The 72,089-nt window shown below is 45.6% G+C and overlaps 1 protein-coding gene across 9 annotated transcripts; it reads left to right on the top strand.

Annotated features, from left to right (window-relative positions):
- Positions 1-19,881: 19,881 nt before the first annotated feature.
- LOC118380080 (inositol polyphosphate 5-phosphatase OCRL-like) lies at positions 19,882-52,533 on the top strand. Of its 9 annotated transcripts, XM_052511905.1 has the most exons (24): positions 19,891-20,117; positions 26,859-27,053; positions 28,270-28,361; positions 28,864-28,902; positions 29,537-29,650; positions 31,907-32,095; positions 32,415-32,682; positions 33,637-33,792; positions 34,319-34,420; positions 34,797-34,911; positions 35,085-35,201; positions 35,552-35,733; positions 36,070-36,181; positions 36,464-36,573; positions 37,429-37,564; positions 37,812-37,922; positions 38,325-38,490; positions 38,916-39,151; positions 40,316-40,339; positions 46,422-46,541; positions 46,899-47,025; positions 48,449-48,576; positions 48,808-48,919; positions 49,336-52,533. In XM_052511905.1, the coding sequence occupies exons 6-24, from the start codon at positions 31,936-31,938 to the stop codon at positions 49,458-49,460; spliced, it is 2,607 nt and encodes an 868-aa protein (XP_052367865.1). In that variant the 5' UTR covers positions 19,891-20,117; positions 26,859-27,053; positions 28,270-28,361; positions 28,864-28,902; positions 29,537-29,650; positions 31,907-31,935; the 3' UTR covers positions 49,461-52,533. The 9 variants fall into 9 exon arrangements, 7 of the variants coding, with proteins under 7 accessions (XP_052367852.1, XP_052367865.1, XP_052367848.1 ...); XM_052511892.1 differs by lacking the exon at positions 26,859-27,053 and having other exon boundaries at positions 19,882-20,031; XM_052511888.1 differs by lacking the exon at positions 26,859-27,053.
- The last annotated feature ends 19,556 nt before the right edge of the window (positions 52,534-72,089 follow it).

Below are 72,089 nucleotides of genomic sequence, written 5' to 3'. Positions count from 1 at the left end.
TTGGAGTCGGATATCACGGCCCTCATCTCTTACACACGCTCTTCTCACCCCTCCCAGTACTCCCATTAAGTATTGATGTCCGGTATTCTCCAGTCCACCCAGCTCCACAATACAATCAAAGATAAAAGGGTTTCCGAAGAACCCTTTTAGGTTCTAGATAGCACCTTGTTTCTAAGTGTGTAGTAGACATAGTGGGAGTTCCCTAGAGGACTTAATCATCGTAGTGACACTCCTTGGGAGGTGTTCTGGATTTCAGTGGTATGTATGCAGGATCACTTGTCATGTTAAAGGAACTGAATCATAAAGTGGTGAGGGAAAGGGTGGAAATGTGGGATGAATAGGGTTTCTCAATAGGATCAGCAGTGATGTGTATCTACCCGAGCCCTTATGAATTCCATTAGAATTACTGGATCAGTCCATTACAGTAGGAATGTCCAAGAGGGTGACTCCTCTTGGTCTTGTTTGACCTCTAGAGACAAGGAGGGAGTTTGTGTTTGGGAGGGTTCATAATAAAACACTTGAGTGCCATTCCTAAATGTGATGACCTACACCATAAACAACTTGCTATCTGCTCTTATCCAAGACAGTCAACTCTCACTGATAACACTGTGCCATTCCTCACTCCACTTGGTGCAATGGTGAACCTACATACTGAGTTTCCTAGTTATATTTATCAATGTTTGGTTGCTATGACAACTGCGCTGAGTGGTGCTGATAGCTCAGTTGAAACATGGTAGGTTTGGTTACCACGCTGGTCACATCTATTGAACATACAGGTGTGCATTTAAGTTGCTTTGAATAGTCCTGTCTATTAAAAGACAATATTTATGAATGAGTTTTGCAGGAACACTACTGTTATTCAAAATATTACTTATTATTTACTTTCATCCCCTTTTACTTTTAGACAGCTGACATGCAACTTTTCTTCGGGTAATGTACTTTTCCTAGTTCATCTTTTTATTTCACCAGCAAAAGAAAAGGGGAAACAGCAGGTAAGTCACAAACATATGGAGCAATGAAATCAGTATTAACAAAAACATTGTGAGAATGACCTGTGAGATCTGAAGTGTTACTGAAAAATGCAGAGCTGTCTGGAAATGTGTTACTTGCCATTGACCTCTCTCTTCCCTTTCCTCAGAGCAAAGGAAAAGGAAAGGCCTATCTCAGGAAGATAGATCAGCCATATCTCTATAACAGTTTTCCTCAAATGTTTACACACTAGAACTGGCCCATGAGACACACTGACACAGACCTGCAACTTTTAGCAGAACCAGACACCAAATCTGGAGTACTACTGGCACATGTTTTGCCTTACCCTCAGATTGCAATTCTACAACAAACATTTGGCAAAACACAACACACAAACTCAAATTTCATGTGTGCAAATGAAAAGCAATACTGTTCAACAAGCTAAGCTCAATGACCAATTGATCACTTTCACTCTTCACATGTGCAAACACTAATTGCTTAAATGTTCACTTACAATCAGACCTTTGTTTTGGATAAAAAGGACCCCGGTGAATACTCCGGTGTTTGGAGAACAAAGCACAGTAAAGAATGTAGATTCCAATACGTACTGGAAGGGGAATTAAAGTCAATGTTTCATGTATGAAATTGGGATCTATACTATTTTGTAACATGTTTATCTTGTGTACTGTATGCTATTTTGTTTTTGTAGAACTGAAAGACGACCATCACGTGGTGGTAGAACACGTCTATTTACAGACGAACAGGAGGCTGCCATTGTGAAATCCAACAACAGATGATTGAAAACCCTGCGATCTTCCATTACATCAGAGTGATCTTATCAACCATAGTCCGATTCCTTAAGGAACCCCATTCCGTAAAATTGATCTAACATAAAGTACAGTACTACAAATACAGTAGCATATGCGAAATATATTTACAGTATGTTTGCATTTTTACTGTATGTGTGCATACAGTATGCTGTTTGACATGTATTGATAAATGTGGACACCCCCCCTCAACAATAACCTACCTTACCTGCTGCTCCCCCCACCCCAAAACATGAATCACTGTTGTAGTTGTTAATATGTATAAGTTTTTAAAATAAAAATGTGTCTTGTTTTTATTTTACTTGGTCCCCCCACCCCTCAATGGTCATGCTGCTCCCCCAATGGTCACCCCCCCCTTCACTCCCCCAATGGTCATGCTGCTCCCCCTATGGTCGCCCCCCTTCACTCCCCAAATGGTCATGCTGCTCCCCTTATGGTCACCCCCCCCCTCACTCCCCCAATGGTCACTTAGTCCTGCACGTTGGAACTAGGAGCCTAAGATTTTCATTGTATCCTGCAATCACACCTGCAATCCTGTACTTGTGACTATTAAACAGTCTGAATCAACCCTGTACATGTGACTATTAAACAGTCTGAATCAACCCTGTACATGTGACTATTAAACAGTCTGAATCAACCCTGTACATGTGACCATTAAACAGTCTGAATCAACCCTGTACATGTGACTATTAAACAGTCTGAATCAACCCTGTACATGTGACTATTAAACAGTCTGAATCAACCCTGTACATGTGACTATTAAACAGTCTGAATCAACCCTGTACATGTGACTATTAAACAGTCTGAATCAACCCTGTACATGTGACCATTAAACAGTCTGAATCAATCATGTACATGTGACAATTAAACAGTCTGAATCAACCCTGTACATGTGACTATTAAATAGTCTGAATCAATCATGTACATGTGACAATTAAACAGTCTGAATCAACCCTGTACATGTGACTATTAAACAGTCTGAATCAACCCTGTACATGTGACTATTAAACAGTCTGAATCAACCCTGTACATGTGACAATTAAACAGTCTGAATCAACCCTGTACATGTGACTATTAAACACGCTGAATCTGAACATACACAGAAGCTGTCAGATGTTATTTTTGACTGTGAACAGGGTTAAGACAACAGGTATCATCACCACAACATCCTAACCATTTGCTCATGGTCAGTAACAGCCAAGCAGCATCTCGTAGTGGTTAACCCCCCTGGTGGTCTGTAATGTAGGATGGGCACCATGACCAGCCCATGGAGCTTCTGGAGGTCCTGCTGGTCTCTGTCCCTCTTCATTATCCCGGCTCTGAACACACACAGATCATGGTCCGCTCCACATTGCTCCGGTGAGTGCAGTGTTTTTGACCTTCGTTGTTGCTGTAGAGAAAGAGTGTGGGGGTGGGGAGGGGGGGTAGATGCTGGTACGGCTCCCTCAGCACTACATGCTCTGTAGAGAGGAAGCATCCACAAGACACTGGCCGCATCCCAAATGGCACCCTGTTCGCAATGGAATGCTTTACCTTTGACGAGGGCCAATAGGGCTTCAGCCGAGGTGATGCACTTTATAGGGAATTTAGGCCAGGACACTCTTGAAAAAGAGATTTCAAATCTCAATGAGCCTGGTTAAATAAAGGTTAAATAAAAACAACATAAATAAATTACAATAGTCTTTTTAATTCTGAAAATATTACAATTCTTGTTAAATTCTCCACATATCACTGAGAATGGCCATCACGATGATCTGTTTCAGCACACATATCACTGAGAATGGCCATCACGACGATCTGTTTCAACACACATATCACTGAGAATGGCCATCACGACGATCTGTTTCAGCACACATATCACTGAGAATGGTCATCACGACGATCTGTTTCAACACACATATCACTGAGAATGGTCATCACGACGATCTGTTTTAGCACACATATCATTGAGTGTGGTCATCAAGACGATCTGTTTCAACACACATATCATTGAGTGTGGTCATCACAACGATCTGTTTCAACACACATATCACTGAGAATGGTCATCAAGACGATCTGTTTCAACACACATATCACTGAGAATGGTCATCACGACGATCTGTTTCAACACACATATCACTGAGAATGGCCATCACGACGATCTGTTTCAACACACATATCACTGAGAATGGCCATCACGACGATCTGTTTCAGTACACATATCACTGAGAATGGCCATCACGACGATCTGTTTCAACACACATATCACTGAGAATGGCCATCACGATGATCTGTTTCATCACACATATCACTGAGAATGGCCTTCACAACGATCTGTTTCAACACACATATCACTGAGAATGGCCATCACGATGATCTGTTTCAACACACATATCACTGAGAATGGCCATCACGATGATCTGTTTCATCACACATATCACTGAGAATGGCCTTCACAACGATCTGTTTCAACACACATATCACTGAGAATGGCCATCACGATGATCTGTTTCAACACACATATCACTGAGAATGGCCATCACGACGATCTGTTTCAATACACATATCACTGAGAATGGCCATCACGATGATCTGTTTCAACACACATATCACTGAGAATGGTCATCACGACGATCTGTTTTAACACACATATCACTGAGAATGGCCATCACGACGATCTGTTTTAGCACACATATCATTGAGTGTGGTCATCAAGACGATCTGTTTCAACACACATATCACTGAGAATGGCCAACACGATGATCTGTTTCAACACACATATCACTGAGAATGGCCATCACGACGATCTGTTTCAGTACACATATCACTGAGAATGGCCATCACGATGATCTGTTTCAACACACATATCACTGAGAATGGCCTTCACAACGATCTGTTTCAACACACATATCACTGAGAATGGCCATCACGATGATCTGTTTCAACACACATATCACTGAGAATGGCCATCACGACGATCTGTTTCAATACACATATCACTGAGAATGGCCATCACGATGATCTGTTTCAACACACATATCACTGAGAATGGTCATCACGATGATCTGTTTCAACACACATATCACTGAGAATGGCCATCACGACGATCTGTTTCAACACACATATCACTGAGAATGGTCATCACGATGATCTGTTTCAATACACATATCACTGAGAATGGCCATCACGACGATCTGTTTCAACACACATATCACTGAGAATGGCCATCACGATGATCTGTTTCAACACACATATCACTGAGAATGGCCATCACGACGATCTGTTTCAATACACATATCACTGAGAATGGCCATCACGATGATCTGTTTCAACACACATATCACTGAGAATGGCCTTCACGACGATCTGTTTCAACACACATATCACTGAGAATGGCCATCACGATGATCTGTTTCAACACACATATCACTGAGAATGGCCATCACGATGATCTGTTTCAACACACATATCACTGAAAATGGCCATCACGATGATCTGTTTCAACACACATATCACTGAAAATGGCCATCACGATGATCTGTTTCAACACACATATCACTGAAAATGGCCATCACGATGATCTGTTTCAACACACATATCACTGAAAATGGCCATCACGACGATCTGTTTCAACACACATATCAAAGGGAATCTAGAATGATAGTAATAGTCATTTTTTGTTGTTAAATAAGAATGACATTGACATCCATTTGAGATAATAGCAGTGATTTATTTGTGTTGTCCTGGTTGCATCTTTATCGACGAATGAAAGACTCATCATCATGACAACAAACAGATGTTACATGATGATTTGTTTGGACAAGATAGACAGCCAGTCCACACGAGGGGTGACCGCCACTGACCAGTGTTGCCTCTGTCTGGGGGCTTGCCGTTGTCACTCTACTGCTACATTATATTTGATTCTTACAGGGATCAACATCTGTGTACGGGTGTGAGCTATGAGCTGCCCTAAGAATAGCTTATTGTGAGGGAGAGCTTGGTACTGCCCTACTGGGGCTCTGTGGAGCTGCCTGTCACTGGGGAACACAAAACAGACCCAGCCAGGAAGAGTCATAGAGGGGTCAGGAAGAAGAAATGACTAGAATGACTAGAAATTATATTCCGTCTAGTCATTCTATTTCTATGGCCCAGGATATTGTGACAATGGGATGAGGGCAGACCGAACCATAGAATAAGAATGACTAGAATGAATAATACCCATTTAAGTCAACGTTTTGTCCTTTCTATGGGATTCTATTTCTATGGATCCAACTCTATTATGAACTCTGTTCTCCTATGTGTTTTTCTAGGTCTATGTATCATACTACAACACTGCTCAGGAGATACTCCCAGTGTTTGGGACACAACCCTCTTGTAACCATGGCTGGGTGACCATGAGGACAATGACACAGGACACACATTGTGTAATGTGTCAAACTGTTTGTTTGCTCTTGCAGATTAAGATATGGTTAAGAAGCATGTTCAATTAAAGGAGATTCTCAATATAAAGTGCTTTTTAGTCCAGGATAGGCTTAATCTGTTTCTGGGAAACCAGCCAAGAGGGTTTAGGAGAGGTCATGTAATTTCGTTGTTAAAAGATGATGACTTAGGAACAGAAAACGAATTCTGTGTTCGGTCGGTTCTTCGATTTGTATGGCAAATGATTTACTTCTATCTCTATTTAGTCTTGGTTCAAGTGTATCAAGCCCTATACAGCTTCTTGGATGTGACGTCATCCTTTATGTCTGACATATGTTTCATAAACTCTGAACAGCTTGTCAAGTAATAAAAAGATGATTAAAACCACTCCTGGGAGATTACATTTGACATGGTGTTTGACCAGCGTCATATTGTACTGTTGGCATTTGGCTGAGATTGCCTGCCTGTTAAATGTAGAATAAATAACAGTGCAGTATTTCTGCATAATAATCCCCATACACTCTGTTTAGGGCCTATTTGTTAGAACAATTTCTATGTGAAATTGATGCTACATTTCTTTAGAGGTGGTGATAGGACATTTTGATCAACAGCAGGACACCAGGTTGATGCGTGAGGTTTAAGTCTCTTCTCTGTGCAAACCATCTGTTCCTTTTCAGTCCTGAGAAACCACACTGCTCATGCCTGTGATGGGGACACCCTGTCTATCAAGTGTCCCTCCAGGGCCTCTGTATCCATCCTGTCAGCGTTCTACAGACGCCTTGTCCCAAGCAAGAACTTGTGTTTCCCACGCAAACAGAAACATAACCAAGGACAACACTGAATGCACTTCCTCTTTTGCTATTCAGGTCGGGTACAGTACTGTACTACTCAGAGTACAGAGTACGAACTACAAAAATCTCCCTCACTAGCTTTAAGCACCAGCTGTCAGAGCAGCTCACAGATCACTGCACCTGTACATAGCCCATCTATAAATAGCCCAAACAACTACCTCTTCCCCTACTGTATTTCTTTCTTTATTTATTTTGCTCCTTTGCACCCCAGTATTTCTACTTTGCACGCTCATCTACTGTCAAATCTACCATTCCAGTGTTTTAATTGCTATATTGTATTAACTTCACAACCATGGCCTATTTATTGCCTTTACCTCCCTTATCTCACCTCATTTGCTCACATTGTATATAGACTCATTTTTCTACTGTATTATTGACTGTATGTTTGTTTTACTCCATGTGTAACTCTGTGTTGTTATATGTGTTAAACTGCTTTGCTTTATCTTGGCCAGGTCGCAGTTGTAAATGAGAACTTGTTCTCAACTTGCCTACCTGGTTAAATAAAGGTGAAATAAAATGTAAATAAATAAATAAAATAAAGAGTTGTCCTCTATCCAGGTAAAGTACAGTACTGTACCACTCAGAGTTGTCCTCTATCCAGGTAGAGTTCAGTACTATACCACTCAGAGTTGTCCTTTATCCAGGTAAAGTTCAGTACTGTACCATCAGAGTTGTCCTCTATCCAGGTAGAGTTCAGTACTGTCCCACTCAGAGTTGTCCTCTATCCAGGTAGAGTTCAGTACTGTACCACTCAGAGTTGTCCTCTATCCAGGTAGAGTTCAGTACTGTACCACTCAGAGTTGTCCTCTATCCAGGTAGAGTTCAGTACTGTACCACTCAGAGTTGTCCTCTATCCAGGTAGAGTTCAGTACTGTACCACTCAGAGTTGTCCTCTATCCAGGTAGAGTTCAGTACTGTACCACTCAGAGTTGTCCTCTATCCAGGTAGAGTTCAGTACTGTACCACTCAGAGTTGTCCTCTATCCAGGTAGAGTTCAGTACTGTACTACTCAGAGTTGTCCTCTATCCAGGTAGAGTTCAGTACTGTACCACTCAGAGTTGTCCTCTATCCAGGTAGAGTACAGTACTGTACCACTCAGAGTTGTCCTCTATCCAGGTAGAGTACAGTACTGTACCACTCAGAGTTGTCCTCTATCCAGGTAGAGTTCAGTACTGTACCACTCAGAGTTGTCCTCTATCCAGGTAGAGTACAGTACTGTACCACTCAGAGTTGTCCTCTATCCAGGTAGAGTACAGTAATGTACCACTCAGAGTTGTCCTCTATCCAGGTAGAGTACAGTACTGTACCACTCAGAGTTGTCCTCTATCCAGGTAGAGTTCAGTACTGTACCACTCAGAGTTGTCCTCTATCCAGGTAGAGTTCAGTACTGTACCACTCAGAGTTGTCCTCTATCCGGGTAGAGTTCAGTACTGTACCACTCAGAGTTGTCCTCTATTAATGAAAGCAAAACAGAAGCAGTTATCAGCAGTTGGCCCCAAAAGTTGACAAGTCTATGAAAATGTTGCTCTTCACCAAAATAATATGAATCACATACTGTCAAGAATAACTCCAACAGTGATTTAATAAGTTGTGGGTTCGAACTTGGGTCTCTGATATGCCTCAAGACTGTGTTAGTCTGCTCTGGGAGCTAATGAAAGTCCTTAGGTCTCAGGCAAGGTTACTCCTGAGACGTAATGACTTGAAAGTTATGTTATCTTGTCCCTGCCGAAAGTGGTGTCAGAATGTCAGGACCAGCGTTCCTGTCATATACCTGTCATCAGTCCAGTGTTTGGTCGGGAACCTCACCAGCAAGTACCTCATTGTGTCCTACAAGCCTTGGTGAGACGAGTCCACAGGGTAATATAAACGGTCATAAACTGTGGTTGTGAATTTAGGAGACAAAATATCTAAGAAAGTATTCCTGGACACATCAGCTATATCAGGAAATGTATCATCGGACTTAGAATGACATTTGTCTGTTTCTATTTAACTGAATAAAATACAATATTATTATCGAATTCTATTGAAATATATTATACAGTCACTTTGTCAGTGATGATACTGCTGTTTTAATCTTTCATAGCACCACCGTACTAAGTTTGTTGTGTGAAAGCAAGACACTGAAGCTGGTGTGTAAGAATGACACTGTCCTGGCTATCAATTCGGCTTCGTTTGGCCACCTGCTGCACGGGAGTCCCAACTGTCCTCCGGAATCTGCACCACAGCCTGACATGGGTCTGAAACCAGACAGTCATTGGTCTGATAAAGGGAACTAAAGTGTCATCTAGTGGTCAAATACTAGGATGACAATAATGTGCATATCAATAGTGTGTTCGTGTGTTACTAATATGTCACTTACTACATACACATGGCTAACACACAAGTAGGCATGAGGTATATGGATATACCCTCAACCTATGCATGTTTTCAACCTTTATAGCCTACTGTATGTCAGAGTCAAACCAGGGTCAAATACCTATCTCAAATATTTTTGCTTGATTAAGCTTGGAGTTTGTCCTTTTGGTCAGTGGTGGAAAGAGTCCCCAATTGTCATACTTGAGTAAAAGTAAAGATACCCTGATAGAAAATGAGCCAAGTAAAAGTGAAAGTCACTCAGTAAAATACTACTTGAGTAAAAGTCTAAAAGTATTTACTGAAGTAAATATACTGAAGTATCAAAAGTAAATGCAATTTTAAAAATATACTATAGTATCAAAAGTAAAAGTATAAATCCTTTAAAATTGCTTATATTAAGCAAACCAGAAGGCACAATTGTCTTTTTTATTTTTTAATATTTTTTTACAGATAACCAGGGTCACACTCCAACGCTTAGAAATAACTTACAAACGACGCATTTGTGTTTCATGAGTCTGCCAGATCAGAGGCAGAGGATGACCAGGGATGTTCTCTTGATAATAAGTTTGTGAATTTGACAATTTTCCTGAAAAATGTAACGAGTACTTTTGGATGTCCATTATTTTCTTCAGGAATCTAGTGAGGTAAAAGTACAGATACCCCCAAAAACTATTCAAGTAGTACTTTAAAGTATTTTTACTTCAGTACTTTACATCACTGCTTGTGGGACTACACCATTGGCTCTTTGTATCTGACTAAATCAAGCACAGCTCAAGCATTTGAACGTATTTGACATTTGACCCACGTCTGATCAGAGTATATATCTACCCTTCAGAGTGTCTGTCACTATCTGCCCTGAAGATGGTGTCATGCAGGTGTCATGGCCGAGCCAACTGCTCAGTTCAGGGGGACACTCAGAGCTTTGGGGACCCATGTTTCCCTGGCACCAGGTCACATGTAGTGAGTGACCGGAGGTCTTTTGGGGTGCTGCTATAGGCAACCAAGTGCTAACAGTCAGTATTTGGATGATATGTGTGCAATGCTTACTAGTGTGTGTGATGTTACCAGAGATGTATATTTTCCTGCTGACCTCAACATTTACTGGTTAGCAACTAGATGCCCTCTCAAGAGGAAGCGTCTAAATGTGTCTAATGCCTATTATATGACCCAGGTTATCACTCAACCAACTAGAGTGTATACCAATAATGTTGGATCTGGGACATCCACTTGTATTGATCATATCTTCACTAATGCTGCAGAGTTTTGCCCCAAAACAATAATAACAAGGAAAGCCAAAATGCCAAAGGTTGGGGCTAAAGTAATTCATAAGAGATCATGCAAAATGTTTTCTTAGGATATGTCGCGACTTCTGCCAAAGTCGATGCCTCTCCTTGTTTGGGCGGTGCTCGGCGGTCGACGTCACCGGTCTTCTAGCCATCATTGATCCATGTTTCATTTTCCATTGATTTTGTCTTCCTACACACCTGGTTCCAATCCCATTCATTACCTGTTGTGTATTTAACCCTCTGTTTCCCCTCATGTCCTTGTCAGAGATTGTTTATTGTTATGCTCGTGATTTATGGACTGGTGTGTGATGCGTTCTTGTGACCACATGTATTTTATTATGGACTTTGGTTTTGGAATTTGTTTTACGTTATTAAACTACTCCATTATACCAAGTTTGATTCTCCTGAGCCTGACTTCCCTGTCACCTATACACACGTCTTGACAGGACTCTAAGGTGACGATGTAAAACATTTATGCTGTTCTGATGTGTATGAGGAAGTAAATCTAGATGCATCCCTGGAAGTATTTGTAAAATTATTCATGCAAATTGTTGACAAGCATGCACCTGTTAAGAAATTAACTGTGAGAACTCTTAGTGTCCTCTGGGTTGATGATTAAATATTTTTATGGTTCAATGAAATGATGCAAAGGAGGTGGCAAACAAGTCAGGCTACTCAGCTGATTGGTTGACATACTGTAAATTGAGAAATTTTGTGACTAAACTTAACAAAGAAGAAACTATATTACCAAGGCAAATTACATTACATAAAGCAGAATGGAAAAATAAGTTGGAATAACCTAAATGATATCATAGGCAGAAAACCCAATCCCTCTCCATCGTTCATTGAAGTTGATGGGTCCTTTATAACAAAACCTTTAGATATTGGCAGTCATTTCAATGACTACATTGAATAGTGAACCATATTTTTGTATAAAATATCTAATAATTAAGGAGTAGGATTGCTGTTTTGAATTTGGTCAAGTTCGTGTGGTAGAGGTGGAAAAACTATTGTTATGAACTTTCTCAACCTTCAGTCTCTTGGTTGTCGATCAACTTTTTTACATAATGAACAGCACTATATAAGTTGAATAAATTAGTATTATTATTACAGTTTTCCCCAAATGTTTACACACTAAAACTGGCCCATGAGGCACAATGACCCTCACCTGTAACTCATTTAGTAGAACCAGACACCAGATCTGCAGTACTACTGGCACATGTTTAGCTTTACACTCAGATAGCAATTCTATAATAAACATTTGACAAAACACAACACGCAATTCGCAACCTTTGACACAACCTTCACAACTAAAATATATTGTGTGTAAATGAAAAGCAACACTGTTCAACAAGCTGAGCTCAATGACCAATTGATCTCTTTCACTCTTCACATGTGCAAACACTAATTGCTTAAATGTTCACTTTGCAATCAGACCTTTGTTATGGATAAAAAAGGCCCCCGGTGAGTACTCCGGTGTTTGGAGAAGAGTGGAAGTGTCACACAGCTAGTGGTGTGGGGGCTGTGCTTTGGCAAAGTGGGTGGGGTTATATCCTTCCTGTTTGGCCCTGTCCGGGGGTGTCCTCGGATGGGGCCACAGTGTCTCCTGACCCCTCCTGTCTCAGCCTCCAGTATTTATGCTGCAGTAGTTCATGTGTCGGGGGGCTAGGGTTAGTTTGTTATATCTGGAGTACTTCTCCTGTCCTATTCGGTGTCCTGTGTGAATCTAAGTGTGCGTTCTCTAATTCTCTCCTTTCTTTCTCTCTCTCAGAGGACCTGAGCCCTAGGACCATGCCCCAGGACTACCTGACATGATGACTCCTTGCTGTCATCAGTCCACCTGACCGTGCTGCTGCTCCAGTTTCAACTGTTCTGCCTTATTATTATTATTCGACCATGCTGGTAATTTATGAAAATTTGAACATCTTGGCCATGTTCTGTTATAATCTCCACCCGGCACAGCCAGAAGAGGACTGGCCACCCCACATAGCCTGGTTCCTCTCTAGGTTTCTTCCTAGGTTTTGGCCTTTCTATGGAGTTTTTCCTAGCCACCGTGCTTCTACACCTGCATTGCTTGCTGTTTGGTGTTTTAGGCTGGGTTTCTGTACAGCACTTTGAGATATCAGCTGATGTACGAAGGGCTATATAAATACATTTGATTTGAGTGGTGGGTGCAGAGTCAGGCGCAGAGAGCAGAGGATTCATAGAAAACTGACTTCATTTCGGTCAATGTGTAAGTGGTCAACGCCAACACAACAGGCGAACAAAATATGACCGACCCAAAACGGGACACCAAAAAGGTCCGAGAACATACCACACGCAACCATCCACAGACAAACAAAAAACAAGCCCGCACTAAAGCAGGTGGGCCTAACCGGCTTCAATAGCCCTAAAACAAATCTCTAACAAGGATCAGGTGAAATCAGTACAGACATAACAAACAGAAAAGGAAAAAAGGGATCGGCGGCAGCTAGTAGACCGGTGACGACGACCACGAGTGCCGCCCGAACGTGACAGGAAGCAAATTTGGCAGAGAGAGGTAGAGTTGGTCAAAGGTGGAGGTGGACAGAGTAATCCCTGATGAAATTTGGGCGACTATGGTGGACCATGTTGTCAACCATGGTTTGACCATGCAAGAGGCTGGGCAGAGAGTGCTGGCCAATCTGAGCTGCTTCACTGTAGCATCCATCATTCGGACGTTCCAAAATGAGAATTGGTATGTACTGTAGACATTGGACCTCTTTACTACTTTTACTACCTGACAGTAGTACAACATCAAGCTGAGTAAAGACTGTAGATTCCAATACACACTGTAAGGGGAAACAAAGTCAATGTATCATGTATTACTTTATGTATGAAATTGGGAGATATACTACTTTGCAAAATGTTTATTTTGTATACTGTATTACTGTAGTATTTACTGTATTTTATGCTATTTTGTTTTTGTAGAACTGAAAGACGACCACCACGTACGTGGAGGCTGCCATTGTGCAAATGGTAGTTGAAAATAATGCCATAACACTGCGGAAATCCAACAACAGATTTTTGAAAACACTGAAAACATCAGTGAGCTTATCAACAATAGCTCACATCCTTAAGAAACACCATCTCCGGATGAAGCAAATCTACAGAGTCCCATTTGAAAGGAATTCCCAAAGAGTGAAGGATAAACTGTACGAATATGTGCAAGTAAGCAATGTAGTGGTATTACACTCCTGAAACATTAGACTCATTGATGTTGCCAGTGAACTTTACCATACAGCAATTACAATATTTACTCTTATTTCAGAGAATCATGGAGTTGGATGCAAGTCCTGTCCCCCAGGAACTCATATTCATAAGTGAGGCTGGATTCAATTTAGCATCATTGGTCAACGCGCCATCATTGAGGTATCTGACCAGCGCGAGGGAAATGTCACCATATGCGCAGCTATGAGCCACAATAGGGTCCTCCATTGCCATGCCACCCTTGGAACATACACACTGCCCATCTCCTTAATTTCCTGAACACTTTACATGACAATCTTTTTCAGACAGAGCAGAGAGGGCCAGGCGATCCTGAGCAGCAAATGTATGTTCTAATTTGGGACAATGCGAGTTTTGCTACTGCTTCCATGACCATCCCAGGTTTACAATTCTCTATCTCACACCATATTCACCATTTCTCAATCCCATTGATTTGTTTTCCGCATGGGGGTGGAAGGTGTATGATCGCACACCCCATGAACGAATGGCTGTTCTCCAGGCAATGGGGAGGCCTGTGGTGACATTCCGGTCCTTTCAGGGGTGGATGAGTCATGCCAGAAGGTATTTCCCCCACTGTCTGGCCAATGAGAATTTCGCCTGTGATGTTGATGAAAATCTGTTGCTGGGCCAAAACAACAGATATGACTGATTTTGTTTTTGCAATGGAGTATTTGTTTCCTGACTTATGATTTTACTGTATTTTGAAAGTTTCTTTATCTGTTCTGCACAATTGATCTAACATACAGTACAGTAGTACACATAGGCCTATTTTTATTCCTTTGAATATGCAAAATATATTTGCTGTATGTTTGCTTTTTTACTGTATGTGTGCATACAGTAAGCTGTTTGACATGTATTGATACATGTTGAAATATAAAACTTACATTTTTGCAATTGTGTTACTTTCTAGTTTGAGTACACATAAACAACATACAGTACAACAAAATCATAGTCTTTACACTGAAATAGGTTCTGATAGTAGTGTTTTGAATGTCCCATTAGTGTGATCTTCGTTATCACAAAGTTAGATTCATTTGATGTATGTTTTTATTTTGAGCAGGGAGTAGATTATTTTGATTGCTGTGTTTCATTTTGTAAGATGTCTGTGGGGTTTGGAGAAATTGGCTAACTGTTTTGAGTACCTGAGATATAGTTTCAGCAAACGTGTGTTAATTGTGAAACTGTAAAGCACCCTTTGCTGGCTCTAACAGCCGCCCAATCAGTTTGCTGCATGCTCTTAGTAAACTGATGCTGGGAATTGTGTTTGACCAAATACAATGCTATTTTTCAGAGAACAAGTTAACTACTGACTTTCAGCATGCATATAGAGAAAGTCCTCAACTTGTACTGCACTGACTCAGATGACTGATGATTGGTTAAAAGATATGGATTAAAAGAGGATAGTTGGAGCTGTATTGTTATATTTCAGTGCAGCCTTTGATGTTATTGATAATGTTGCATATAAAGGGTGTGACCGTTGAGCAAGCTGAGGAAGCTAAATTCCTAGGTGCAACACTGGATGGTCAATTATCATGGTCAAGTCATATTGACCAAGTTGTGAAGATGGGGAGGGGTATGGCTGTTACAAAAAGATGATCTGTGTAACACAAAGATCTAGATGTTCAGTCTCTGGTATCATTCCATCTTGATTACTGTCTGGTAATATGCCTGCAAAGCTGCAGTTGGCTCAAAACGGAGCAGCACGCCTTTCCCTTAATTGCACATACAGAACTAACATCAACAGCATGCATGCCAGTCTTTCTGGGTTGAGGGTTGACCAGAGATGAATAGCATCTCCTAGTTTTTATGAGAAGTATTACTGTAATGAAAATTCCAGATTGTCTGCATAATCAAATACACCTGGCTATCAGCGGAGCCTTGTCTGGCAGCGAAACAGTTAATTCAGCCTCATTTACTGCCTTAAAAAAAACACAGCTGAAATGGTGACTTGCTTAAACAAATGTGGTTTTTACTGACAATTGAAATGTACAAACTATGGCATAAGGGGACAACTAGTGGATAAGAGGCTATTTATTTACTTTTTACATTGTTTGCTGATACTGATATCTGACACATATTAATGCCAAAATAACATGCAAAACCAGCAACAACCCCCCAAAAAACAGGTGGGGCTCAGCCCACCTGCCCTGAGTGACGTGTTGCCATCACTCCCTTCCATCTCCAATTACTCAAGCAAACAGCAAAATTATCTTTAAAAAAAAGATTCAACAACATATCATGGAACAGCGGGGACTGTGAGGGGACACACAGACACACTTTAACACACACACTTTAAGACACAAACACACACACTTTAACACACAAACATACACAGACACACTTTAAAACACAAACACACGCACTTTAAGACACAAACACACACACTTTAACACACAAACACACACACTTTAACACACAAACACATACACAGACACACTTTAAAACACAAACACTTTAAGACACAAACACACACACACACTTTAACACACACACACACTCATTATTTTTTTATTGTATTTGTATTATTTTAGTTGTATTGTTTGTATATAATTGTATTTTAAATGTGTGTGTGACTGTCCTTGTCTATCAGTGTATCAGTGTTTTGTTACTGGTACACCGGCCCCAGCATCATCAGGTCTCAAAACGTGTTTCATACCAACTCTCTTGAAACTCTCTTTACTGGGTATGTCTATTATTTGCTGTGTGCATGTAGGCTGGTTTCTCATACACTGGGCTTTTTGTACTGTAAATAGTATGCCTTGTTTTACTTTAATGATCAGCAGGCACCAATCGTTAGCCTGGTCCCAGATCTGTTTGTGCTGTATAGCTGTAGGAGATGGAAAGACAGCATAAACAGATCTGGGACCAGGCCAACCAAATGTAACTCTCTTGATTGTATAGCTGTCAACATATGCTTTGTCTTCTATGTATTCCTCATTGAACAATATCCTGCTAGTTCTTCCATTTATTCCTCATTGAACAATATCCTGCTAGTTCTTCCATTTATTCCTCATTGAATAATATCATGTTACTTCTATCTATTTCTCATTGAACAATATCCTCCTAGTTTTTCTATCTATTCCTGATTGAACAATATCATGATAGTTCTTCTATTTATTCCTCATTGAACAGTATCATGATAGTTCTTCTATTTATTCCTCTTTGAATAATATTATGCTAGTTCTTCTATTTATCCCTCATTGAACAATATCATGATAGTTAATCTATTTATTCCTCATTAAATAATATTATGCTAGTTCTTCTATTTATTCCTCATTAAATAATATTATGCTAGTTCTTCTATTTATTCCTCATTGAACAATATCATGCTAGTTCTTCTATTTATTCCTCATTGAACAATATCATGATAGTTCTTCTATTTATTCCTCATTGAACAATATCATGCTAGTTAATCTATTTATTCCTCATTAAATAATATTATGCTAGTTCTTCTATTTATTCCTCATTAAATAATATTATGCTAGTTCTTCTATTTATTCCTCATTGAACAATATCATGATAGTTCTTCTATTTATTCCTCATTGAACAATATCATGCTAGTTTCACCCAAGACTAGTGTATCATCCCTCCATCCACAGGTCTTCCAGCGAGTGGTCCTCTACTTTGTCTTCGGGATCTGCCCCGGTCTAGTCTTCCTGCTCTGTCTGTTCGGCCTGCGCTCCACCGTGGTGAGGGACGTCAAGGACTTGACAGAGCTGGGGGATAAAGGCCTGCAGTGTCTGAATATCTACAGGGATTTATTGTATGGTATTATATTCTAAAAGGCCTGCAATACCTGAGAATCCACGGGGAAGCTGGTGGGAATAGACAGCAACAACACATTAATCATGGACTGAAAATGAACATTTAGTACCAATTATTTTCTTGTTATTTCATGTGATCTACCTTTCCTTAATATACGTAGTATACAGGGTTGGGGAGTAACTGATTACATGTAAATGTTACATATAATCTGTTTACAAAAAATGAATCAGTTACATTACCAGTGACAATATTGTGATCAGATTACATATACTTTTGAAAAACTAGATGATCACTTCTTGGATTACTTTTACATTCAGAAAGGATTTTTCCGATATTTATTTTTTCATGATGAAACCTTTCTGTTTTCTCAAGGACATTCAATTCAGCATGGAAAAAAGGAGCAAGTTGAAGTTTGTTGTTGGATCCTTTTTGTCTTCTAACGCTTCTGAAGGGGAAAGTAATTCAAAAGTAACTGAAAGTAATCACATTACATTACTGAATTTGTGGAATCCAAAAGTTACGCTATTGAATACAATTTTGATAGGTAAGTAGTAACTGTAACAGATAACGTTCAGAAGTAACCTACCCAACTCTGGTAGTATATGATATGGTGACCTAACCTCTTTATATTGAGATGACTTGAGTGAACAATACACACAATAACATGACATCATGGTTTTAGTTGGTGAGGTCTTTCAACTTATTGCTTTGAAGTTTTGGGAAATTACAGATCAATTTCAGTTGCACTGAGTCAAATCAAATGTTTGTTTGATTTTGTACTATTAAATGACTTCAACTGTAAAGAGGACTCTCTCTCCCTCTACCACGCCTGCTGTCTTGACCTCTAAATGACCCTGCTGGTCATGGCCATGTACTATGTCCACCCGGCACAGCCAGAAGAGGACTGGCCACCCATCAGAGCCTGGTTCCGCTCTAGGTTTCTTCCTAGGTTCCTGCCTTTCTAGGGAGTTTTTCCTAGCCACTGTGCTTCTACATCTGCATTGCTTGTTGTTTGGGGTTTTAGGATGGGATTCTGTATAACCACTTTGTGACAACTGCTAACGTAAAAAGGGCTTTATAAATACATTTGATTTGATCTTAATGTAGCCTACACTAAACTGTCCATCAAGCATATAATAATAATTTGGTGGGTGCTTATATTTGTCCTATTTCACAATTGGAAATGTGTTTTTTTGCATATCCCAATTCCCCCTGTAACACCCTTGGATAATGGGATCACGGTCAGCCATTATCATTCAGTGGCTTGCTCAAGAGCACATCAGATTTTTTCACCTTATCGGCTCTGGGATTCAAATTGGCAACCTTTTGAAAACTGGCCCAACACTCTAACCGCTAGGATTCCTGCCGCATAGGTTCAACTGTGTCTCAAACACATTATTGATAATGTTAGTCCAGGTAAGAGATGATCATTTTTATAAACGGATCAGAGAGCTTTGTAAACGTAGTCCCTAATTAGGTACTGTATTAGCCTAATAAAGTGAATAGGAGCTAAAGGGGTTTTTATGGACTCATTCCTTAAGGTATGATCAATTTGCAACCAATTGTATTCTATACCTTTCATCATACCCACACATATAGCCCAAAGGCCGGCAGATGGCTATGTTGAGCTGGTATTCATGCTTTCATTTTACCGTCCAAATGCATTGAATGCAGCCGGCAAACACTCGTATCCCCGTGGACCGGTTCAACCTAAAACATTCTCCATGCAGGCTGTAAACGCGTCGATTTCCTCCTACTTTCTTCATGAAACTCAATTTTACACCACCTGGATGCAATATGCAACATTTAGTTGTGGAAAATAGTGTTTCATAAAGAAAGTACGCATATTTCCCCCCTTCTTGCCATTAAATCTAGTTAAGGAAGAAATCGATGCATTTGCAGCCTGCATGGAGAATGTTTTAGGTACAAACCGGTCCACGGGGATATGATTGTATTGCCGGCTGCATACAATGCGTTGGACGGTATGATGGAAAAGACTCAATCAATATCTCCATCTGCCGGCCTTTGGGCTAACACACTTTGATGCTGGAGCAGGCCTTATGATTCTGATAATATACGTCCAGACTGTTCTGATGTAGCCTGTGTATGGGAATTAATATTTTTTTCCCTTCCCATATTATGACCCGTCCTTCTGTTTTAATATATATGCGCAAATGATGCGCAGCGTCGAAGTTCTCATTAGCGAAATCTGACACTGGCAGTAACCACACCTCGCAAGTCCGGGGTTTTCGTAGCAGCTGGATGGCTAGCTGTCCAGCCTGGCATCTGGAAGCTGTGACATTGAAGAGGAGGGAAGACGGCATTGAAGACAAGGTGCCACATGGAGGATTTACTAGCGATCTATTTACATTATTATAAAAGCTAGCTATGCTACCGGCATTTTGATAAACACAGCTAAGGTTAGTTAACTACCACGCATATTTTGTGTGACTGCGAACGTGAGTTGCGTCTGACAAAAACTTCCAGGACCAGACTAACATTTTCTCATGACAGCAATATCAACATAGCATGACTACTACTAGCCTAGGCCCTAGCACTCCCCCGCCGGTTAAACGTCCCGGTAGACAGCTGTCACCTGGAACTTTCCTTGGGTAAACGTCTGGACGGTCCGTGTATATACCATTAGTTACCACCCGTAGCTAAATATATATTGGTGAGAATGGATTCCTCCTCGGGCTTTGGGAGTGACGAGCAGTGCTTGGCAATATCCTTATGAAAGTCTGCCATTTTTTTTGTTTTGCTTTTATAAAACTAGGTAGCTGTTAGCATGCTAACATAGCTATAGGTTTTTAGGTCGCTAAATTATCCAGCTAAATTAACTGTTTAGGTTTGGTTGCATTTTATATTTTTAATAATGTTGTCTTGCAGGTCAAACATTTTGTTGTGTTTACTCTGAATATTTCAGCTGATTAGTGTTTTTCTCAGTCTGACACTGAAATAATGATCCATGTTTTACTAGCAGGGTTGATTTAATACTACCCAAGAAAGCCTTTGGTCAACTGACCAAGACCATACGGAGAGCCGATTTTACACCGGTTTTTAATTCTCTGTGTTTGTTTTCTGTGTGTTTTAGAATAGATTTTGAAAGTTTTAGAATTTATTTAGACAATATTATTTTATTAGTCTTAAATCACTTCACGATTGTGCACCCCAATACATGACAGACATGCAGAATGTACCCAGTAGGTCCCACAGTTCCTCTGGCACTAGCCTTTTATCTATCCCAAAACCTTGGACCAAGAGGCAGACTTTAGTTACGATGCCCTCAGCCCCTGGAACAGCCTGCCAGAGAACCTGCGTTTTTAAACTGTGAAACTGTGGGCATTTTTTAAAAGAGATCTTTAACACCTTTTTATCTTTGTTTTTCCACAGGGTGCTCTTAGTGTTTTAGTCATTCAGTTCTTTTAGATAATTAATATTTTGTATATATTATTTTATTACATTTCAGCTTTTTAAATTATTTTATTTTATATATATTTTTTTTTACCACGGATTAGACTCTTACAGTCCTTGTTCTCTGCATTTGCATCCATAAAGTTTGATTTGTTAACCCAGTAAGCCTAGTTAGCTAGCTAGGAATATTCTGTCCATAGAATTATAATACAAAATAGAATTAAATAGGATCTCTATGGCTCTGTCCAGCTGTGCATGTCTTGGAATCTCAACAGCCTAAAAACTCTTGCTTTTTGCTTCAGTTTCCAAAACAATGTAACCAAATAACCAGTTACTTGGCCCATACAGTATATGGTCATGATGACTTCCTGTTTGTAGGTTGTGCAACTGTACTAACTAGCTTAACAATTTTTTCTCTCAATAATACCACATAAGCCTTATACACGTCTTCCATTGTTATTAACATATAGCTCCATTTGAAGTATTTCACAACAACCTTGAATAGATAACAGTCTGGAATAGCTAGTGTGGTTAAATATTTGTTGACCAAATCATAACCAATATTCTGGTCACTCGGCCTATTTGTAGTTTCATCTTCAAGTTCTAGCCTGCCCTAGTGTGTGTCCCTGCCCTCTCATCATTGCTGCTGGTTCCTTAATAGTGATGCTCAAACTGTAAGAGGACAGGAGGTAAGGCTGTCCGGTCAGAAGGAGCCCAGGCTACTGTCACTGATTGAGTTATCTGGGGAGTTTATGTAAGTACTAACATTAGAGAACTCAGTGTCTGAAAATGTATGTTCATTCATATCTGCCTTTCTCACCCATACTGGGTCATAATGATGAGTTGTACTCAAGTGGTCAGGTTTATTTCTGTCAAGCAGTGGTGTACAATTTGAGATGAAACATTGCATTGCAAAACCTCTTCCTGTCCGACTGCTACTTGCAGGACATTTTTGCTTGTGTGGGCCATCTGTACAAGACTATGCAGAAAGACCATACCAATGTTTGCCATGGTGTTCTGTAGTCTACCTTGCATTACAAGGTTCCTCATTATGTTTTTAGCAGCATAATGTTTGAGGGTGAGTGATGATTGACAGCTATGCCTCTAGAAAGACACAGTGCAGCACTACAGCATAAAACAATAGACCGGTGCAGCATGCCTGAATTGATCCGCAGGCTGTGTCCTGATGGGAGTTCACTGCCAAATGCATGCAGACCATTTATTACAAATCTCAGATTGCCTAGTGGTTTTCATGTCAGAATCTCATGTTGACGCAGTCAGCTGCCAAAGTGGCTTTTCCTGCAATCAGATGTTTTTATATATTGTTTTGATATCTGGGCACGGACCCCCTGCAGTACCTCCCCACTTTGAGAAGCCTGGGTTTACAGCACCACTCTAGGCTTTATCTGACAGCCAGCACATGAGGAGATTCTCAGTCATCAGCTCTGAACATGGTTGCTTGTTTGATGTTTTTGTTTAGTGTGTGATAATACTCAGGACCATTTCAGCTGGTGTGTGTGTGCAGTAGAGAGACAGAGGTTAGCCCCAGTGCCAGCCATCACGCTGCTTATTATGTCTGTATCCCACCACCACTCTAATGAGACTCACATGAGAGCGCACACAAACTCCGTGGTCGACTACCTAAATGCATTAAAACTATGTACACACTGAGCCAAGGCACTTAACCTGCTCCAACCTCTATGTATCTAACAGCCCCCTGATCCAACCTCTATGTATCTAACAGCCCCCTGCTCCAACCTGTATGTATCTAATAGCCCCCTGCTCCAACCTGTATGTATCTAATAGCCCCCTGCTCCAACCTGTATGTATCTAATAGCCCCCTGCTCCAACCTGTATGTATCTAATAGCCCCCTGCTCCAACCTGTATGTATCTAACAGCCCCCTGCTCCAACTTGTATGTATCTAACAGCCCCCTGCTCCAACTTGTATGTATCTAACAGCCCCCTGCTCCAACTTGTATGTATCTAACAGCCCCCTGCTCCAACTTGTATGTATCTAACAGCCCCCTGCTCCAACTTGTATGTATCTAACAGCCCCCTGCTCCAACTTGTATGTATCTAACAGCCCCCTGCTCCAACTTGTATGTATCTAACAGCCCCCTGCTCCAACTTGTATGTATCTAACAGCCCCTGCTCCAACTTGTATGTATCTAACAGCCCCCTGCTCCAACTTGTATGTATCTAACAGCCCCTGCTCCAACTTGTATGTATCTAACAGCCCCCTGCTCCAACTTGTATGTATCTAACAGCCCCCTGCTCCAACTTGTATGTATCTAACAGCCCCCTGCTCCAACTTGTATGTATCTAATAGCCCCCTGCTCCAACTTGTATGTATCTAACAGCCCCCTGCTCCAACTTGTATGTATCTAACAGCCCCCTGCTCCAACTTGTATGTATCTAACAGCCCCCTGTTCCAACTTGTATGTATCTAACAGCCCCCTGCTCCAACTTGTATGTATCTAACAGCCCCCTGCTCCAACTTGTATGTATCTAACAGCCCCCTGCTCCAACTTGTATGTATCTAATAGCCCCCTGCTCCAACCTGTATATATGTACATTGCATTCTAAAAAAATTCAGACCCCTTGACTTTTTCAGCATTTTGTTACGTTACAGCCTTGTTCAAAAATGTTTGCTTTGTGTGCAAATTGATTTAAAAAAAAGAATAACTATCATATTTATGTAAGTATTCAGACCCTTTACACTGTACTTTGTTGAAGTACAGTGGGGCAAAAAAGTATTTAGTCAGCCACCAATTGTGCAAGTTCTCCCACTTAAAAGATGAGAGGCCTGTAATTTTCATCATAGGCACACTTCAATTATGACAGACAAAATGAGAAAAAAAATCCAGAAAATCACACTGTAGGATTTTTAATGAATTTATTTGCAAATTATGGTGGAAAATAAGTATTTGGTCACCTACAAACAAGCAAGATTTCTGGCTCTCACAGACCTGTAACTTCTTCTTTAAGAGGCTCCTCTGTCCTCCACTCGTTACCTGTATTAATGGCACCTGTTTGAACTTGTTATCAGTATAAAAGACACCTGTCCACAACCTCAAACAGTCACACTCCAAACTCCACTATGGCCAAGACCAAAGAGCTGTCAAAGGACACCAGAAACAAAATTGTAGACCTGCACCAGGCTGGGAAGACTGAATCTGCAATAGGTAAGCAGCTTGGTTTGAAGAAATCAACTGTGGGAGCAATTATTTGGAAATGGAAGACATACAAGACCACTGATAATCTCACTCGATCTGGGGCTCCACGCAAGATCTCACCCTGTGGGGTCAAAATGATCACAAGAATGGTGAGCAAAAATCCCAGAACCACATGGGGGGACCTAGTGAATTACCTGCAGAGAGCTGGGACCAAAGTAACAAAGCCTACCATCAGTAACACACTACGCCGCCAGGGGCTCAAATCCTGCAGTGCCACACGTGTCCCCCTGCTTAAGCCAGTACATGTCCAGGCCCGTCTGAACTTTGCTAGAGAGCATTTGGATGATCCAGAAGAAGATTGGGAGAATGTCACATGAAATCAAAATATAACTTTTTGGTAAAAACTCAACTCGTCGTGTTTGGAGGACAAAGAATACTGAGTTTCATCCAAAGAACACCATACCTACTGTGAAGTATGGGGGTGGAAACATCATGCTTTGGGGCTGTTTTTCTGCAAAGGGACCAGGACGACTGATCCGTGTAAAGGAAAGAATGAATGGGGCCATGTATCGTGAGATTTTGAGTGAAAACCTCCTTCCATCAGCAAGGGCATTGAAGATGAAACGTGGCTGGGTCTCAGCATGACAATGATCCCAAAATCACTGCCAAGGGCAACGAAAGAGTGTCTTCGAAAGAAGATCTCAACCCCATAGAAAATCTTTGGAGGGAGTTGAAAGTGTGTTGCCCAGGAACAGCCCCAAAACATCACTGCTCTAGAGGAGATCTGCATGGAGGAATGGGCCAGAATACCAGCAACAGTGTGTGAAAACCTTGTGAAGACTTACAGAAAACATTTGACCTCTGTCATTGCCAACAAAGGGTATATAACAAAGTATTGAGATAAACTTTTGTTATTGACCAAATACTTATTTTCCACCACAATTTGCAAATATATTCATAAAAAATCCTACAATGTGATTTTCTGGATTTTCTTTCTAATTTTGTCTGTCATAGTTGAGGTGTACCTATGATGAAAATTACAGGCCTCTCTCATCTTTTTAAGTTGGAGAACTTGCACAATTGGTGGCTGACAAAATATTTTTTTGCTCCACTGTACCTTTGGCAGTGATTACAGCCTTGTCTTCTTGGAACACCTGTATTTGGGAAGTTTCTCCCAATCCTCTCAAGCTCTGTCAGGTTGGATGGGGAGCATCACTGCACAGCTATTTTCAGGTGTCTCTAGAGATGTTCGATCGGGTTCAAGTCCGGGCTCTGGCTGGGCCACTCAAGTACATTCAGAGACTTGTCCCGATGCCACTCCTGCATTGTCTTGGCTGTGTGCTTAGGGTTGTTGTCCTGTTGGAAGGTGAACCTTCGCCCCAGTCTGACATCCTGAGCGCTCTGGAGCAGGTCATCAAGGCTTTCTCTGTACTTTACTCCGTTCATCTTTCCCTCGATCCTGACTAGACTATTAGCCCCTGCTGCAGAAAAACATCCCGACATCATGATGCTGCCACCACCAAGCTTCACCGTAGGGATGTGACCAGGTTTCTTCCAGACGTGAAGCTTGGCATTCAGGCCAAAGAGTTTAATCTTGGTTTCATCAGACCAGAGAATGTTGTATCTCATGGTCTGAGAGTCCTTTAGGTGCCTTTGGGAAAACTCCAAGCGGGCTGTCATGTGCCTTTTGAGGAGTGGCTTCCGTCTGGCCACTCTACCATAAAGGCCTGATTGGTGCTGCAGAGATGGTTGTCCTTCTGGATGGTTCTCCCATCTCCACAGAGGAACTCCGGAGCTCTGTCAGAGCCAGCTCTTGGAAGAGTTTTGGTGGTTCCAAACGACTTCCATTTATGGAATGATGGAGGCCACTGTGTTCTTGGGGACCTTCAATGCTGCAGACATTGTTTTGGTACGCTTCCCCAGATCTTCCCCAGTGCTTCGACACAATCCTGTCCCAGAGTTCCACGGACAATCCTTCGACCTCATTGCTTGGTATTTGCTCTGATATGCACTGGCAACTGTGGGACCTTATATAGACAGATGTGTGCCTTTCCAAATCATGTCCAATCAATTGAATTTACCACAGGTGGATTCTAATGAAGTTGTAAAAACATCTCTAGGATGATCAATGGAAACAGGATGCACTTGAGCTCAATTTCGAGTCTCGTAGCAAAGGGTCTGAATACTTATGTAAATAAATAACATATTTCTGTTTTGTTTTTTAAAATAAGAAAAACCTGTTTTTGATGTGTCATTATGGGGTATAGTGTTTAGATTGAGAAAAAATATTGAATCAATTTTAAAATAAGGCTGTAATGTAACAATGTGGAAAATGTCAAGGGGTCTGAATACTTTCTGAATGCACTGTAAGTGTGTCTTTCAGAGATTGGGATGAAGTGGAAGTCACATTTCGGTTGGACATTGTGTACAATTGGTGAATAAAGTGAACTTAATCTAAGCCCTGCTCTAGTCTGAGTAGTAGGCCTATGCTATGCTCTCATAGGCTGAGATTTATAATTCATTTATCTAGGCAAGTCAGTTAAGAACAAATTCTTATTTACAATGACAGCCAGCCCCGGTCAATCTCGGACGACGCTGTGCCAATTGTGCCCCGCCCTATGGGACTCGCAATCACAGCCGGATGTGATACAGCCTGGATTCGAACCAGGGACTGTAGTGTCGCCTCTTGGACTGAGATGCAGTGCCTTAGACCACTCATAAATGAGTGATTACCAGGAGAGGTACCAGGAGGGGAAGATGTCAGGTATGTGTACTTCCAATGTCAAATGGGTTTTCAATTATGTTATGTCACTCTAGAGCTGGGACGATAAACTGAAAACTATCGACACGATCACTTATCGCAGGCATTTCATTACGATAAAGTTAAGTCGTCTATACTAGCCTATAAGTTATGAAATTAAATAAGTTATGGTTGATCGTTAATGAGACAATTGATGGCTACAGCCATCAAACTAGTAGTAGCTTAAAGGATCATTAAAAAAAAGTTAAAATGTGGTAGACATCTATGTTATGATCGTATTGTTCAATCTATCGTGGTCGCATCAATTCATGGAATTTATCGCAATATGGGTTGGGGTTAGGGTTATCGCCCAGTTCTGTCACACATTGAATTGATCGTTTTCTTTCCCGGAAACTGGAGGGACAGAGCTTGCCATAGTATTATTAGGTCTACTTGTTGATGATAGGTGGAACCTATTAGGTCTATATATAATGACAAGGAACTTTATAGGGGAGTTTTGTAAGAGAAGTTGGGTATACTACTTACGGTGCCATCTCCAGCTAGCCTATTTGGAACAGAGTGTCCTGACCTGACACATTCAGACAAGCAGCCAGGGTTGCATCATGTTCCACTTCTGCACAGTAATCACATTTCTTGTTAAGAGTTGAAAGGATGTGTGGACATTTTCTGACGCCCTGCCTGCTGCTGTACAGTCATTGGTAGGGAGTGAGACTTGACCTACATTAACCCTCATCACAGCTCAGACAGACGCTCCATTTGAGTTGGATTAAAGCTCAGGCCTTGTGATCATTTTAATATGAGGCTCTCATTTATTTGAATGTCTTGCATGGATTTCGGTTGGAATCGACTTCAGTTCACTGATGCTTTGGCTGTTGCATTGTCTTCATCAGGGAGAGAAATATGACCCTACATTAACCCACACATCACAGCTCTGAAGCTCTAACATAAATACCTAATCATTTACTTTTCATTGCGCTTGCATTTGAATATCTTGCATCATGAACGGCAACAGTTTGGGCTAAGTAACATAAGTTCTGTTTACGTCTATCTTTTTCCACTTAAATGTTTTAGGGAAGTCTGTAAAAGCACTATGACAACACCTCTCTTGCTCACTATACTGCATGAGGTTTTATGCAAATTAGATTAAATGAAACTTCCTATCTGAAGACCAACCATGTAGGGTGCTGTATTCAAAGATAATTTCCTCCTCTCCCTCCAGGTTAGGTGTTTTGGCTAACCCTGATACTGTTGTGTCCTGTCCGGTACATCAGTTGTCCATACCCATCAACAGTCATTTTCAGATTGTGTGAGGTAAGTGACCACCGGGTCTCAATTCACCTTTTAAATTCCATGTATGCCTACCATTTAGTTTTTCAATGGAACTAGGCTAAATGTTTGGGAAGTGTTATTGAATGGTACCATTGTTTGCAGTGCATGCTAAGGAAATGCTTTGGAAATGTTATTGAACTGCTACAGTTCAGAGCAGATTTCAGAGAATTGATATAGAACGGTTCCTGTACCAACAGACAGCTGATTGTGATGCAGAGCCCCTCTCTTGTAAAGCCTGCAGGCATTTAAACTTGACATTCCTTAACTCCCTACCATGGTAGCAGTATTAACTCAAGGTTATTGCTTGTCGTAGTGGAACAAGTCCAAGGTGCTTTGTTTACGATGGCCAGACATTTGAAAGTCAACAGCTAGTAGCAAGAGCCTATTGAAACCTGTTGTCATGACATATTCACTCTTCCCCACAGACCTTTGAGCCTCACGTTTACAACTCTTTAATGTTCTCTTTTTAACTGCTTTATTTCAGAGGCCGAAGAAGCGCTGCTCATTGACTTGCCATCAAAAAGTAAGTAAGACTTTTCTCCTCATACTTCCGTTTTTTAAATGGTCATCCACCTTGATAGGAATTGTTTCTAGTGGAGGTAATTCAGCATCATTGTGTTGTTGTTTCTACCTTTATTGTAGGAACTTATGTGCAAGACCAGTGTTATGGCAACAGCACTACAATAAAAACATGACAATTGTTGGTAACAGAGCTCTTCATCCAATTTGGTTAATTTTTAGTGCATGCCATGCATGCCCTGAGCTCCATGCCTGGTTGTCTCTGCAGATTTATTTAGTTGCAAAAGTTGGTCATGAGTTGCCTGAGGCGATGGGACTACCTGCACTCTGTTGAAATAGCTCACTGTTGGCAAATCACTGTCTAACTCATTTTGTGCGGAGTTGGTAGACATGCAAGTGGACATGGGTAGTGTCTCCATGGTTGTGGTGAGTGAGTAAATGGTATATTTGTGTAGGCTAAGTTGTGGTGAATGTAACAACGTATCCTGTCATGTGTTGTCTGCCTGCCCCTCCTGTCCTGTCACTCTATACCCAGCAATAATTGCCCCTTAGGAATAAATAGTGTATTGAATTGAATGAGTCTGTGGTTGCCATAAGGGGAATCAATGGTGGATGTGTGTTTCTCCCTGCCCCTCCAGCTTGCGTTAGGATACGGGTCAGAGGGGAGAAAGCCCTGGAGCTGATTCTGGAGCTCCAGGATGATGAGCGCAGCCAGTCCTTCTTCTCCCAGTTGAAGAGAGCCAAGCAGCAAGGTGAGCCAGTCTCTCTCTCGCCCTCGCTCTTTCTCTCTTTTTCTCTTTCTCTTTTCACTCTGTCTTTTGCACTCAGTCTCTCGCTCTGTCTCTCGCTCTGTCTCTCGCTCTGTCTCTCGCTCTGTCTCTCGCTCTGTCTCTCGCTCTGTCTCTCGCTCTGTCTGTCTCTCTCGCCCTCAGTCTCTCGCCCTCAGTCTCTCGCCCTCAGTCTCTCTCTCAGTCTCTCGCTCTCTGTCTCTCGCTCTCTGTCTCTCGCTCTCTGTCTCTCGCTCTCTGTCTCTCGCTCTCTGTCTCTCGCTCTCTGTCTCTCGCTCTCTGTCTCTCGCTCTCTGTCTCTCGCTCTCTGTCTCTCGCTCTCTGTCTCTCGCTCTGTCTCTCGCTCTCTGTCTCTCGCTCTGTCTCTCGCTCTGTCTCTCGCTCTCTGTCTCTCGCTCTGTCTCTCGCTCTGTCTCTCGCTCTCAGTCTCTCGCTGTCTCTCGCTCTCTCTCTCTGTCTCTCGCTGTCTCTCACTCTGTCTCTCGCTCTCTCTCGCTGTTTCGCTCTCGCTGTCTCTCACTGTTTCGCGCTCTCTGTCTCGCTGTTTCGCTCTCGCTGTCTCTCGCTGTTTCGCGCTCTCGCTGTCTCTCGCTATTTCGCGCTCTCGGTCTCTCGCTGTTTCGCGCTCTCTGTCTCTCGCTGTTTCTCGCTCTCTGTCTCTCGCTCTGTCTCACTGTCTCGCGCTCTCTGTCTCGCGCTCTGTCTCGCACTCTCTGTCTCGCGCTCTCTGTCTCGCACTCTCTGTCTCGCGCTCTCTGTCTCGCGCTCTCTGTCTCGCGCTCTCTGTCTCGCACTCTCTGTCTCGCGCTCTCTGTCTCGCGCTCTCTGTCTCGCGCTCTCTGTCTCGCGCTCTCTGTCTCGCGCTCTCTGTCTCGCGCTCTCTACAGACGCCCTTACTCACTAGTGCATGTATTATTCATGAACTCATCCAACATGTATTTATTTCCCCAGGGTGACTGACTTCCACGCCTTAGTAATTTCCCCCTATGTCCTCTTCTCTCACGTTTCACCTATGTCTACCGGTTACATTCCTCAGCTATGTTTACGGTCAGAGGCCCCTTTCAAGGTGGCAGTGGCACCGTACCTACTGGTATGTCCTATCTCTGATGTTGAGTTACCAGAGCCTGTAGCCGTGTCTTTTGATTTAGTTTTGACTGTGGTTGATGTGGATTGTGGCTTATCTAAATGGGATTACTCGTATCAAGTTAATATTGGTGGCCACTGTCTTCATATAATATGCCACAGTTAAAAGACTGGCAGGGCTCTACGCTGACCTTTATTACAAGGTGCATGTGTTGGGTGTACGTTGAAAAATGTAGGCCCACACAAAGACATTTAGGAGCACAATTAAAAATATGAACGGTGTTATAGATAGAATCCTTCATTCTTCTAAGCGTACTGGTGCTCCTAAATTAACATTCCAGGTTAAACAACAAAATATTTAGGCGCATAAGCGAGTGAAATGGTCTCACTGTAGAGCCCTGACTGACCCATCACTACTCTGTTATAGATGCATTGTATATAGACTAATGTTTCAACCCCCCCCAAAAGTGCTAAAAATATAGAAAATCCATTAAATTTCTTAATGATTATGACCTCATTTACAACACCCACTCCTGGAATATTGAAAGCAATAGGCTAGCTATTTTAAATATAGGTCCCCAAGCAGTTTGGCTTGATGGGGACAGTAACAGTTTTTGAAATGTCGAACCGTTGCCTTGGCATGGCTGGTTAATGACTGAGACCGTGTAACCCCATTACCACAGGCTGAGGGTTTGCTTCCCAAATGGCACCCTTTTTCCTATGGGCCCTGGTCAAAAGTAGTGCACTTTATAGGGAATAGGGTGCCATTTGTGACCCATCCTCTTTCTCTCTAACAGCCCTGCTGTGCTGGGTGTTGCCTCATTTCCCTAACATTTTATCTCTAGTAGTATTTGTGTTGTGAAAGGTCAATAGAAACAAGATGGGTGTGTATAGAACAATGAGTTTGATCCTTGGAAGGGAGTGTTGTCGTGCTATTGTCATTGTATTGCATTTCTGTTTCGATCTGCAAAAAAACAACCTAGATTTACTGTAATCTATGAGATCATTCTTGGCACTCGTATTAGGTTGCTTTCCACATTTGCAGTTTGCAACGTGTAAAGAAATGCTGTCTCATGTAACTCACAGAGTAGCTTTGTCCCTTGATTGAGTGATCCAGCGCTGCCAACTTTTCCACAGTCGAGTCCAAAAGCACGCAAATCAAAGCGATGGATCCTATCATGCCGGCTCCCCGCAAGGTCCCAGTCCCACCCATCCCTCCTCAGAGAGGGATCCACAAAGCTGTCAACTCTCACACCAAGCCCACCGGCGTACCGCCACCGCCTCCCAACCTCAACAACAGCTCTTCAGCCAACCAGACCGGCACAGGTATGGACACATGGATAATATTGGTCAAATTGAATGAAGAAGTTCAAATTGATTGCATTTTTATATAGAGCTTTTCCAGATTCTCAAAGCCCTTGACATTGTATAGAGAAACTTAACCTTATCCAGAACCAATGTCCAGCACCCAGCTGGGTGATGCTACTGTAGACATTTTGCACCGGATAGTTACCTGACATCAACATCAGCACACATTACAGTCAAGAGGTCAGGTGTGAATCCTAGACACTTGTTGCATATGACGGTTGAATGATACAGTGAATGTCACAATGTTTCTCACATATGAATCTCTCCTCTATCTCAGCTGACAGACAGGACCCAGCTCTCTCTCTGGCCATAGACTTTGGCTTCGAGGACAACTTCAATAATTCCCTCAAAGTAGAGGAGAAGAAGAACCAGCAGAATGGCATCGGGCCCCCCCGGGAAGCTCCTCCAGTTCCCCCCCTGCCTCCACGTAAAGGCTCCTACACTCCCTCCAATCCTCTCCCACCCACGCCCATCCCCACTTCCAAAGACAGAGTTTCGTCCATAGAGGCTAAAGATGCCGCCTTCATCACGCCTGCCAAAACAGAGTGAGTGTTACCAGTAGGACCGTCCCATAGTATGCTCATCCTATTGGAGATGTTTTTTTTCCCTTTAAAGAACTATCTGTATTTGGCTTCTGTAGAGTACCACAGTAAGAGTCATAATACTTATAAAACCTAGTGGTCAAACAGGGAAATGGTTTCTATCACTTTTCCACTGTTCATTTTTCCCATAGGGGATTTTTAGAAACACTTAAAATCGGGGCTGTGTTTCATGTAGGCTTACCCTGGCATGATGTTTTGATAACTATGTAAATTTCTCTAGGACAAGGTGACTTCTATCATTATATTCACCTGTATTTAACCCTCAAAAATGAAATACTAATTAGCTGCTAATGTGACTATCATAAAGAACTACAAATCCCATGATGATCTGGACGAGACTGCTGAACGGAGTCAACGGTAAGGATCTCTGGATTAACTATCTGATGTTAGCTAAATGTAGTAATGAATAAATTGGCAACATTCCTTTAAATGGACAATTCTATTAACTGTCTTGTGCAAGTTTTAAATTGACACAATACCTGTTAGCAAAGGTGTTAGCTAGAGATGACGTGCAGGAGCTTGTAGTTTTGCATGTCATTTATTTTGATGCTAATTAGCATTTTGATAAAAGTCACCTTGTCCTAGAGAGATATACATGGTTATCAAAACGTCACACCAGGGTAAGCCTAAACGAAATACAGACCTTATTTTAAGTGTTTATCAAATCCCCTATGGGAAAAATGAATAGAAAAACTAATGGAACCATTTCCTTGTTTGACCGCTAAGGTTTATGGGTATTATGACACCTTCACTGTGGGGCTCATTTGGTGTCAAAGGGCCTCTATTTATAATTTCGGTGGCCTAGATCTTGATTTGTAGCCTTTACACCACATCCTACCTGAAAAATAATGTAATGGAATAACTGTGGGAATGACTCATCCTCACCTGATGTTGCAGTCTTAGTGTTGACCGGCCCACCTCGTGGTGTGACAGCCCCACCACCAACAGCATGCGGAACGCCATGTTCTCCACTCAGGCCAGCCAGAGAGAGTACCTCATCAAACACCGCCTGGCCAAGAAGGAGAAGGAGTACGTTGACATCAAGGACTTCAGGTGACTGTCCATGGGTTTGTGTGGATGGTGGGTGGGGCAGTGAGTCACCGGCTGGGTTCGAACCTGGGCCTCCTGTGTGACCACATTAGCTTGTGGAGATGATGCAAGTCTTCAGGTCTCAGCCAAGGTAACATCACAAGAGTGGTTCATTGAACCAGCTCCATTACATATGCTCCCCTGCAGTAGCCACTTGTGAGTCTGGCTAGAAAGTTGAGGAGATCCATTGAAAGTTGAGGAGATCCATTGAAGGTTGAGGAGATCCATTGAAAGTTGAGGAGATCCAGTGAAAGTGGGTTATGGCAGCAGTTATTCCACATTTTTCTGTAGTTTTTCCGTGGTCCATTTTCAAAATGTGCAGGGTCCTGGGTTGAACTAAAAGTGTCTAAGCCAACTTTTAGTCACTGAGCTGTAAGTTCTTATTCTTAGCTGTAACCCTTATCAGGCTACACTCTAGCACTAAACTCACACATGTTTCTGTCTACATAAGTATGTGAATGTCTATATAAGAATGTTTTGTGTGTTTCAGATTCTTTTCTGGAACGTGGAATGTGAATGGCCAGTCTCCAGACAGCAGTCTAGAGCCCTGGCTGTGTTGTTCGCTAGAACCCCCTGACGTCTACGCTCTGGGGTCAGTGACATGTCTATCTGAGTACCCAATGTCTTCTACACAGCATGTATGAAGGAATGAACCTGGGTCGTATTCATCAGTGCACACCGTAGCAAAAATGTTTTGCAACGAAAAACGAAGACGAGCGTTTCTTATTGGACAACTTCAGGTCGTCCCTCTCTTCTTCAGTCCGTTTTCTTCTGTTTGTTGCCTCGTGAATACGACCCAGAGTTGTGGAACTAACAATTGGATCCTCTTAATTCCTCATTAATGATGGGAAGGACATTGCTAGTTGTAAACTAGACATTTCATTACATACTATAAAGAGTGCTTTTGAGCACTTTCCCAAACATTGGAACTACCGCACTGATTTCCCTGTGCATTCTGGGTGCTGTAGTTTCCAGGAGCTGGACCTGAGCACAGAGGCCTTCTTCTATCTGGACTCCTCTAAGGAGCAGCTGTGGGTAGAGGCTGTGGAGAGAAGTCTGCACCCCAAAGCCAAGTACAAGATGGTGAGTCAATGAGCGGAATCTTCTCGTCTTCAGTGGAAAACACAAATGGTTTAATCAACTACAATATTACGTTATTGTAATTATACACTGAGAGCAGCAGATGTTGATAAAAGGACAAGTTTGGTTCATAATAGGTTGATAGAAACATCCACATCCAAATTCTGTCTCCCCAGGTGCGTACCATTCGACTAGTGGGCATGATGCTAGTGGTGTTTGTCAACAAGGTGCACAAGAATCACATTAAAGAGGTTGCGGCTGAGCACGTGGGAACTGGCATCATGGGGAAAATGGTACGAACGAGTCGGGTCAACGAAGAGGAAGTGTTTGTGTTTGCCTTTTGCTCCCATTAACTTTACAACTTAATAACATCATAACTTTAAACTTTATGACATTTATAGATACAGTAGGTACATAGAACATAGACATAATGTAAATGATGAGATATTTGAATACCACAATAATATACTGCCACTGCAAAGTATTGTATTGTATTATTATGTTCATATACTGTAAAGGTCTAGTTTTTCATATAACAAGTGTCCTTTAAACCCATACGGGCTGAGCATCTGTTGCAAGGCTCTTTACTAAACAAACAAATCAATCAGTCAGTCAACGTACATGTTTTCTTTTCTCATTCCAGGGCAACAAGGGAGGTGTGGCGGTGCGCTTTGTGTTCCACAACACCAGCTTCTGCTTTGTCAACTCCCACCTGGCGGCCCACGTGGAGGACTTTGAGAGGAGGAACCAGGACTACAAAGACATCTGTGCCCGCATGAGCTTCCACCTGCTAGACCACCCTCCCCACAATATCGTCAAACACGAGTCAGTCCCCTCCAAGACCCATACTGTAGAGTCATAGTTCCAATGTCTACATTAGCATACCACTTAGTGCATTAGCCATGTATTCTCAGTACTACTATATGTTTCAGGGTCAAGGGGCTTACAGTAGTCATTACTATTATAGATGGAATTCTTTGGTGCGAATGTAATTAAATCCCAGAGAGAGACATTCTCAGGTAATAGTCCGGCATTTCAACATGTCATTTAACAGTTTGTTTTCTTCATATAGTGTAATGTGTAAACGTATGGTATTACTATAAGACTGTTTACATGCTGTTGTGTTACAATACATAACTCTTCATCCATTCTGTGGTCCAGTGTAGTGATCTGGGTAGGAGATCTGAACTACCGGTTGTTTGTGTACGATGCAGCTGAGGTCAAACAGCTCATCTCCCACAACCAACTGAGGAAACTGCAGGAGTATGACCAGGTGAGAATACGTTGTCAATGTTTTAAACACTTTTTAAAATGTATATTAAAATACGAATGAACTAATGCTGCTTGATGTCATGTTGGCATTTTAAAGTTCTGCACAACATTAAAAAGAAAGACATTCAATATGACAAAGCCGGATTTGTACAGTGGAGTTAGGACTTCTGTATCCTCCTCATTTCCTCTTTTCTCTGGTTTAAAGGGTTGTATATACTGGAGTTCCTCTGTCTGTCTCTGAATAATGTGTTGTTGGTATATTTCCCCTTCTGCCTCTATGAAGCTGAATATCCAGAGACAGAACAAGCGAGCTTTCACAGACTTCATGGAGGGAGAGATCAATTTCATGCCCACGTACAAGTATGACGCCAAGACGGACCGCTGGGACTCTAGGTAAAATACCACTGATCCCACCAATCACATACTTCTAGAACACCCATAGAGTTTTGTAGTTTGATGTGTCAGCTGTTACCCCCCACCCTCCACCCAACTGAGTGCAAAGGATATACCCTGTGTAGGCTAATCCTCATATGCCATAGCACCTTGATTATTCATGTTAACATACCTGGTAAGATCAAACCTGAAAAGTCATATTTCCAACCATTCTCTCCAATATTGACGAGGTGGGCTGGGCCCCCTGAGCAGCTTTGTACCCCACTGCCTAAATAACTTGAAAAGACCCAGGATGTTTCTTTGGGGGCTTATGTGACTTACCTGGAAATCTAGGGTATTTAGGGAAACACTGGGTTGTGTGGCATTTAACTGAACATTTGTAACGGAAACTAAAATGACTGTTCCTTATTCCAAGGGCCCTCCCCCCGTGGGCGCCATGTCTATTTCCAAGGGCACAAGCACTGTTCATGATACAAACTGTTCAACCCCTCTTCTTGGCGGAGAGGATTTAGCAGGTTTAAAGCTTACTTCCTGCAATCCTACACATTTTGTCATGGTGCAAAGAACACTGCAGTTTTAAAGCACATTTTCTTGCAATTCTATAAATGTTGGCATGTCTAATGTGTATTCATGTGATATTTGAGTGACCAAAAAATCAACTACTATTACTGGCGCCCTTGCCCCCCTGCCGACCCCTAGGGGGGGGGCGTGCCCCACAGTTTGGGAACCACTGCCTTATTGGACTAGTCCACGTTGTTAATCACTGTTTCAATCTGCCATCTTTCATTTGGTGCCGAATGAAAAGCTGACCCCGTGTCTCTACCCCTTGTCTTTTTCTCTGGGGTTCTCCTGCAGTGGGAAGTGTCGTGTCCCAGCGTGGTGCGATCGGATCCTGTGGAGGGGCAGTAATGTGAAGCAGCTCCACTACAGGAGTCACATGGAACTGAAGACCAGCGACCACAAGCCTGTCAGCTCCCTCTTCAGTGTCGGGGTGAGGGTCATGGAAACACACACACAGCATCTGGAAATCACATCTGACTGATTGAGGTCGAGACAGTCAAGGGAGACCTGACATTCACAATTCACAAGGAGTCCATTTAGTAAAATACACGTACCTTTAACATACTATACAGCTCATTGAGGATCATAATATACACGTTTATTCTTGAGTAGTGTGGTTTATGCCATATTGAATGAATCGTTGTTGGATTGAGAAATTCTATTTGTGTGTGTCACAGGTGAAGGTGGTGAACGAGGCACGCCACAAGAAAGTCTTTGAGGAGATCGTGCGCATGATGGACAGGATGGAGAACGAATTCCTCCCGTCTCTGGCACTGACCCACAGAGAGGTGAGTCGGCAGAACACAGAGACATGATTCTCATCTTATTGATTTCCTGTCCAGCATTTCCTCCCCCCTGATATTTTGTGTCAGATCAATAAGTCTGTTTTGTCAGTGGTTGTCAGTGAAGTCATGTTGATACCAAGACAGCAAGTACTGAGTCAGGGACTGGATTTAAAATCCAGATGAAAAATGATAGCCTAAGAAAATAGACAAGTCTGCCCAGATGCTTGAGTACCTTTGCAGGTGTAGAATGGTATGGGGATCTATTTGCATTTCAAACAATCTACTGCATAGATCAAACAAACATTCTTGCACTCTGGCTTACTATAACAATGTCTGTGAGTCTGTCCTCCTCTCAACCTCTCTCTTTCTCTCCCCTGCTCTCCATCTCTCCCTCGCCTCCCATAGTTCACCTTTAAGGACGTCAAGTTCCGCCAGCTGCAGCGGGAGAGTTTTGTGATTTCTAACGACGGGCAGGTCGCCTGCCACTTTGTCTTCATCCCCAAGCTCAACGACTTGCAGTACTGCAAGAACTGGCTCCGCGCTGAGCCCAGCGAAGGCTTCCTAGAGCCCAGTAAGTCTCCTTCACTTTCAGCCAGGCAGTCACACATAATTATCACACCATAATTTGCAAATAAATTCATTAAAAATCCTACAATGTGATTTTCTGTATTTTTTTTCTCATTTTGTCTGTCGTAGTTGAAGTGTACCTATGATGAACATTACAGGCCTCTCTCATCTTTTTAAGTGGGAGAACTTGCACAATTGGTGGCTGACTAAATACTTTTTTGCCCCACTGTATGTACTGTTCTCAATGGTGTCATTCATCTTTCGTCATACCACCAGGGCTGTTTTCTTGAGGCAACAAAACCAAAGAAAATAGACAAACAAATCCTACCTGGATTTGTTCAATAAGAAAGCTCATGTCTACTTTTATTACAAATTCTTGTCAATGGCATACCCAAATGAACACTTCCCTTCTCGGTCTCTCCCCACCAGATGAAACTTTAGAGATCTTCCTGGATGTGTACGTGAGCAAGGACTCGGTGACGCTGCTCAACTTGGAAGAGGACGCCATCGAAGACATCCTGGTGCTGCACCTGGACCGAGGCAAGGACTACTTCATCACCATCTCCGGCAACTACCTGCCCAGCTGCTTCGGTACCTCGCTGGAGACCCTGTGCCACATAAAGAAGCCCATCCGGGAGGTCCCCATTACCAAGCTCATCGACCTGGTGAGTGGAACTAGCTAATGTGAAGTTGCTGTAGCAACCAGGGAGGGATACGTTCAAGGTAGGATAGGAGTGATGTATGTATTGAAAAGCCATTTAAATAGTGTTCATGCAGGATTAATTGAACAGTCAATACATTTAGTGTTCATGCAGGATTAATTGAACAGTCAATACATTTAGTGTTCATGCAGGATTAATTGAACAGTCAATACATTTAGTGTTCATGCAGGATTAATTGAACAGTCAATACATTTAGTGTTCATGCAGGATTAATTGAACAGTCAATACAATGTCCATTTTTTATATTTACTTCTTTAGTCATTGAAGGCCGCAATAGCAGATAGTTGTTTTTCTCCATGACACTGTTGGCACGAGAGTCCGCTAAACTTGGCTTCCCTAACCCTAAACCCTCTAAATGGGTAAGAAATCAAAAGCAGCCAACACTGCAGCAGGCCTCAAAGACTGGTGTTGAAGAGTACATAGATTTGGTCTAGATATTTGTCCATGTCTCAACCTGTGGCTGTGTTTAGAATCCCCAAGGGGATAAGGAAGTGGAAATTAGTGTGTACAAATGTCAGAAGGGTTTTCCTGAAACATTGGGAGCACTGACTAAGTCTAGACTAGTCATATACTCGGGTCTACTTTACAATACAAAAAGTCTGTCCATGCATTTCTCCATATTGTTATTTTACACGGGCTATCTATATCCACCTTGGCCTTAGTTAGATTCTATGTTTATATGATCCATTTCAAATGATCTCTTGCTTCCACTGTCACTATTCTAATGTCATTCTGTTTGACTCTGCACGGGTACATTTATTTGGAATAATTCAACTTTAAAGGTTCAATCTGTAACTTTTTGACCCCCTGAAATGCTCAAGAAATCAATGCTGAAACAAAAAACCACTACAGTCAGTGTGTATTACACTCGCATAAAGACCCTCTCCCAGTCCCAGCCCGGGACAATACTTTTTTGAAATCAGAAATGACCAACAGATCGCACTTTTAACACAGCCTATCATTATCTTCCTGACTCCTTGGTGGTTATGCATTATCTCCTGTCTACAGTATCTCCTCTGTTCTCTCTTCTTTCTGTCTCCTCCCTCATTGCCTCTCATTGCCTTGATCATTCCTTTCCAACTCTTCACTGCTCTGCTGGGGGTGAAGGGAGAGGACAGCTACATGGAAAAGGTACATTCTACACGGTGTGTCCACCGTAGAAATAGAATAGTTAGAGTTGTTCTATTTCTATGGTGTCCCACTCTCCACTGTGAGGCTAATCTGATGCCCTGCTGTTGCTCAGCGATGTAGGCAACCCAGGTTCTAGTCAAGTAATGTTGCTTTTCTGATTTTACATAAAAACACCTGAAATTGACCAAATATATACAGGACCTCGTGTTCTGGATTAGGGGAGCACATTGGTTCAGACAAAACCAATTTTTACATGCCAAGGGCTTCAATCACTGCAGGTCACTAGACCCAGTGGTGTCCTGTCTGTCCCTGTTATAGTAGTAGTAGTTATAGTACAGGTCTCTAGACCCAGTGGTGTCCTGTCTGTCCCTGTTACAGTAGTAGTAGTTATAGTACAGGTCTCTAGACCCAGTGGTGTGTCTGTCCTGTTACTGTCCCTAGTTCTCTACAGTGGTAGTAGTTATTATAGTACAGGTCTCTAGACCCAGTGTCTGTCCCTGTTACAGTAGTAGTAGTTATAGTACCTCTAGACCCAGTGGTGTCCTGTCTGTCCCTGTTACAGTAGTAGTAGTTATAGTACAGGTCTCTAGACCCAGTGGTGTCCTGTCTGTCCCTGTTACAGTAGTAGTAGTTATAGTACAGGTCTCTAGACCCAGTGGTGTCCTGTCTGTCCCTGTTACAGTAGTAGTAGTTATAGTACAGGTCTCTAGACCCAGTGGTGTCCTGTCTGTCCCTGTTACAGTAGTAGTAGTTATAGTACAGGTCTCTAGACCCAGTGGTGTCCTGTCTGTCCCTGTTACAGTAGTAGTAGTTATAGTACAGGTCTCTAGACCCAGTGGTGTCCTGTCTGTCCCTGTTACAGTAGTAGTAGTTATAGTACAGGTCTCTAGACCCAGTGGTGTCCTGTCTGTCCCTGTTACAGTAGTAGTAGTTATAGTACAGGTCTCTAGACCCAGTGGTGTCCTGTCTGTCCCTGTTACAGTAGTAGTAGTTATAGTACAGGTCTCTAGACCCAGTGGTGTCCTGTCTGTCCCTGTTAGTAGTTATAGTACAGTCTCTAGACCCAGTGGTGTCCTGTCTGTCCCTGTTACAGTAGTAGTAGTTATAGTACAGGTCTCTAGACCCAGTGGTGTCCTGTCTGTCCCTGTTACAGTAGTAGTAGTTATAGTACAGGTCTCTAGACCCAGTGGTGTCCTGTCTGTCCCTGTTACAGTAGTAGTAGTTATAGTACAGGTCTCTAGACCCAGTGGTGTCCTGTCTGTCCCTGTTACAGTAGTAGTTATAGTTAGACCCAGTGGTGTCCTGTCTCTCCCTGTTACAGTAGTAGTAGTTATAGTACAGGTCTCTAGACCCAGTGGTGTCCTGTCTGTCCCTGTTACAGTAGTAGTAGTTATAGTACAGGTCTCTAGACCCAGTGGTGTCCTGTCTGTCCCTGTTACAGTAGTAGTAGTTATAGTACAGGTCTCTAGACCCAGTGGTGTCCTGTCTGTCCCTGTTACAGTAGTAGTAGTTATAGTACAGGTCTCTAGACCCAGTGGTGTCCTGTCTGTCCCTGTTACAGTAGTAGTAGTTATAGTACAGGTCTCTAGACCCAGTGGTGTCCTGTCTGTCCCTGTTACAGTAGTAGTAGTTATAGTAGAGGTCTCTAGACCCAGTGGTGTCCTGTCTGTCCCTGTTACAGTAGTAGTAGTTATAGTACAGGTCTCTAGACCCAGTGGTGTCCTGTCTGTCCCTGTTACAGTAGTAGTAGTTATAGTACAGGTCTCTAGACCCAGTGGTGTCCTGTCTGTCCCTGTTACAGTAGTAGTAGTTATAGTAGAGGTCTCTAGACCCAGTGGTGTCCTGTCTGTCCCTGTTACAGTAGTAGTAGTTATAGTACAGGTCTCTAGACCCAGTGGTGTCCTGTCTGTCCCTGTTACAGTAGTAGTAGTTATAGTACAGGTCTCTAGACCCAGTGGTGTCCTGTCTGTCCCTGTTACAGTAGTAGTAGTTATAGTACATGTCTCTAGACCCAGTGGTGTCCTGTCTGTCCCTGTTACAGTAGTAGTAGTTATAGTACAGGTCTCTAGACCCAGTGGTGTCCTGTCTGTCCCTGTTACAGTAGTAGTAGTTGTACTAGTCCTCAATGTATTATCCCCATAAGACTGTCATTAAATGTGCCTGAGTGCATATTATATGCTCTGTATTTCAAAACCCTTATGAAGGCCAGAAGCCCCAACTGCAATAAATAAGCTTTTTTTAAATTTAATTCCATTGCCCTCCAAGTATTGCTGAATCTCCTCTCTCCTCATTTCATGCATCTTGATTGGAAAGAGGCCCCTGGCTCCTCAGGAACAGGGTTAGAGTTAACCTACAGGAGGGTAGCTCTCCAGGAACAGGGTTGGAGTTAAAACCTACAGGAGGGTAGCTCTCCAGGAACAGGGTTGGAGTTAAAACCTACAGGAGGGTTGCTCTCCAGGAACAGGGTTGGAGTTAAAACCTACAGGAGGGTAGTAAAATCAACATCCAGGGCCTGATGTAATAGAGTTCTGTAAAAGCCTTTATTTCTGGTTGTAGCCAAGGCGACATATTTCTTAGTAGCTGCACTCAAATATCCTTAAGGAACAACAGTAGCACTTTGAGAGGCTCTCTAACTCTTACAATAACTTTGACCTAGCTCTTGATATTGTAATTGGCTCTGCAGGCTATCACGGTGTCCCACTCCAGTCCTGTGAGTGTGTGTATCCGTATGTGTGACCCCCACTGCCAGAGCTTATTTTTGGACCCACTCTCGCTTGTTCTCAGCTAGATACGAAACAATGCGATCCACTCCAGTTAAATGGTTGTCCTCCAAGACGACCCGACATCCAACCCTCGAGATAATCCACTCTAATATGTTCCCTATACCTGAAATGACACGCAATGTGCCATATTATGTAATAATTTTAGGAATGGAATCAACGTTCTGATCAATGCGAAGGTGATGGCACAGGATGAAACAAATCCTCCTTAGGAATTAAGCAGCTCATAAGTTTATGAATCGACCAGGTAAAGTTGGGTAAAGCTGGTTCCAGTCACGTTACAAACGATAGAGATGATGTGTCAGAATCAGCCTGTGCTCTGACACATCATTTCTTCAGTATACTGTAGTATAGTATCTATGTTTCTAACATGTTGTGATGGTTCTCTCAGTATAGTATCTATGTTTCTAACATGTTGTGACGGTTCTCTCAGTATAGTATCTATGTTTCTAACATGTTGTGACGGTTCTCTCAGTATAGTATCTATGTTTCTAACATGTTGTGACGGTTCTCTCAGTATAGTATCTATGTTTCTAACATGTTGTGATGGTTCTCTCAGTATAGTATCTATGTTTCTAACATGTTGTGGTGGTTCTCTCAGTATAGTATCTATGTTTCTATGTTGTGACGGTTCTCTCAGTATAGTATCTATGTTTCTAACATGTTGTGATGGTTCTCTCAGTATAGTATCTATGTTTCTAACATGTTGTGACGGTTCTCTCAGTATAGTATCTATGTTTCTAACATGTTGTATAGTATCTATGTTTCTAACATGTTGTGATGGTTCTCTCAGTATAGTATCTATGTTTCTCATGTTGTGATAGTATCTCAGTATAGTATCTATGTTTCTAACATGTTGTGATGGTTCTCTCAGTATAGTATCTATGTTTCTAACATGTTGTGATGGTTCTCTCAGTATAGTATCTATGTTTCTAACATGTTGTGATGGTTCTCTCAGTATAGTATCTATGTTTCTAACATGTTGTGATGTATAGTTCTCTCATGTTGTGATGGTTCTCTCATATAGTATCTATGTTTCTAACATGTTGTGATGGTTCTCTCAGTATAGTATCTATGTTTCTAACATGTTGTGATGGTTCTCTCAGTATAGTATCTATGTTTCTAACATGTTGTGATGGTTCTCTCAGTATAGTATCTATGTTTCTAACATGTTGTGATGGTTCTCTCAGGTTCTCTCAGTATAGTATCTATGTTTCTAACATGTTGTGATGGTTCTCTCAGTATAGTTCTATGTTTCTAACATGTATGGTTCTCTCAGTATCTATGTTTCTAACATGTTGTGATGGTTCTCTCAGTATAGTATCTATGTTTCTAACATGTTGTGATGGTTCTATGTTTCTAACATGTTGTGATGGTTCTCTCAGTATAGTATCTATGTTTCTAACATGTTGTGTTCTCTCAGTATAGTATCTATGTTTCTAACATGTTGTGGTTTCTCTCAGTATAGTATCTATGTTTCTAACATGTTGTGATTCTCTCAGTATAGTATCTATGTTTCTAACATGTTGTGATGGTTCTCTCAGTATAGTATCTATGTTTCTAACATGTTGTGATGGTTCTCTCAGTATAGTATCTATGTTTCTAACATGTTGTGATGGTTCTCTCAGTATAGTATCTATGTTTCTAACATGTTGTGATGGTTCTCTCAGTATAGTATCTATGTTTCTAACATGTTGTGATGGTTCTCTCAGTATAGTATCTATGTTTCTAACATGTTGTGATGGTTCTCTCAGTATAGTTCTCTCATGTTGTGATAGTATAGTATCTATGTTTCTAACATGTTGTGGTTCTCTCAGGTTCTCTCAGTATAGTATCTATGTTTCTAACATCTATGTTTATGTTTCTAACATGTTGTGACGGTTCTCTCAGTATAGTATCTATGTTTCTAACATGTATTCTCTCAGTATAGTATCTATGTTTCTAACATGTTGTGACGGTTCTCTCAGTATAGTATCTATGTTTCTAACATGTTGTGATGGTTCTCTCAGTATAGTATCTATGTTTCTAACATGTTGTGACTCTCAGTATAGTTCTCTAACATGTATAGTATCTATGTTTCTAACATGTTGTGACGGTTCTCTCAGTATAGTATCTATGTTTCTAACATGTTTCTCTCAGTATAGTATCTATCTAACATGTTGTGATGGTTCTCTCAGTATAGTATCTATGTTTCTAACATGTTGTGATGGTTCTCTCAGTATAGTATCTATGTTTCTAACATGTTGTGGTGGTTCTCTCAGTATAGTATCTATGTTTCTAACATGTTGTGATGGTTCTCTCAGTATAGTATCTATGTTTCTAACATGTTGTGATGGTTCTCTCAGTATAGTATCTATGTTTCTAACATGTTGTGATGGTTCTCTCAGTATAGTATCTATGTTTCTTTCTCTCAACATATCTGTTTCTAACATGTTGTGATGGTTCTCTCAGTATAGTATCTATGTTTCTAACATGTATAGTATCTATGTTTCTAACATCAGTATAGTATCTATGTTTCTAACATGTTGTGATGGTTCTCTCAGTATAGTATCTATGTTTCTAACATGTTGTGACGGTTCTCTCAGTATAGTATCTATGTTTCTAACATGTTGTGACGGTTCTCTCAGTATAGTATCTATGTTTCTAACATGTTGTGACGGTTCTCTCAGTATAGTATCTATGTTTCTAACATGTTGTGACGGTTCTCTCAGTATAGTATCTATGTTTCTAACATGTTGTGACGGTTCTCTCAGTATAGTATCTATGTTTCTAACATGTTGTGATGGTTCTCTCAGTATAGTATCTATGTTTCTAACATGTTGTGACGGTTCTCTCAGTATAGTATCTATGTTTCTAACATGTTGTGACGGTTCTCTCAGTATAGTATCTATGTTTCTAACATGTTGTGACGGTTCTCTCAGTATAGTATCTATGTTTCTAACATGTTGTGACGGTTCTCTCAGTATAGTATCTATGTTTCTAACATGTTGTGACGGTTCTCTCAGTATAGTATCTATGTTTCTAACATGTTGTGACAGTTCTCTCAGTATAGTATCTATGTTTCTAACATGTTGTGACAGTTCTCTCAGTATAGTATCTATGTTTCTAACATGTGATGGTTCTCTCAGTATAGTATCTATGTTTCTAACATGTTGTGATGGTTCTCTCAGTATAGTATCTATGTTTCTAACATGTTGTGACGGTTCTCTCAGTATAGCATCTTATGTTTCTAACATGTTGTGATGGTTCTCTCAGTATAGTATCTTATGTTTCTAACATGTTGTGGTTGTGTGTTACTTCAGGAGAAGTCCAGGGTGAGCTTCCTGATGGTGGACAGTGCCGGCACAGAGGACAAGCCCTTAAAGATTCCCAAGGAGGTGTGGCTGCTGGTGAACCACCTCTTTACCATGTCCTGCCAGCAGGTGAGAGGATAGTTAAGGGAAATGTTTCTAGGTCGTACCACATCCGAGTATGTTTTTAATCTCATTAATGAAGATTCTGAAATGCTGTTTGCAGTGAATTTGGATGATTTTCAAAATGAGGTATTACTTAGAGGCGTAACCTTGGTTAACAAGGAATCCAAACAGAATATCACTCCATTTCACTATTGTCACTTCGGTTTGAAGAAGTGAAACAGCGCAAAATTCGGTTTGTATTCCAGGCTAACTCTTCTAGGCACTATTCTAGACTTTCAGCCCGTAAATAGTATTCTACCCTACCCTTATTTCAACGTAATTTCAAAACGACATTCTCCTGTAAACTCCTTGCCGTTCTTCCAGGAGGACCTGTTCCAGACACCGGGCCTGCAGGAGGAGCTGCAGGGTGTCATCGACTGCCTGGACACCAGCATTCCTGACTCCATCCGTATCCTTACTCATATGTCCCCAGTCATTCCTGACTCCATCCGTATCCTTACTCATATGTCCCCAGTCATTCCTGACTCCATCCGTAATCCTTACTCATATGTCCCCAGTCATTCCTGACTCCATCCGTATCCTTACTCATATGTCCCCAGTCATTCCTGACTCCATCCGTATCCTTACTCATATGTCCCCAGTCATTCCTGACTCCATCCGTATCCTTACTCGTATGTCCCCAGTCATTCCTGACTCCATCCGTATCCTTACTCGTATGTCCCCAGTCATTCCTGACTCCATCCGTCCCCAGTCATTCCTGACTCCATCCGTATGTCCCCAGTCATTCCTGACTCCATCCGTATCCTTACTCGTATGTCCCCAGTCATTCCTGACTCCATCCGTATCCTTACTCATATGTCCCCAGTCATTCCTGACTCCATCCGTATCCTTACTCGTATGTCCCCAGTCATTCCTGACTCCATCCGTATCCTTACTCGTATGTCCCCAGTCATTCCTGACTCCATCCGTATCCTTACTCGTATGTCCCCAGTCATTCCTGACTCCATCCGTATCCTTACTCGTATGTCCCCAGTCATTCCTGACTCCATCCGTATCCTTACTCGTATGTCCCCAGTCATTCCTGACTCCATCCGTCCCCAGTCATCCTTATCCGTCGTCCCCATGTCCCCAGTCATTCCTGACTCCATCCATCCGTATCCTTACTCATATGTCCCCAGTCATTCCTGACTCCATCCGTATCCTTACTCGTATGTCCCCAGTCATTCCTGACTCCATCCGTAACTCCTTACTCATATGTCCCCAGTCATTCCTGACTCCATCCGTATCCTTACTCATATGTCCCCAGTCATTCCTGACTCCATCCGTAATCCTTACTCATATGTCCCCAGTCATTCCTGACTCCATCCGTAATCCTTACTCATATGTCCCCAGTCATTCCTGACTCCATCCGTAATCCTTACTCATATGTCCCCAGTCATTCCTGACTCCATCCGTAATCCTTACTCATATGACCCTAGTCATTCCAACCCCCCTGGCCCAGATCCGCTACTAAGCCCAGCCCCGTAACAGGCCACTGTGACTGAGATGCCACAAAGTTAGTTGAGTCACTGCGATAAAGCGGCTGCTATACACAGACTGGTGCCAAGGCATAGATTAGCAGTGGAGGAAGTATGATATCTGTGGTAGTTGGGGGGTGTACGGTGTGCAATCTTCCTGTCCGTCCGTGTGCTCACCCACCAACACACACACAACCAGCTTGTTTGAGGGGATCACTTTGAACTGATTGCTAATCTTCATCACGAAATTAGTAGCTGTTTAGCATTCAAGGGGATTTGTAGATCAGGGATTCAACATGTAGTCATGTTCAAACACAGTACACCCACCCTCGGCCACAAATCTGTGTCCCCCAACTTTGTCTGACTGTTTCTGACTGTTCCCTGACTGTGTGTCAGCTGGTTGTAACCACTCCGTGGCCGAGGCCCTGTTGATATTCCTGGAAGCTCTGCCGGAGCCAGTGGTCTGTTACGAGCACTACCAGCGCAGCCTGGACTGCTCCCATGACAGCCGCCTCTGCAAACAGGTGCAGTGAATTCAATTCCTATTTTAAGGTGGCCTAACATGAAATATTTTCACATAAAAGTCATTTTATATGAATCTGGAAATGGATATGAGTAGGAGTCATTGACTTCTGTTGAATCAATAAAGTTAATATGTATAATCATTGTAAAACGTACGACATAGTTTGTCCTCTCGGCTCTACAAGGGGCTCGTTGTAGTTCTCATCTGTCTTTTCTCTGGGCTGTTTTGTCAGTTGATCTCCCAGCTGCCCCGGGCTCACCGCAACGTCTTCCGCTACCTGATGGCCTTCCTCAAGGAGCTGCTGAAATATGCCCACAACAACAACCTCACTGCCAACCTCATAGGTCAGTTCCCCATGGCCACATGTTCTATAACCTACATGTGCTTTTTCAGTAGGGTACACTGTAGCAAAGCGTTATGCCACGCAATGCAAATATCTGTGTTCTTATTGGACATGTTCAGATATAGTAGTATGTCCCCGCTTCTCTCCAATTCAAAACATATCTTCCATACTGAACACGACCCAGATTTAGGGTCAATACTACTTCAATTCAATAAATTCAGGAAATTAAATTCCCGAGTCTAGAATAGAAAAATGTCATTTATTTTCAGTAATGTTGATAAAACATTTAACTGGAGGTTCAATTCAGTGAATCCTGACTGAATTTAAATGAAACGGCTCTAAACCCATGTTGCTTTAGAAATGCCTCTTTCTCACATCTTCCTCTTCCTCTCTTTCCTCCACTGTGCCCCATGCCAGCTACCCTCTTTGCCAGCCTGCTCATCCGACCCCCGCCCAATATGGTGGGCCGACAGACAGCGCAGGACCGACAGAGAGCCATCGACTTCATTCTGGGCTTCCTCATGGGAGGGGACGAGGAGTGAGGGGTCAGGGGATCAGACAGCCGGGACCTTTTGATTACAGACTGAAGAATGGGGTTTTGGTGGACACACGGTCCATGTATGTGTGTAAGGGACCATGGTGGATTGTGTTGTGGGAGAACAAACAGTGCAATTATATGGGACCCTTTCTTATCAGACTCTTATCAATGCCCCAGCCCACAGCCTTTGTAGTGCTGTACTTCAGTCACTCACAACCATCACCATTAACCAAGTCCCATAGTTTTCATCTCTGCTCATTGTGTGGCTGCAGGACCAGGAGTTTAGGTGTTGGGCAGCTTGGAGTGACAGTGAACAGTCAACTGACTGACGCCCCACTTCCCAGGCAACCCATGCCCCATTCAACCGCCACTGAGGACTGTTCCGTGCCCCATTCAACCCCCACTGAGGACTGTTCCGTGCCCCATTCAACCCCCACTGAGGACTGTTCCGTGCCCCATTCAACCCCCACTGAGGACTGTTCCGTGCCCCATTCAACCCCCACTGAGGACTGTTCCGTGCCAAAACGATACCCTTTACCTGATTTGAATGTGAACTCTGAATGGAAGTACAATATGTATGTAGGAACCCACAGATACTAAGATAATGATGATCTGTTAGTACGTTACACTAAAGATACACGTAGAGGGTCGTGCAGAAAATTTGGATCGCATTCTACCTGGTGGATACTCCTCTCAGAGTGAACGATTCAACCCGTGGGTACGTAGTGATATCGCACGCAAGATACTTCTGGGGAACACAGAGAGACTAAATGAATCCTTGCTGCCGAAATACCGACCAAGGAAGTTTGACGTTCTTCTACAAGATAATGATGACAATCCGGAGCAGTCCTTTCTGGGATCTGGGAGACATATTGGGAGATGTGTTAGAACTGTCAGCTATGGTGTAAACAAATGTTATTTATGATTTATATTCTTTCCTTACATAACTTTGTACCATCTTTAGAGTTTATTTCAACTTCATACTTCTTTTAAGAGACCACATTTTGGATATTGAGCGTTATCGTGAGTTAGGCTGATTTCTCCATTCAAGTACATTACAACTCTGAACCCAAATCACACTAACTTGACCTGCTTGTACAGTATGTGCTATTCTCTGGGCCAGTTTTTCAGACCCAGATTAATCTTATTGGAGAGTTAACATTCGCGATTGAGCATGCTTTTTTTTGTTGTTCAAGAGTGGTTCAATGTGGTTGTCTCATCCAGCTATCTTAAGATGAATGCACTAATTGTAAGTCGCTCTGGATAAGAGTGTCTGCTACATGACTAAAATTAGTTGGCTTTTAGTCTTGAGTCCGGGAAAAACCCTTCCTACAGTGTGCTACAGAACATAACAAAGACAAACCCACTACGGCATCGATGTCTTAACATTTGTTGCAAACAGTCCCTCTCCTGTCCGCATTGAGCTCTTGTGGGTTTTTTGACTCTGCTGTCAGCTCTTATTATGGTGGTGCAAACCGTGTGTTCAATATGTATGTATTGTTTGTTGGTCATGCAGGTACCATCGTTTAAATGCTTGTTTATATGTTTATTTTCTCGCTTCAGCCTCGTCTGCCTCGCTGTCTGCCTTCATACTGGTTAGAGCCTCATTGTATTGGGCCTGTGTGCTCAGGCAGGGGCCTTTCTTGTCACAGTCGATTCAGACAATATAATGCCCTGTTTTTCTGTCTTGAGTTTCATCTAAAGTAGCACCCTATACCCTATATAATGCACTACTTTTGACCAGAGAGCGCTGGTCAAAAGTAGTGTGCTATATAGGGGAAAGGGTGCCATTTCGGACGTACCCTAATACTTTTTTCAGTGGCAAAGCATTTTTTACAGTACAGGTTGAACAGGATTTAGATGTTCATTACTCTCCGCTGAGACAAAACTGTTTCCCCCCCCCTAAATGCTGTCGTTATGGTTGTGAAACGAGGAACTCTAATGCTGTCGTGGAACATGTTATGGTTGTGAAACGAGGAACTCTAATGCTGTCGTGGAACGTGTTATGGTTGTGAAACGAGGAACTCTAATGCTGTCGTGGAACGTGTTATGGTTGTGAAACGAGGAACTCTAATGCTGTCGTGGAACGTATTATGGTTGTGAAACGAGGAACTCTAATGCTGTCGTGGAACGTGTTATGGTTGTGAAACGAGGAACTCTAATGCTGTCGTGGAACGTGTTATGGTTGTGAAACGAGGAACTCTAATGCTGTGACATTTCTACAGTGTTTATTCCCTTTGTTTTCCACACTGTCGTCTAGTAACGTTGGTAATAAGGCGTGAAAACAGCTCCTGGCTGGCCTGTTGTGTGACACGCTTGGTCTATGACACTTGTTTCCACTGGAAACGTTTCCCTCTCTTATGTCTCCAGTCAACTAATCTAGCCAGAAAAGCCTGTTACTTAGTCCACAGACATGTACTGTAATCTAGCCAGAAAAGCTACAGAAAAGGCATTCAAAGTTTTTCAGTGTTTTTCAATATCGCATGATTTTGTAGCTAACACAATGACAGGCTGTTAATCAAAGCACTTAACAGGTTGTCTCTCTGTCAGCTCTCACCCAGAGAGGATTTTGAGTGGAGTTGGCCCAAGTCGTGTGTGACTTCCGGACTGCAATCATCCGTACAGTACATTCTAAAATGGGCCCGATGCACTTGCAGCATTCTTCAGAGTTGTCATAGACTTAAGCGCTTTGCTTAGCTTTGCCAAACCATGATTGGCCCTGGATGGATTGGTCCTACCTGTTGTCTCGGACTCTTACCGAGGAGGAACAGTAAATCTGAGATTGTCATCTCATTCACAACACAAAGCTTTTACATCAGAGACAAGGTTATCCCCAGCTGCAGAGATATTGTCAGAATTGAATATTCAAATTGGGAGATGAGCCCACATTCATGTTGTCCTAGCTGTCCCTTCATCTGTGGTCTGTCTGTGTTTTCATGTGTTGTCTTTTCCTGCTCTGCTCCCCTTCATACTGTGGCTTTTGTAATGGTCTGTCTAGTAATAATGCTACATGTGCACAACTGTTTTTTGTATTTTTAATTTATTTAACGGAAATAAAATAATGTATGAAAAAAACACTTTGTATCTAACCTCTTTTATTGGTGTACCCAGTTGTTCACAGGTGAAACACTCAACAGCCCTTTGGGAATCCTTTCTATCCTGTAAAACACCATCGAGATGAAAAACAACAATATTGTGACATACAGTGCCTTGCGAAAGTATTCGGCCCCCTTGAACTTTGCGACCTTTTGCCACATTTCAGGCTTCAAACATAAAGATATACAACTGTATTTTTTTGTGAAGAATCAACAACAAGTGGGACACAATCATGAAGTGGAACGACATTTATTGGATATTTCAAACTTTTTTTAACAAATCAAAAACTGAAAAATTGGGCGTGCAAAATTATTCAGCCCCCTTAAGTTAATACTTTGTAGCGCCCCCTTTTGCTGCGATTACAGCTGTAAGTCGCTTGGGGTATGTCTCTATCAGTTTTGCACATCGAGAGACTGACATTTTTTCCCATTCCTCCTTGCAAAACAGCTCGAGCTCAGTGAGGTTGGATGGAGAGCATTTGTGAACAGCAGTTTTCAGTTCTTTCCACAGATTCTCGATTGGATTCAGGTCTGAACTTTGACTTGGCCATTCTAACACCTGGATATGTTTATTTTTGAACCATTCCATTGTAGATTTTGCTTTATGTTTTGGATCATTGTCTTGTTGGAAGACAAAATCTCTGTCCCAGTCTCAGGTCTTTTGCAGACTCCATCAGGTTTTCTTCCAGAATGGTCCTGTATTTGGCTCCATCCATCTTCCCATCAATTTAAAACATCTTCTCTGTCCCTGCTGAAGAAAAGCAGGCCCAAACCATGATGCTGCCACCACAATGTTTGACAGTGGGGATGTTGTGTTCAGGGTGATGAGCTGTGTTGCTTTTACGCCAAACTTAACATTTTGCATTGTTGCCAAAAAGTTCAATTTTGGTTTCATCTGACCAGAGCACCTTCTTCCACATGTTTGGTGTGTCTCCCAGGTGGCTTGTGGCAAACTTTAAACAACACTTTTTATGGATATCTTTAAGAAATGGCTTTCTTCTTGCCACTCTTCCATAAAGGCCAGATTTGTGCAATATACGACTGATTGTTGTCCTATGGACAGAGTCTCCCACCTCAGCTGTAGATCTCTGCAGTTCATCCAGAGTGATCATGGGCCTCTTGGCTGCATCTCTGATCAGTCTTCTCCTTGTATGAGCTGAAAGTTTAGAGGGACGGCCAGGTCTTGGTAGATTTGCAGTGGTCTGATACTCCTTCCATTTCAATATTATCGCTTGCACAGTGCTCCTTGGGATGTTTAAAGCTTGGGAAATCTTTTTGTATCCAAATCCGGCTTTAAACTTCTTCACAACAGTATCTCGGACCTGCCTGGTGTGTTCCTTGTTCTTCATGATGCTCTCTGCGCTTTTAACGGACCTCTGAGACTATCACAGTGCAGGTGCATTTATACAGAGACTTGATTACACACAGGTGGATTGTATTTATCATCATTAGTCATTAGTCATTTAGGTCAACATTGGATCATTCAGAGATCCTCACTGAACTTCTGGAGAGAGTTTGCTGCACTGAAAGTAAAGGGGCTGAATAATTTTGCACGCCCAATTTTTCAGTTTTTGATTTGTTAAAAAAGTTTGAAATATCCAATAAATGTCATTCCACTTCATGATTGTGTCCCACTTGTTGTTGATTCTTCACAAAAAAATACAGTTTTATATCTGTGTTTGAAGCCTGAAATGTGGCAAAAGGTCGCAAAGTTCAAGGGGGCCGAATACTTTCGCAAGGTACTGTACTTACTATGGCTGACTTGTCTGCCCCATGTCAAATGTCCAGCTGCTGACGCTAACCCCTGTAGTTAGACCAGTCAGCGGGCTGGGATGAAACATTCCCCCCTCATCTCCATGTATAAAGTCCTCAACCTGGACTCACTATCATCCGTTTGGCTGTGTTAGTTACTGTAGCCCCCGCCTGCAGTACCAGTCCCAGTAAACCAACCATGGCCATGGTGAGAGTGTCTTCCTACCGCCAGCAGTTTGAGGAGGAGCAGTGGAGTCAGAATGGAGGGTCCAACAGAGATTGTGGGGCAGTATGGAGAACACTGTGCACCGAGGATGGTTTACTACAGGAGATGGGTTGTATGGAGAACACTGTGCACAGAGGATGGTTTACTACAGGAGATGGGCTGTATGGAGAACACTGTGCACCGAGGATTGTTTACTTCAGGAGATGGGCTGTATGGAGAACACTGTGCATCGGGCATGGTTTACTACAGGAGAAGGGCTGTATGGAGAACACTGTGCACCGAGGATGGTTTACTACAGGAAAAGGGCTGTATGGAGAACACTGCACCGAGGATGGTTTACAACAGGAGAAGGGCTGTATGGAGAACACTGTGCACCGGGGATCGTTTACTACAGGAGATGGGCTGTATGGAGAACACTGTGCACCGAGGATGGTTTACTACAGGAAAAGGGCTGTATGGAGAACACTGCACCGAGGATGGTTTACTACAGGAGAAGGGCTGTATGGAGAACACTGTGCACCGAGGATGGTTTACTACAGGAAAAGGGCTGTATGGAGAACACTGGGAGAAGGGCTGTATTTACTGGTTTACTAGGAGATGGGCTGTATGGAGAACACTGTGCACCGAGGATGGTTTACTACAGGAAAAGGGCTGTATGGAGAACACTGCACCGAGGATGGTTTACTACAGGAGATGGGGTGTATGGAGAACACTGTGCACTGGGGATGGTTTACTACAGGAGAAGGGCTGTATGGAGAACACTGCACCGAGGATTGTTTACTACAGGAGATGTGCTGTATGGAGAACACTGTGCACCGAGGATGGTTTACTACAGGAGATGGGCTGTATGGAGAGCACTGTGCACCGAGGATGGTTTACTACAGGAGATGGGCTGTATGGAGAACACTGTGCACCGATGATGGTTTACAACAGGAAATGGGCTGTATGGAGAACACTGTGCACCGAGGATTGTTTACTTCAGGAGATGGGCTGTATGGAGAACACTGTGCATCGGGCATGGTTTACTACAGGAGAAGGGCTGTATGGAGAACACTGTGCACCGAGGATGGTTTACTACAGGAAAAGGGCTGTATGGAGAACACTGCACCGAGGATGGTTTACTACAGGAGAAGGGCTGTATGGAGAACACTGTGCACCGGGGATGGTTTACTACAGGAGATGGGCTGTATGGAGAACACTGTGCACCGGAGATTGTTTACTACAGGAGATGGGGTGTATGGAGAACACTGTGCACCGAGATGGTTTACACTGGGCTGTATGGAGAACACTGCACCGAGGATGGTTTACTACAGGAGAACTACAGGGCTGTATGGAGAACACTGTGCACCGATGGTGGTTTACTACAGGAGAAGGGCTGTATGGAGAACACTGTGCACCGGAGATGGTTTACTACAGGAGATGGGGTGTATGGAGAACACTGTGCACTGGGATGGTTTACTACAGGAGAAGGGCTGTATGGAGAACACTGTGCACTGGGGATGGTTTACTACAGGAGAAGGGCTGTATGGAGAACACTGTGCACCGAGGATGGTTTACTACAGGAGATGAGAACACTGTGCACCGGGATGGTTTACTACAGGAGATGGGCTGTATGGAGAACACTGTGCACCGAGGATGGTTTACTACAGGAGATGGGCTGTATGGAGAACACTGTGCACCGATGGGTTTAGGAAATGGGCTGTATGGAGAACACTGTGCACCGAGGATGTTTACTTCAGGAGATGGGCTGTATTGAGAACACTGTGCAGATGGTTTACTACAGGAGAAGGGCTGTATGGAGAACACTGTGCACTGGTTTACTACAGGATGGTTTTTACTACAGGAGAAGGGCTGTATGGAGAACACTGTGCACCGAGGATGGTTTACTACAGGAGATGGGCTGTATGGAGAACACTGTGCACCGGTTTAGGATGGTTTACACTGTGCACAGGAGATGGGGGCTGTATGGAGAACACTGTGCACTGTGCGAGGATGGTTTACTACAGGAGATGGGCTGTATGGAGAACACTGTGCACCGGAGATTGTTTACTACAGGAGATGGGGTGTATGGAGAACACTGTGCACCGAGGATGGTTTACTACAGGAGATGGGCTGTATGGAGAACACTGTGCACCGAGGATGGTTTACTACAGGAGAAGGGCTGTATGGAGAACACTGTGCACCGAGGATGGTTTACTACAGGAAAAGGGCTGTATGGAGAACACTGCACCGAGGATGGTTTACTACAGGAGAAGGGCTGTATGGAGAACACTGTGCACCGGGGATGGTTTACTACAGGAGATGGGCTGTATGGAGAACACTGTGCACCGAGGATGGTTTACTACAGGAGATGGGCTGTATGGAGAACACTGTGCACCGAGGATGGTTTACTACAGGAGATGGGCTGTATGGAGAACACTGTGCACCTACAGGAGATGGGCTGTATGGTGTTGGTTTACTACAGGAAAAGGGCTGTATGGAGAACACTGCACCGAGGATGGTTTACTACAGGAGAAGGGCTGTATGGAGAACACTGTGCACCGGGGATGGTTTACTACAGGAGATGGGCTGTATGGAGAACACTGTGCACCGAGGATGGTTTACTACAGGAGATGGGCTGTATGGAGAACACTGTGCACCGAGGATGGTTTACTACAGGAGATGGGCTGTATGGAGAACACTGTGCACCGAGGATGGTTTACTACAGGAGATGGGCTGTATGGAGAACACTGTGTACAGGAAATGGGCTGAGGATGGTTTACTAGGAGATGGGCAGGAGATGGGCTGTATGGAGAACACTGTGCACAGATGGTTTATGGAAAAGGGCTGTATGGAGAACACTGCACCGAGGATGGTTTACTACAGGAGAAGGGCTGTATGGAGAACACTGTGCACCGGGGATGGTTTACTACAGGAGATGGGGTGTATGGAGAACACTGTGCACCGAGGATGGTTTACTACAGGAGATGGGCTGTATGGAGAACACTGTGCACCGGAGATTGTTTACTACAGGAGATGGGGTGTATGGAGAACACTGTGCACCGAGGATGGTTTACTACAGGAGATGGGCTGTATGGAGAACACTGTGCACCGAGGATGGTTTACTACAGGAGATGGGCTGTATGGAGAACACTGTGCACCGAGGATGGTTTACTACAGGAGAAGGGCTGTATGGAGAACACTGTGCACCGAGGATGGTTTACTACAGGAGATGGGCTGTATGGAGAACACTGTGCACCGGAGGATGGTTTACTACAGGAGATGGGCTGTATGGAGAACACTGTGCACCGAGGATGGTTTACTACAGGAGAAGGGCTGTATGGAGAACACTGTGCACCGGGGATGGTTTACTACAGGAGATGGGCTGTATGGAGAACACTGTGCACCGGAGATGGTTTACTACAGGAGATGGGGTGTATGGAGAACACTGTGCACTGGGGATGGTTTACTACAGGAGAAGGGCTGTATGGAGAACACTGCACCGAGGATGGTTTACTACAGGAGATGGGCTGTATGGAGAACACTGTGCACCGAGGATGGTTTACTACAGGAGATGGGCTGTATGGAGAACACTGTGCACCGAGGATGGTTTACTGCAGGGTGTCTCAACCTTTTTTATAACAGAGGCTGGGAAGCTTCTTGGGGGACTTCTTGCATTAAACTAGAATGTAGCAGACAACCCTCTGAAGGACCGGGCAGCAACATCTTTGGGACCATTTCTGGTCCAGTCACCAGAGTTTGAGTGATACTGGTTTACTAGAAGGAGGCTCATGGAAATAATATGATGTTTGTATTGTGTTGTGCAAGTTGCATATGGGTTGAGACATACAGTACTTGTAAGGTTTATGATAATTTGTCAGTTTCAGAATTCAACAAAGTTTGAGTTATGACCAGATGTTTGTTTTCTTTCACTGAAGTATGTCTGAGTAAGCTTTGCACTATTTCTATATACAGTATAGAATGTCACTCCATTTAACATAGTGTTTAGTGTTAGTTACGCCTTGTTCGTCGCAAGGCAAAAGTACAAACGCCTTTTGTACTTGCATCAAACAATGAAATCAGGTTACCCCGGGCGGTGTTAATTTACACAGAGCTGATTTGGGAGGAGCAGCAATGCTATTCATTCAAGACTTTTCAGAGATTGCGATCTTGTGGCCCTTGATTTTCAATGTACATGCACAAAACGAACCAATACTTGTGATATTTAGCCTATAGATGTGTGTGGTGTGCACCCCTCCCACAGGGGTGTTGCTGCTGAGGAGTGTACGTGTGAGAAACTGGACTTCGTGGCTGCCAAGGCGCTCGACAAGGAAAGTCTGGTCCAATTCACTGAAGACCACAGCGTAATTCTCGCCCTGATCGTTTTGTGGCACTCATCAACATGGTGAAGCCGGGATGGATTCAACCCTCTAAACATTGTCCTACGGTTGTAGGAACATTGTCCTAAGGTTGAGCAAACATTGTTTTGAGATGGACCAACACCATATCACCATATAACCAGTGCAAAATGCTACGATAAATCAAAAGTGTTTTTCTTATACTGTATGTTGTAGTCAGATGCTCCAAGGAAGCAACCCATTAAATGTAACATACACAGGGTTGTAAAATTCCAGTAACTTTCCCCAAAGTCCCATCTTTCGCAGATATCGTGGTTAGAATATACCTGAAATCAGACAGAAATAAGCATATCATCTGAATCCTCCAACCGGGATGTTTGGAAAACCAGGCAATTTTCTGGACAATTATCAGAATTTTGCAACCCTAACCATGCATGTAATTTCCTGTGTAAAAAAAGCATGCTATATCATTGTACGTGCTGTTTGTGCCCTTTTAGGTGCGCTGCTTTGAGGAGGACAATGACTCTCTGGAGACCCAGATCTGTGAGCTGCAGGAGAGGCTGGCTGGCCAACAGACCACCTCCACTGTCCTAGCTGTCCCTGAATGCAGCCTGGATGACATGGTGGAGAGACTGCTTAAGGAGAGGGTACATATTAACAATACAGTGGAATGGAGGCATTCATATCCCACTAGGAGCTAGGAAACAGACCGTTACCACTACCTACCAGTGCCAGACTGATAAGCCACTGTGTGTCCAGGATTGGAGCCCGTGTGATGTGGAGGAGCTGAGGAGAGAGCTGAACTGTCTGCAGGAGCAGTATGAGCAGACCGTCCAGCAGAGGACACTCATCCGACTGGAGTGGGAGGATGTTGGCCTGGTAATGACCTCACTCCTGCACCCCTGGCGGCCATTTTGGTGTTATTGTTTAGTAATTGTGTTGATTTGTTGTCTTCGTTTGTTATATATTCTCTAACAATGAGTAGACTTTTAATGTGTGCTATTGTTTGTATAGAACATGCATAAAGACATAGATCTAACTTGTGGTAGCTCAACTTTTGTACCCAATTTTCATCTGCATTGAGGTACAATCATCTTCAAAAATAAAATATTTCGAAATGCAAATAGGCAAAGAAGGGTGGAAAGAAGTCGCTCTGGGTAAGAGCGTCTGCTAAATGACTTAAATGTAAATGTAATGTAAATCTGAACATTCAGAGGGCCAATATCTCTTTGGGAGCGTTAATGCAACTGCACTAAACTATAATAACCACTAGATGGCACTATTGCCACGACTTGCCAACACCGTTTAATCCTCTCCTATTAAACACAGCTCATCATAGCCCAGCAGCTCCTCTGTAGCTCTATAGATCTCTACCCACTTTGTTGAACTGAAAATCAGTCCTACAGTCTGGGCCGGCAGCCACAACACAACTCGAGAACCCCAGTCTTAACAAACCCTACTATCCCATTTCCTCTTATTCCCTCCCTGCCTGCCACATCACACCCCTCTCCAATGTCAGCCCAGATGTGGGAGAAGCTGTTTTCATGTCTCCTTATTGAGTCATTCAGGCTTTTATCCCATACAGATGTAATACAGACAGTAATATCGTCGGAGCAGTAATGCTGCTGGCTGGCTCAGCCTAATGGTTCCGATAGGAAAGCAGCTGAAGTGTGGAGAGAGACTAGAGCCGGTGGGAAAAGGACACAGGCAGGGAGTGGAAAGGAGAAGAAAGATTGAATGGGATTGTGAACCAGTGTTGGAAGCAGCTTCTCGGGAGGAGGCTACAGTCTTTCTCGGAAGACAGACAGGCCGACAGACAGGCCTTGGAAGGGGTCAACAAGGCATGGCTGGGTATTTGAAGTCCAGCCTTGCCATTGGCTATTGATTGGACAGCTTCCATTGTCTGGTCTGGTCTGGTCAGCCAATTCTCTGAGTGTTCTTTTTGAGCTTGTATCTGGGGCTATGGATACAATGTTTGGTTCAGCAGCAACAACGTGTTGAAGGCTGGAGGAGCTAGCTGATTCTAATTCAAAGCAGTAGACGGTGCGATAAAGCACAGCTAACCTTAAGCGATGAGAGGAGAAGGGTCATGTAGGGGGGATTTCTTTAGTCTTTACAGTCCACAGTCTGCGAGCGCAAAACTCTCTCCAATTGACAGGCTCATGTTTGCCTAGAGATAACAACAACAGACCGCCTGCCTCTTGTGTGACATCCATCAGGGCCCCATGTGTTCCAGCAGCCACAGCAGAAAGGTTCCCACCCTTGGACCTTACCCGTTTTTCATTCAGATGTAAATGCTAGCACCAGGAGTAATTGAATTCGTCACCAATTAATCAGGCACTTAAAAAGGGCTGGATGAGCTAAAAGCTAATTAGCTCTTTCCCTCCCCCCCTCTTCTCTGCATTGCAGTGTCTAGCTTGCTACCTGCTGGCTGAAGGAATAGAGTGTGTCATGGTTCTTATGTGCTGAATTTCAAATAGACCCTAGCCCCTTCTTCTTACCTCTTTCCCCCTAGGCACTCATGTAGATATTAAAGGATTGGATTGGTGTAAGCCAGTGTTTTCCACTCCTGGTCAAGGGGACATATGTTTGTTTTTGCCTAGCACCAATACACCTGATTAAGCTAAAGACTTTATGACGAGTTGATTAGTTGAATCAAGTGTCTTATTGCTCCCCTTTGGGTCCCCAGAACCAGGATTGGTAAATACTAGTTTAAGCAATATTATGAAAATGCCATCCAGCCTATCAGAAGACAAGCTGGAGCTTTCAACATATTGTTAACACCTATCCAATCTCATGAGATCTAAACAAGTGCATAGCGTGTAGGGACTACGGGTTTAGTTGGAACAACTAATAGTGTTTGTGGTTTTCTGATGAGCGCTGTTGGTTTTCTATTGATCTAGCTCTCTGCTGCCTCCTGTAGGAAGTGGATGTAGAGACGGCAGACTGTCTGACCCTGAGGGAGCAGGTGGAAATCTACCATGAACAACTGGCCCACATGGATGCACAGCATGAGACGGTAAGAGAGAAGGGGAGGGAGGGAGGGAGAGCGAGCGAGGGGGTAGAGGGAGGGAGAGCGAGCGAGGGGGGAGGGAGGGAGACCGAGCGAGGGGGGGAGCGAGGGGGTGGGGGGAAGGAGAGCGGGTGAAGGAGGGAGGGAGTGAAAGCGAGCGAGGGGAGGTGAAAGCGAGCGAGAGGAGTGAGGCAGAGGGAGTGAAAGCGAGCGAGAGAGGCGGAGGGAGTGAAAGCGAGCGAGAGAGGCGGAGGGAGTGAAAGCGAGCGAGAGAGGCGGAGGGAGTGAAAGCGAGTGAGAGGGGAGGGAGAGCGAGAGGGGAGGGGGAGAGCGAGAGAGAGGGAGGGAGAGAGAGGAAGCGAGAGAGAGGGAGGGAGAGCGAGAGGGAGGGAGAGCGAGAGACAGGGAGGGAGAGCGAGAGACAGGGAGGGAGAGCGAGAGACAGGGAGGGAGAGTGAGAGACAGGGAGGGAGAGCGAGCGAGGGGTAGAGGGAGGGAGAGCGAGCGAGCGAGGGGGAGGGAGGGAGACCGAGCGAGGGGGGAGGGAGACCGAGCGAGGGGGGTGAAGGAGGATGGAGGAAAGCGAGCGAGGTGGGGGGTGAAAGCGAGCGAGAGAGGCGGAGGGGGGGAGTGAAAGCGAGCGAGAGAGGCGGAGGGAGGAAAGCGAGCGAGAGAGGCGGAGGGAGTGAAAGCGAGCGAGAGAGGCGGAGGGAGTGAAAGCGAGCGAGAGAGGCGGAGGGAGTGAAAGCGAGCGAGAGGAGGAGGGAGCGAGAGAGAGGAGGGAGAGGAGAGAGGGGAGGAAGCGAGAGAGAGGGAGGGAGAGTGAGAGAGAGGGAGGGAGAGAGAGGGAGGGAGGGAGAAGGGAGAGCTAGGGGAGGAAGCGAGAGAGAGGGAGGGAGGGAGAGCTAGGGGAGGAGGAGCGAGAGAGGGGAGGGAGAGCGAGAGAGAGGGAGAGCGAGCGAGAGAGGCGGAGGGAGAGCGAGCGAGAGAGGCGGAGGGAGAGAGCGAGGGGGGAGCGGGTGGAGGGGAGAGCGAAAGGAGGGAGGCGAAAGGAGGGAGGGAGGAGCGAAAGGAGGGAGAGCGAAAGGAGGGAGGGAGAGGAGGAGAGCGAGAGAGAGGGAGGGAGAGAGAGGAAGCGAGAGAGAGGGAGGGAGAGCGAGAGGGAGGGAGAGCGAGAGGGAGGGAGAGCGAGAGACAGGGAGGGAGAGCGAGAGACAGGGGAGGAGAGCGAGCGAGGGGTAGAGGGAGGGAGAGCGAGCGAAGAGAGGGAGGGAGACCGAGCGGAGGGGGGAAATGGGGAGACCGAGCGGAGGGGTGAAGGAGGGATGGAGGAAAGCGAGCGAGGTGGGGGGTGAAAGCGAGCGAGAGAGGCGGAGGGAGAAAGCGAGCGAGAGAGGCGGAGGGAGGGAAAGCGAGCGAGAGAGGCGGAGGGAGTGAAAGCGAGCGAGAGAGGCGGAGGGAGGAAAGCGAGCGGAGAGAGGCGGAGGGAGAGAAAGCGAGCGAGAGGGAGGGAGCGAGAGAGAGGGAGGGAGAGCGAGGGAGGGGGAGGAAGCGAGGGAGAGAGGGAGGGAGAGCGAGAGAGGAGGGAGGGAGAGAGAGGGAGGGAGGGAGGGAGAGCTAGGGGAGGAAGCGAGAGAGGGGAGGTAGGGAGAGCTAGGGGAGGAAGCGAGAGAGAGGGGAGGGAGAGCGAGAGAGAGGGAGAGCGAGCGAGAGAGGCGGAGGGAGAGCGAGCGAGAGAGGCGGAGGGAGAGCGAAAGGAGGGAGGGAGCGAGAGCTAGGAGGGGAGGAGCGAAGCGAGGGAGGGAGGGAGAGCGAGCGGAGGGAGAGCGAAAGGAGGGGAGGGAGAGCGAGGCAGAGGGAGGGAGAGCGAGGGAGGGAGGAGAGGGAGAGCTGGGGAGGGGTGGGAGGGAGAGGAGCGGAGGTGGAGAGAGGGAGCGAGGGGGGGAGGGAGGGAGAGCGGGTGAAGGGGAGGAGAGCGGGAGGGAGGGAGGGAGAGCGAGGGTGAGCGAGCGGGAGGGTGAGCGAGGCAGAGGGAGGCAGAGGGAGGGAGGGAGAGCGAGCGAGTGAGAGTGAGGCAGAGGGAGGACAAGCGAAGCAGAGGGAGGGAGAGCTGGGGAGGGAGGGAGAGCTGGAGAGGGGGTGGGAGGGAGAGCGAGCGAGGCGGAGGGAGGGATAGCGAGGCAGGGGGAGGGAGATCGAGGCAGAGGGAGGGAGAGCGAGGCGGAGGGAGGGAGAGCTGGGGAGGGAGGGAGAGCTGGAGAGGGGGTGGGAGGGAGCGAGCGAGGCGGAGGGAGGGATAGCGAGGCAGGGGAGGGAGATCGAGGCAGAGGGAGGGAGAGCGAGGCGGAGGGAGGGAGCGAGGCAGAGCGAAAGGAGGGAGAGCGAGGCAGAGGGAGGGAGAGCGAGACAGAGGGAGGACAAGTGAGGCGGAGGGAGGGAGAGCTGGGGAGGGGGTGGGAGGGAGAGCGAGCGAGGCGGAGAGAGAGCGAGGGGGGAGGGAGAGAGAGCTGGGGAGGGAGAGCTGGGGAGGGGGGTGGGAGAGAGGGAGAGAGAGAGAGAGAGAGCGGACAAGCGAGGCGGAGGGAGGGAGGGGAAGAGAGAGAGAGAGGAAGAAGAGGGAGAGAGAGAGAGAGAGAGGAGGGAGAGCGCGAGGGAGGGAGAGCGGGTGAAGGGGAAGAAGAGAGAGGGAGTGAGCGAGAGGGAGAGGGAGGGAGGGAGGGAGAGCTGGGGAGGAGGAGGGAGAGCGTGCAAGGCCGAGGGAGGGAGGGAGGGAGGGAGGGAGAGCGAGTTAGGCAAAGGGAGGGGGGGCTGGGGAGGGGGAGGGAGAGCGTGCGAGGCGGAGGGAGAGCGAGCGTGCGATGCGGAGGGAGGGAGAGCGAGCGAGAGAGGCGGAGGGAGGGAGAGTGAGCGAGAGAGGTCTGAGGGAGGGAGAGCGAGCGAGAGAGGCGGAGGGAGGGAGAGCGAGCGAGAGAGGCGGAGGGAGGGAGGGAGAGCGAGCGAGAGAGGCGGAGGGGAGGGAGAGCGAGCGAGAGAGGGGAGGGAGGGAGGGAGAGCGAGCGAGAGAGGCGGAGGGAGGGAGGGAGAGAGAGCGAGAGAAGCGGAGGGAGGGAGGGAGAGTGAGAGGGAGGGGGAGAGTGAGGGTGGGAGCGAGCGGGAGGGAGAGCGAGGGGCGGGTGAGAAAGGCGGAGGGAGGGAGAGAGAGCTGGGGAGGGAGAGCGAGCGAGAGGCGGAGGGAGGGAGCGAAAGGGAGGGAGAGCGAAAGGGGAGAGCGAAGGGAGGAGGGAGGGAGAGCGAGGGGAGGGAGAGCGAGGAAGGAGGGAGGGAGAGCGAGGCAGAGCGAGAGAGAGGAGGGAGAGAGAGAGAAGCGAGAGAGAGGGAGGGAGAGCGAGAGGGAGGGAGAGCGAGAGGGAGGGAGAGAGCGAGAGACAGGGAGGGAGAGCGAGAGACAGGGAGGGAGAGCGAGAGCGAGGGAGACAGGGGAGGGAGAGCGAGCGAGGGGTAGAGGGAGGGAGAGCGAGCGAGCGAGAGGGGGGAGGGAGGGAGAGAGAGCGAGGGGAGGAGGGAGACCTGAGCGAGGGGGGTGAAGGAGGGATGGAGGGAAAGCGAGGCGGAGGGAGGGGTGAAAGCGAGCGAGAGAGGCGGAGGGAGGGAGAGCGAGCGAGAGAGGCGGGAGGGAGGAAAGCGAGCGAGAGAGGCGGAGGGAGGAAAGCGAGCGAGAGAGGCGGAGGGAGGGAAGAGCGAGCGAGAGGGAGGAGGGAGGAAAGCGAGGAGGAGGGAGAGGAGAGGGGAGGGAGAGAGCGAGGGGGGAGGAAGCGAGAGAGAGGGAGGGAGAGTGAGAGAGAGGGGAGGGAGAGAGAGGGAGGGAGGGAGGGAGAGCTAGGGGGAGGAAGCGAGAGAGGGGAGGTAGGGGAGAGCTAGGGGAGGAGAGCGAGAGAGAGGGAGGGAGAGCGAGAGGAGGGAGGGAGCGAGCGAGAGAGGCGGAGGGAGAGCGAGCGAGAGAGGCGGAGGGAGAGCGAAAGGAGGGAGAGCGAAAGGAGGGAGAGCGAAAGGAGGGAGGGAGAGCGAAAGGAGGGAGAGCGAAAGGAGGGAGGGAGAGGAGCAGAGGGAGGGAGAGCGAGGCGGAGGGAGGGAGAGCTGGGGAGGGGGCGGAGGGAGGGGAGGGAGAGGGAGTGAGCGAGGTGGAGAGAGAGCGAGGGGGAGGGAGGGAGCGAGAGAGGCGGGTGAAGGGGAGGAAGCGGGAGGGAGGGAGGGAGAGAGAGGCGAGGGTGAGCGAGCGAGAGAGGCGGGAGAGTGAGCGAGGCAGAGGGAGGGAGGGAGAGGGAGGGAGAGCGAGCGGAGGAGAGTGAGGCAGAGGGAGGACAAGCGAAGCAGAGGGAGGGAGAGCTGGGGAGGGAGGGAGAGCTGGAGAGGGGGTGGGAGGGAGAGCGAGGGAGAGGCGGAGGGAGGGATAGGGAGAGCGAGGCAGGGGAGGGAGATCGAGGCAGAGGGAGGGAGAGCGAGGCGGAGGGAGGGAGAGCTGGGGAGGGAGGAGAGCTGGAGGGGGTGGGAGGGAGAGCGAGCGAGGCGGAGGGAGGGATAGCGAGGCAGGGGAGGGAGATCGAGGCAGAGGGGAGGGAGAGCGAGGCGGAGGGAGGGAGAGCGAGGGTGAGCGAGGGAGGAGGGAGAGCGAGGCAGAGGAGGGAGAGCGAGACAGAGGGGAGGACAAGTGAGGCGGAGGGAGGGAGAGCTGGGGAGGGGGTGGGAGGGAGAGCGAGCGAGGCGGAGGGAGAGAGCGAGGGGGGAGGGAGAGAGAGCTGGGGAGGGAGAGCTGGGGAGGGGGTGGGAGAGAGGGAGAGAGAGAGAGAGAGAGAGCGGACAAGCGAGGCGGAGGGAGGAGGGGAAGAAGAGAGAGAGAGGGGGAGAAGAGGAGAGAGAGAGAGAGAGAGGGAGGGAGAGCGCGAGGGAGGGAGGCGGGTGAAGGGGAAGAAGAGAGAGGGGCGGAGTGAGCGAGAGGGAGAGGGGGAGGGAGGGAGGGAGAGCTGGGGAGGAGGAGGAAGAGCGTGCAAGGCCGAGGGAGGGAGGGAGGGAGGGAGAGCGAGTTAGGCAAAGGGAGGGGGAGCTGGGGAGGGGGAGGAGGGAGAGCGTGCGAGGCGGAGGGAGAGCGAGCGTGCGAGGCGGAGGGAGGGAGAGCGAGCGAGAGAGGCGGAGGGAGGGAGAGGGAGGCGAGCGAGAGGGAGGTCTGAGGGAGGGAGAGCGAGCGAGAGAGGGGGAGGAGAGGAGAGGGAGAGCGAGCGAGAGAGGAGGAGGGAGGGAGAGCGAGCGAGAGAGGCGGAGGGAGGAGAGAGCGAGCGGGAGAGGCGGAGGGGGGAGGGAGGGAGAGCGAGCGAGAGAGGCGGAGGGAGGGAGGGAGAGAGAGCGAGAGAAGCGGAGGGAGGGAGGGAGAGGAGGCGGAGGGAGGGATAGCGAGCGAGAGAGGCGGAGAGAGGGAGAGGGAGGGCGGGAGGGAGGAGGGGAGAGAGGCGGAGGGAGGAGCGAGCGGGAGGGAGAGCGAGCGAGAGGGGGGGGTGAGAAAGGCGGAGGGAGGGAGAGAGAGCTGGGGGAGGGAGGAGAGCGAGCGGGAGGAGGCGGAGGGGGAGGGAGGAGAGAGAGGGGAGAGAGCAAGAGAGGCGGAGGGGAGGAGAGCGAGAGCGAGAGGGAGGGGGGAGAGCGAGGGTGAGCGAGCGGGAGGGTGAGTGAAAGGAGGGAGAGCGAGGCAGAGGGAGGGAGAGCGAGGCAGAGGGAGGACAAGCGAGGCGGAGGGAGGGAGAGCGAGGGTGCGAGGCGGAGGGAGGGAGAGCGAGCGAGAGAGGCGGAGGGAGGGAGCGAGCGAGAGCGTGTGAGGCGGAGGGAGAGCGAGCGAGAGAGGCGGAGGGAGAGCGAGCGAGAGAGGCAGAGGGAGAGCGAGCGAGAGAGGCAGAGGGAGAGCGAGCAAGAGGGGCAGAGGGAGGGAGGGAGAGCTAGCGTGCGAGGCGGAGGGAGGGAGAGCGAGCGAGGGAGGGAGAGCGAGCGAGAGAGGCGGAGAGAGGGAGAGCGAGCGAGGGGCAGAGGGAGGGAGAGCGAGCGAGGGGCGGAGGGAGGGAGAGCGAGCGAGAGGGGGGGAGGGAGGGAGAGCGAGCGAGAGAGGCGGATGGAGGGAGGGAGAGCGAGCGAGAGGGGCGGAGGGAGGGAGAGCGAGAGGGAGGGGGGAGAGCGAGGGTGAGCGAGCGGGAGGGAGAGCGGGTGAGAGAGGCGGAGGGAGGGAGAGCGAGAGAGGTGGAGGGAGGGAGAGCGAGGCAGAGGGAGGACAAGCAAGGCGGAGGGAGAGCTGGGGAGGGAGAGCGAGCGAGTGAGGGGGGGAGGGAGGGTGAGTGAAAGGAGGGAGAGCGAGGCAGAGGGAGGGAGAGCGAGGCAGAGGGAGGACAAGCAAGGCGGAGGGAGAGCTGGGGAGGGAGAGCGAGCGAGAGGAGGGAGAGGGGGAGGGAGGGTGAGTGAAAGGAGGGAGAGCGAGGCAGAGGGAGGGAGAGCGAGGCAGAGGGAGGGAGAGCGAGGCAGAGGGAGGGAGAGCGAGGCAGAGGGAGGGAGAGCGAGGCAGAGGGAGGGAGAGCGAGGCGGGGGGGGGGGAGAGCGAGGAGCGAGGCGGGGAGGGAGGAGAGCGAGCGAGAGAGGCGGAGGGAGGGAGGGAGAGCGTGAGAGGCGGAGGGAGGGAGGGAGGGAGAGCGTGTGAGGCGGAGGGAGGGAGAGCGAGCGAGGCGGAGGGAGGGAGAGCGAGCGAGAGAGGCAGAGGGAGAGCGAGCAAGAGGGGCAGAGGGAGGGAGGGAGAGCTAGCGTGCGAGGCGGAGGGAGGGAGAGCGAGCGAGAGAGGCGGAGGGAGGGAGAGCGAGCGAGAGAGGCGGAGGGAGGGAGAGCGAGCGAGAGAGGCGGAGGGAGGGAGAGCGAGCGAGGGGCGGAGGGAGGGAGGGAGAGGAGGGAGAGAGAGGCGGATGGAGGGAGGGAGAGCGAGCGAGAGGGGCGGAGGGAGGGAGAGCGAGAGGGAGGGGGGAGAGCGAGGGTGAGCGAGCGGGAGGGAGAGCGGGTGAGAGAGGCGGAGGGAGGGAGAGCGAGAGAGGTGGAGGGAGGGAGGGAGCGAGGCAGAGGGAGGACAAGCAAGGCGGAGGGAGAGCTGGGGAGGGAGAGCGAGCGAGCGAGTGAGGGAGAGGGAGGGAGGGAGGGAGCGAGGAGAGGGAGGGAGGGAGGGAGGGGAGAGAGAGAGGCGGAGGGAGGGAGAGCGAGAGGGAGGGAGGGAGGGAGAGAGAGAGAGCGGAGGGAGGGAGAGCCAGAGGGGAGGGGGGTGAGCGAGCGGGAGGGTGAGCGAAAGGAGGGAGGGAGGGAGAGCGAGGCGGAGGGAGGGAGAGTGAGGAGGAGGGAGGGAGAGCTGGGGAGAGTGAACGAAAGGAGGGAGAGCAAGGCTGAGGGACGGAGAGCAAGGCGGAGGGAGGGAGAGCGAGGCAGAGGGAGGGAGAGCTGGGTAAGGGGAGGGAGGGAGAGTGAGCATGAGGGAGAGAGGGAGGGAGAGCGAGGCGGAGGGAGGGAGAGCGAGCAAGAGAGGCGAGAGAGAGGACAGTGAGAAAGGGAAAAGGAGAGGCAGTTCCATCTCTCCATCACTGTTTTTTCCTCTGTGTAGACCGGCCACTCGGCTGCTGGCTAACACACTCCCTTAGGTACACGCTCGCTAACTCCCTGCACCGGATGACTCACAGTGCCCCTTTGTTTTATTAACTGCTATTATTATCAGACATATTCCCCTGATGAATGGACTGCCTCATCATTACTCAAGGTTCAGGCTGCTGGGGTGTTTCTTTCTGCTGTGATGGATGCCTGGAGGTTGGTCGTGGAGTTGTATTGCTACCTGAAGATGTACATGACGGGGTCTTAATGGTGTGTCTGTCTGCAAAGGGTTGAGAGTCTATCCTGCTGAGCATACAACACACACCTCACAGCCTGTGTCTTAATGTTGTGTGTGTGTGTGTCTGCAGACGGTTCAGAACATGGTGGTCCCTGTAGAGGGTCCAGCTGCAGCAGGGAGAGAAGTCCTGGAGTTTTACAACCCTGACATCCTGGATATCATGGAGTGAGACCCTCCAGGTAGGGATTCTGGAGAACACACACGCTTAGCATGCGTGCACGTGCGGTGTACATTATGTGAACATACCTGCACCCACACAGAACACCCACACAAACACCCTTCAACCTAACCGCCTGGCCAGTCCAGGCGTAACTCTGAGCCTTCAGATGTTCCTCCTGACGTAACACTGGAGACGAACCTGAGAATCAGAGCTGCTGCACCCACTTTGTGAAACCGTGTGTGTGTGTCGGTGTGTCTGTGTGTGTGTTAAAATGAGTGAGTGTGTTACAAGCTAGAGGTGCTCTGCTGGGGTCAACCTGGATCTCCGGTGTGTCTGGCCCTCCTCGGGGTCCCTGGTCGGGGATTTTGGCCCTCCTGGTGAGGTCACGTCCGTAATCAATCCACTGGGGTGCTTCCTAGGTGGTGTGATGTGTCTGTGTGGAGGCTTTGGCCCAAATTGACAGCAGCTTTTATGGTAATAATTGGGATTGAAGTGTGATTTTCTGGCTGACTCTGGTACACGTTGCCCTCGTTGCCATTCATTTACGGACTCATTTGTTCCCCTTCATCAGGACTGCGTTCCAAATGGCACCCCATTCCCTTAATGGTGCATTTATTATTCTCCCTGTCTGGGTGGTACAAAGTACAGGACACTGATTATTCTCCTTGTCTGGGTGGTACAAAGTACAGGACACTGATTATTATCCTTTTCTGGGTGGTACAAAGTACAGGACACTGATTATTCTCCTTGTCTGGGTGGTACAAAGTACAGGACACTGATTATTCTCCCTGTCTGGGTGGTACAAAGTACAGGACACTGATTATTCTCCCTGTCTGGGTGGTACAAAGTACAGGACACTGATTATTCTCCCTGTCTGGGTGGTACAAAGTACAGGACACTGATTATTCTCCTTGTCTGGTTGGTACAAAGTACAGGACACTGATTATTCTCCTTGTCTGGGTGGTACAAAGTACAGGACACTGATTATTCTCCCTGTCTGGGTGGTACAAAGTACAGGACACTGATTATTCTCCCTGTCTGGGTGGTACAAAGTACAGGACACTGATTATTCTCCTTGTCTGGGTGGTACAAAGTACAGGACACTGATTATTCTCCCACTCTGGGTGGTTCAAAGTACAGGACACAGATTATTGGAAGGGTATTTACATAAGGACTTCTTTGCACTTGAATAACCCACACATACTGCTTTTCTAAACAACAACTGGAAGACAATGGACATTTCAACTTGTGGTTGTTGTACTGCTTATGAATATGTACAGCCTAAAATAATGTGACCCGCCTAGGAAAGTCATTCATCAGACACACTCATGGAGTGTCATGCAGTAAATGAATGGTAGTGACTATGTTGATATGTTTCCAATGTGAGTTCAAGGAAACTGTTGTGGTTGTTGTTGTTGTCAACATTGGAGCTGGAAAGGCGCTGGCGGTGGCCAGAGCTGCAGGGGTCACAGCCGTTGCCCAAATAACAGACGTCAACAAACTGAAGAAACTGGTGAGTAACCTCTCTCTCTCTCTCTGGCATTCACCTACTTTTTAGACAATCATAACCTGCAGATTTTACTCCTTTCTTTCTCCCTGATTGTTCACCCTGCAATCACTACCTGTTGATTTTACTCTCTCTCTCTGTCTCTCTCTATCTCTGTGTGTTTGTCTCTCAAGCTTCTTTTTCTCCAGTAAATTCATACTTCTTAGACGTCTAATCAGAAAAACCCACAATGAGTTCAGAATCAAACATCAGCCACTAAATCAAGAGAAATGGTAGAAAGTGAATGGCTTCTTCCCACAGACAGTAAAGTTTAGGGAGGAAAAGGCAGTTCACTCCTTATGAGTTCTCCGTGAGTAACAGCAAATGAATGAAGCGAGCGAATTCCCTGCCGACAAAAGTGTTTGCTCTTCGAGACTCCAACTGGGAGATGAGAGGAATTATGCACTCTCAAGACAGGTTTCTCTCTCTGTGTCTCTCTCCCTCTCTCTCCTCTCTCTCTCTCTCCCCTCTCCTCCATCTCTTTCTTTCTCTCTCTTTCTCTCTCTCTCTCTTTCGCTCTCTCTCTCTCTCGCTCTCTCGCTCTCTCTCTCGCTCTCTCGCTCTC

Source organism: Oncorhynchus keta, chromosome 4 (genome assembly GCF_023373465.1).
Source record: "Oncorhynchus keta strain PuntledgeMale-10-30-2019 chromosome 4, Oket_V2, whole genome shotgun sequence".
NCBI classification, from domain to species: Eukaryota; Metazoa; Chordata; class Actinopteri; order Salmoniformes; family Salmonidae; genus Oncorhynchus; species Oncorhynchus keta.
The sequence above is the reverse complement of the archived record's forward strand: the minus strand, read 5'-3'. Positions and strand labels throughout refer to the sequence as shown.

Excerpts from the sequence above, each read along its gene's own strand:
- LOC118380080 (XM_052511892.1), top strand. The coding sequence starts at position 31,936 with ATGGATCCTATCATGCCGGCTCCCCGCAAGGTCCCAGTCCCACCCATC. Across the intron at positions 34,912-35,084 it reads CCAAAGCCAAGTACAAGATG|GTGCGTACCATTCGACTAGT; the intron begins GTGAGTCAATGA and ends CTGTCTCCCCAG. Across the intron at positions 36,574-37,428 it reads ACGGACCGCTGGGACTCTAG|TGGGAAGTGTCGTGTCCCAG; the intron begins GTAAAATACCAC and ends GTTCTCCTGCAG.